General features: G+C 54.2%; 1 protein-coding gene across 1 annotated transcript; it reads right to left on the bottom strand.

Moving 5' to 3' along the window:
• Window positions 1–34,011: 34,011 nt before the first annotated feature.
• ETS2 (ETS proto-oncogene 2, transcription factor) lies at window positions 34,012–50,490 on the bottom strand. Its single transcript, XM_028504522.2, has 10 exons — window positions 50,216–50,490; window positions 46,100–46,171; window positions 43,638–43,749; window positions 42,425–42,544; window positions 41,863–42,063; window positions 40,371–40,454; window positions 39,155–39,379; window positions 38,072–38,335; window positions 36,268–36,386; window positions 34,012–35,328 (listed from the first exon to the last, which is right to left on the bottom strand). The coding sequence occupies exons 2-10, from the start codon at window positions 46,169–46,171 to the stop codon at window positions 35,113–35,115; spliced, it is 1,413 nt and encodes a 470-aa protein (XP_028360323.1). The 5' UTR covers window positions 50,216–50,490; the 3' UTR covers window positions 34,012–35,112.
• Between the last annotated feature and the right edge of the window lie 19,943 nt (window positions 50,491–70,433).

Raw genomic sequence — 70,433 nt, 5'->3', positions numbered from 1 at the left:
CAGCCCTGGAAAGGGGAGAACTGCCCTTGGAAATGTTGGCAGTGCTGACACAATGCCGGCCGCCATGGCCACGTTCGCATCGACACACACGCCAGCAATTTGGGTGCAGGGAGGGAGGGTGTTTCTGAGCCCCCTCCCCTTCCTTTCTCAGGAGCCTCTACCACTTGGCCCGCCTCCATCAACCAGCCCCAGAGACAGTGCCCCCTGCAGGAAAGCAAGAGGGCAGGGGTGCAGACCCAGGCCCAGTGTGCCAACCTCTGCCGCCCCACACACCTCGTTCTCCCTGCCTCATCCCACTTTCAGGCCTTCCTCCCCCCAGCTGCCGAGTCTTGCACCTGCTTCTCTTGGGCCCTTTGGAGTTTGGACTCGGGCACAGGCTGCCTCTCTGTCTCCTGGGGGCTCCCCGTGGCCTGTTATGAGTAGGGGGGCTCAAGAGACTTCCGGTACCAAAACCAGGACGGAAGGGGACAGTCGGTCACCCTCTTTATTCATTACCCCCTTGGGGTCTAGAATAGCAATTCTTAAAATTCTCTGGACGCTGGGTCTTTCTGAGGATCTAAAGGCCCTGACTTTCTCTTCCGTATAGTATATACAGGCCCTTAGGGGTGTATTAGGGCGCTACGATCCCCTGAGCAATTCAAGGGGGGAGTTTGGGGACCCGTGGGCCTGCCCAGAGACCTCAGTAAAAGTGGCAGCGCCTGGGGAGGGCCCGGCGTCACAGTTAACTAACTGCATTAGGTCTGGGGGCCACAGGCCACGGTCCTAGCCTAGCTCTGCCACTTGGCAGCTTCAAGCCCACGTTCCAGCATCTACACCACTCCAGCCTCCCTTTCTACATCTGTGAAATGGGAGTCAGACCCGCTTCACGGGCGGGAAGACTGTTAATACCACCAGGACAGTGGGGAACAGAGTCTCCAGGACAAACGGACTCATCTGTGCACAAGATCAGCGATGGCACAGACACGGGGCTGCTATGTCCCCGCCGAGGACGGTTCTGGGCTGGAGACGCGGCGGGAATACCATGAGGTCCTGGCCTCCCAGCTTAGGTCTGAGTGGGTCGAAGCCAAGGGAAGAGACGCTGCTCTGGTGACTTCCGTGCTTGCCAGCATTCGGCTTCGGAATTCCCCACGGCGCCCACTTTCAGGTCTGCGTCAGCTGGTTACCCATCGGCCTTGTCCTCAGCAGGCGCCAGGGGCGGGGCGCTCCTACGTGGGACAGAAAAGCTCACGTCGCCCCTCCAGGGAGCACGGGCAAGGCCTTATTGCTTCAGGGCCATCGCTGGCTTTCTTAGTGAGACTTCATTTTACTTCTTTCTTACCGATGTTTTATTTCTTACTGATATTTTATTTCTTACCAGTATTTTATTTTATCTCTTACCGATATTTTATTTCTTACCGCTATTTTATTTCTTACCAGTATTTTATTTTATCTCTTACCAATATTTTATTTCTTTTTTACCAATATTTTATTTTATTTCTTACCCATCTTTTACTTTATTTCTTACTGATATGTCCTCTTTTACTCACTGATATTTGAAGGAAGCCAGTTTGACTCCCCTATCCTCACACTCCTAATGAGAAACTTTTTCACTTCTTCTTTCCAACAGATGATTAGCTCTCTGAGCTCTTGCCAACCTAATTTCATGAGCAAACTCTCCTTGTTCCTTTGGAATGGGCCAGGAGCCCCAGCAGGGGGCCCAGGCGGGCGGGCGGGCAGGCGAGGCTGGCGCGCGGGCAGGCCGGCACACTGGCAGGGCGGCGGCTGACGTGGGAGCCCCCGGGGCGGGCGCTGACTGGGCCGGCTCTTTACTACATTGTTTTTTAACAGCCTCCCTTCCAGGAAGAGCTGAGAACACGCACGACACCCTCATTTACAGCACCCGGCGTGTCACCAGGGCGTCATGCGGGCCAAGAAAGGGAGAGTCCAGGAGAGATGAGATTAGTTGGCAGGCGGGCGTGTCACCTGATGCGCAGAGAGAGCCCGGGGGACCAGAGGGCCGCAGTGGCGCTGCCCGGGGACACACGGCGGGCTGCGCTCGGGAACGGCCGGCGTGGGCCGAATTTCTTCCTGAAAAAGTCCCAGGAGTCAAGGGGATCTTGGTCTGGGGAAAAGAGCTGGTCTCGGGCTGGCGGACTGCCAGAGTGACGTGGACAAACCATGTCTCCTCTCTGAGCCTCAGTTTCCCTCCTGGTACGATCAGGGTGTTCAGTCATGCTTCCTTAGTGGGGGGGGGGGCAGCACAGGGCAGTTAGGTGTGGGGGCCCCTGGCGCCAGCCCTTCGTCCCCCTGGCTGTGGCACTACCTGGCGTAGAGGCAAGCAGTGTCCCCACGTTCACCAGAGACATCGGTCACCTGTGGTCTCCCTGCGCCGCTGCGAGGGTCCTGAGTGATAAAGCTTCCGTAACTCCTAGCAGAGCGGCAGCAGCCCAGCCCGGTGGGCGCCCAGTCCCCAGGCGCTCTGGTCAATGTTGGCGCCACGAGTGAGCGCCTGCGTGGGGGACTGTGAGGGTGGTGAGCGCCGACACTCGGCCCAGCGGGCGCGCCCCGTCTCCTGTGACGCGGCCCAAGGCCGCAGGCTCCCTTCCTCTGCTGGTGGAAGTCACCAATACGTCCGCTTCCATTGCACTACGGCTCCTCAAACGCGGTCGCTTTTCATTTAAAACCGTTTCCCTAAGGCAAAGGTTAAGCTGCCCACTGGGGGGTGAAGGATAGAAAAGGAATAATGATAACAACAACAAGGAGAAGAACAGCAGCAACTTCCTCTACTCGGCTCTGGAGACTGGACAGAGCGCGTTCAAGGGCATCATCTCCCTGGATGCTCCCGACAGCCCCGCGAGGAGGGAGGACAGGCTGGTCTGGGGGCTGCAGGTGAGGAAACGGGGTCCGAGGCTGTCCAAGGTGGCATGACCGGGAAGGGCTGGCGACGGGACTAGAAGTCACGTCCTCTGGCCCCACATCTAATGTCTGTCTGAGGCAAAACAGGATGGCAGTTGGCTGTCCAGGATCTGAAAAAAACACACACAGGGTTTCCGCTGTGTCTTTTCACCTTTGCGCATAGTATGACCGGTTGTTGGAACGGCGGGGACCCCCACAGTCTACACGTGCTGTCCGGGGCCTGTGTGGACCACCACCCCATGTACGGGCTCCATGTACGGGGTCGCCCTTCACACATGCCCGCCCCTGGGAAGAGCCTCCCCCAGCCTGAGGCAAAGGGGTCCTGCTTCCAAGTCAACATTTCGCGCCCCGCCCCCCACCCCCGCCCCCGCCAAGCCGGGTGAGCCCTTGAGAAGACAAGGAATCCGTGTCGATGCTGAGGAATGAGCCGATGCAGTTCTCACAGGGGCAGGGGAGATCTCACAGCTCAGCAAACGGGGAGCTTGATTCGGTTACTAGAGACATTAGCGATGAGCGGGGTGCACCTTTACAACAGCACAAACAGCAAGTGTCAACTGGAAATCACCCAGCACGAAAGGCTGGGCAGAGACCCCGGGAGAGGGCTGCCGGCAGCAGCGTGCAGGGCTTTGCTGGGTGAGACCCCACTCCCCATCCCGCAGACCCGGGGCCTCGGGAGGGAGCAGGCCGCTGCCGGGCGAGTCTCATCAGGCCGCTGGCCCCTTCCCGTACGTATGTGGCTGGCAGCCTGGGACAGACGCTCCTCCTCCCTCTCACGTAGGCAGCTTATCTCAGGTCTTGTTGGGGCTTAGGAACCCTTTAATCTCCCAGATCGTTTTTTAACGGATCAGCCTCTATTTTTACTCCTGGATGGCGGCGTGAATCAGAGCCGCGGCTGACTCCACCGGACATGTGGAGGCCTGTCCCCAGCCCTGAATTCCTGGCAGCTCCCGGCGGCAAGTTACGGACAGGGCCGGGAGACCGAAATGAAAATACCGGCAAGACGGGGCCTGTTCTTGGCCACGCCGTCGGATGCCCTGTGGCGTCCAGCAAGGAGCTGCCGAGGATAAACACCCGGGACCCTGCTGTCCAGGAGCTCTCCGTCCTCACCCCGCAGTGTGTGGATCGCAAGGCGATGCAGCCAGCAGCATGTTTTCTGCATGGATGAGCCCGGTGCCTATTTTCCCGAAGCAAAATGTTTGCGGATGTGGCAACGCGCACAGGAGTTTCTGAGCTTGGCGCGAGCTGGCAGGCCTTCGTGTTCTTTTCCTACGTGTGGTCACTGTGTTCACCCTCCACACTCCCCCTAAGGGGACCCCGGGGGTGTGTGGGTGTTCTGTGGAGCCCGTGGCTCCTTTGGGTGCTTATTGAACTCCACCCTGGAACCTTGCAGAAAGGGGATTTGGGCCGTTCCGGGTGTCCCAGTCTGGGAGCCAGGGAGTTACCGGGGCGCAGTGGCGGGGTTGTTTTGTAGTGGTGCTGCTCTGGGTTGAGCTGTCAACACGCTCAGCAAACTGGAGACTGGAGAATTAGACTTTGGGGGGGTGGGGAGCAGGGACAACGCGTTCCCAGTGGGGCTGGAGACTCAGAGTCTAGGGCCCTGGGCATTTGGGGCAATGTCGTGAGCTTGCCGTAGCCCAGAGGTTCTGGGGAGAATGGTCTGAAAGGGGGGCCGGCCACAGCCGTGGTCACACGCAGAAGCCCGCCCGTGCCCCTGTCGGACTCACAGAGCCGTGCGGATTGGACCGGGGCCATGACTCACACACCTGCCGGGGCTGCCCCTTCTGAAGGCAGCTGCTCAGCCCACAGCTGACCTGAGGGAACACCTCTATCCTGCTCCTTATTCACAGGTGACCTTGTCCGGATGGGACAGGACTTCCCAGAGAAGCGAACTACAGAGGCTGAGAAGGCCCCAGATGTGCGGCTGGCAAGCCAGAGACCTGGGGGAGCCGAGCTGTGGTCTGAGTCTCAGGGCTGGAAAAGACCAGCGCCGTAGCTCCCACGGCCAGGCAGGCGGAGTTCCCTCTGAGTCCGGCGTTCTGGTCCAACCAGGGCTCCAGCTGACTGGGCGAGGCCCACCCACAGGACGGAGGGCCCTGCGCTTTACCCGGTCTACTGAGTTAAATGTTAATCTCATCCAGAAATGCCCTTACAGAAACATTCCAAATGTTTGGACCCACATCTGGGCACCCCGTGGCCCAGTCAAGGGGACACATGAAATGAACCATCCTAAGGCCCCATGTCACAATTCCTGTCTTTGGAGACCTCGGGCCTGCTGGGGGGTCCTGCCCAAAGCCAGGGCGGCCATGCGGTGAGTAGCGGTGAGTGGTGACTTCTGAGGGCTGCAGGGTAAGAGCCCTAAGCAAGGAGCGTCGCAGCTAGCAAGGACGGCCCTGGTCTCTCTCCTGGAGCCATGGTGGAATCAGTCTGTTGGTACCGGAAGGAGAAGCGAGGAGACAGCGAGAGAGAAGCAGAGACTGACTGGCCGTAGGGAACCCCTGCCCATGGGATTCCCGCAGTGAGGATCCAGGACAGTGTGGGACTCAGGGACACCTGAGCGACCCCCCAGGTTCACCCTCATGGGGCAGGCAACACACCCAGAGACTATCCCACCCACGTTTCTTCTTACCAGCCGCAGGATTTGTGGCAGAGGGAAAGCTGGGGTCAAGGGCTGCTTTCCAAGCGGTTCTCCCCGGCGGGTGCTGTCAGGGGCTTCCCAGACCCCCCAGCTCGCTCATCGGGTCTCTGACGGGTCTCAGGTGCTTTAGGAGGTGTCTGCGAGGTAGGCAAAGACCCCTCCCGTGAGGCACTTACGCTGCAGCAAGGGCAGCAGGCGAAACCCCCGACATATATGATAAGATAATGATAGAACAAATAAGTATAATACAATACGGTAATAAAGATAGCATATCACATAAGCAAATGTCACAGTTTGTTGAAGGTGCTGAGTGTACTGGAAGGGAAGGAAACGGAACAGGGAGGAGAACCTAGAACTAGACAGATGGCAGTTCTATCTAGGGGTGGTCAAGGTCAGCCCCGCTGAGAAGACAATCTTTATGGAAAGGCCTTCAAGAGGTGAAGGAGCTAGCCACGGGGGCATCTGGGGAGAGTGTTCAGGCAGATGGAGCAGCCACCGCCAAGGTCCTGGGGCAGGGGCATCAGGCACGTTCAAGAATAACAGGAGGCCAGTGTGGCTGAACCTGGAGCGGGGGGAGAGAAATGGGGAAGGGCTGGGGCAAGGTCACACAGGGTGCTGGGGAGACAGAGAGGAATCAAGTGTGGCCTTGGGCCTGAGCATATGGGTGTTTGATTAGTTTGATCCCTGATCGGATTCTTCTGGTGGGGGAGGGGAGACATGTACTGTGACCCGCACCGCCCACCCCCAGGAGGTCTCCACGCAGCTCCCCTCTGTAGAGCACCACTGTGTTCTGGGGGCGTCAGTTCCGACGGGCAAGGGGGCAGCGGTCTACATACCGTGTTCCTCCCACATTAGTTAGGCGGGGGAAAGGCCGGGAAACCAACGTTGCCAGCACATAGAAATGAGCAAACATCTACTATCGCCTACTATGTGCAAACTCTCTCCTAAGGCAAGTCTTTTTATGTATCATTTATATACATTCCAGCTAGGTATCTCGGCCTGAAGTACACTAGGCAACGAGGTACAATTTTTTAAAGGCTCTTGCGGCTGTGGGGGAGGCAGGGGGAGGGGCGGTATCTGAACGGAGCAGCTCCGTGTTTCGGTAGAGCTTCCCGTGCTCGTCTCAGATTGCAGGACCTGGGCCCGCTTCCTCCGGTTTGGGTGGGGCCCGCCTCTGAGGAGCGGCGACTCTCTGACCAGTCACTATCTTAATTCGTGTGGTTTCATTCCCCAGGAAGCGAGAGGACTGTCATCTTACACATGGTATAAAACATCCTCTATGGCTTCACGTGATGTGGTTCACAGCCTATCCTGCACAGTAATTGCAGTTTTGGATTTTAACCTCCCCTCTTTGGATTGTTCGCAGGCTGCTGTGGGGGTTCCTGGGTGGTGAGTTTTAGTCTCTCCGAGGCCCCGGTTTGAGCCTCAGGTCCCGCAGGGATGGCCCCCAGAGGGGGTCCCTGCTTCTACCCGACACCTGGCTTCATCGTGGCTTCGCCATCCAGTGCACGTCCTGACCTTCTCACGGGGCAGCGTGGTCACTTTTTGGTGACATTACGTTCTATGGTGACAGTAACAAATGCTATGGACTGAGGGCTGTATCCCACCAGAATTACTATGATGACGCCCTAACCCCCAACGTGATGGCAGCAGGCAGTGGGGCCTTTGGGAGGCAATTAGGGTTAGATGAAGTCCAGACGGTGTGGCCCCCGTGATGGGATTAGTGTCCTTATAAGAACACAGAGGGACCCTAAAGCTTCCTCCCTCCTCCCGGTGAGCACGCAGCAGGAAGGTGGCCATCTGCAAGCCAGGAGAAAACCCTCACCAGCAACTGATTCTGTTGGCACCTTGACCTTGGATTTCCCAGCCTCTGGAACTGTGAGAAACAGTGTCTGTTGTTCAAAGCGCCCAGACTGTGGTGTTTTGCCCTTGCAGCAGGAGCTACCTGTGACAACGGATGTAAGGGGTTTGGTCTTCCTGGTGATGCAAACTCATGAAGGTTGTAAATATTTACTATTTCCATTTTTACCTTTCTGAGTATTTAAAAAAATGTGGTCTAATTTAAGTACAATGAAAGGCACAGCTCTTGAGTTCAGGACATTTGGACAAGGGGACGCCTGTGTGACCATGACCTCCAGCGAGAGCTGGGGCGTATCCACCTCTCTGTCCCTTCCCAGTTAGTGATTGGCCCGCCCTCCCAACCCTGGAGGCCGCAACTCTCTGACTTCCGTCACTGTAGATTAACTCGGTGTGTTCTGGAGTTTCAAATACACGGGTTCTTCCAGTGCGTGCTTTTTCTGCATCTGACTTGGGTCACTCACTATGATGTTTTGAGATATGTGGTTGAGCCTATCGAGAATTTGTTCCTCTTTATTGCTGAGTGGTATTCCACGTATGAACATGCCACTGTTTGTTCATCTGTCCTCCAGTTGACGGATATTTATTTTTTGTGGCTATTGTATTTCGGCTGTAAACGTTCTTGCGTCCGTCTTTCTGTAGACAGGTTTTCGTTGTTCTTGGGTATGTATGTGGCAGTGGAATTGCTGGGTCATGGAGGAGACACGGATTTAACCGGGAAGGAGCTGCCAAACCGATCTCTAGTGTGGCTGGACCGTTCCCCTCCCTCCCAGAGATGTGCACTTGCTCTGCACCTGGCCAGCACCTGTGCCGCCGATCACGTTGTGTTTTAGCTATTGTAGTGGGTGCGAAGTGGCACCTTGCTGGAGTTTTAATTTCTATTTCCCTGGTGGCAAATTCTGTAGAGCAACTGTCCGTGCTTACTGGCCTTCCTGTGTCTTCTTTGGTGAAGTGTCTGTCCAAGGTTTTGGCCCATGTTTAAAATGAAGTTATTTGATGTTTTATGTTCATTTGTAGGTGCTCTGTTTATTTTCGTACTTGTCTTTTCTCCCTTTTATGCTCCAAATTCCTTGAGGTACTTTATCAATTCTGTCTACAGTGCCCAGCACAATTCTGTGTAAACAGCAGGCACTTAATAAATATTTACTAGAGTATGAGCAAGTATTAGGCTCCGTCTGGACAGTGGCATAGCCTGTTGATTTTATTAAAAGAATTCAGTCAAGTTTATGCGCTTCATTTTTTAATTGACGGTATATATGAAATTATTCTTTTCCAGTGTGTCTACCATTTACAAATATTCAGGCAATTCCCAAATGTTTTAGGCCAGTTTGACATATACTACTTGAGTTGGAAAACTCTACTAAACTTCACATTTCATTTTTATGAGACTTAGGAAGATCTGCGTTTGCATGATAGGTGGTCTCTTCTAGACGTTAAAATATTTATAGCCTTTGCAAAAATAGAACACTGTGTACTATCCTCTTATGTTTTTCTCCTCTTCTGAAGTTTATAAGACGTTTCTTAACCAAGAACCAAGGCCCGAGGGGCAGAAAGAAGCAACATAAATACGTCTACTTGAAGATAACGATGGTGAGCAGACACAGAGAGAATACATCAGAGGTTTTTAAAATCTTGTCTCCCTTCCAGCGTTGGCCGCCAAAGCACCGCGAGTCCGGTTCTGCTGTGAAGGAACACCTGCAGTGACGTCATCTCCGTACCCTTCGCTTCACCCCCGGGCAGACTGGCCGGCGCAGGAGAGCCAGGGAAATATTTCCACGCTTGTCCACTTGACCCTTGTCCCAGACCCTCTGCCCCTGCCTGGGAATGATCCCTGCGTTTCACAGGTCCTCTCATCTCCGTGCGATTCACGGCACCGTGATCGGGAATCTTGAAGATTATAAGTAGCCAACACGTGTGTTACTTTTCAGTTGATCAGTTTTAAATGCAAGGCAACTGCATAAATGAATTGTTTTCGCACTTCAAAAGGAATATTTGTTTGTTGTAGGTCATGGAGCATAGCAGTATAGAGAAAATGAAAATGAACTGATAATCCATCTCACAAAAAATAATTACTATTAACATCTCTTAGGCTTACTTGCAATTTTTTTTTTACTTTGGGGGGACTAGTATATAATTTCTATTCTATAAAAAAGAATCGTGAATATACTCTATGAATCTGCTTTTTGTTTATTCCGTGCTGCTTTTTCCAGGATGATTTCCACACATCATGATGGAATTTTAATGGCTGTGTAACATTTCATCATTATGCGTTTGTGTTGCTATCAGTCAGGTTTTGTTCTTTTCTTCATCTTTAATAAAAATGGAATCTTTCCTGCCCATGAGCATTTATTTTCTGTCTCCTTCCTGCTGGTATATGAAAAAGCTATTGACTGTTATACATTTGTGTTTTTTTTAAACCTGGCCATGTTACTAAGCTTTCTTTTGAATTCTAAGTGTTTCAAGAGTTGATTCCCTTAGTGTTTAGGCTATGCAGTCCTACTGTTGGTATACAGTAAACTTTTCGTTTTGTCCTTTCCAATGGTTAATAGTTGGTATTGCCCTTTCAGACCTTATTCCATGAGTCATGCCTCCTTACGCAACGTGAAATGGAAACGCTGGAAGCAGACCCAGCTGTCCTGCTTCTGATCTGAATGGGCATAGCTTCACCGTTTCACTGTGAAGATGTTGGCCATTTGTGAATATACTTATTATGTGAAAGATATATCTTTTAGTTCTAATTTTCCTGAATGTTTTTATTAAAATTGGGGACTATGTGTTGTGTGTTATTGAATGCCCTATAAGCCACTATTAAAAGTGAGGTTTACTCTGGCTGGCGTAGCTCAGTGGATTGAGCGCAGTCTGCAAACCAAAGTGTCGCAAGTTCGATTCCCAGTCAGGGCACATGCCTGGGTTGCAGGCCACAGCCCCCAGCAACTGCACATTGATGTTTCTCTCTCTCTTTCTCCTTCCCTTCCCTCTCTAAAAATGAATAAATAAAATCTTTTCTAAAAAGTAAGGTCTACTAACGTAAAAGTATTAAAATGTCCGATTTGCTGGTAGCGAGCCCTCTTCCAGGCCCAAGGTAAGATAAGCCTTCCTGGATCGAGGGTAGAAAGTTCTTTTAAGATACTATTGCTTTGGCAGCTATTTCATTTAGGGTTTAAAATGACACCCAAGTCACAATGGCTTACAGCTCTCTTTCTTTTGCATCATCCTTGTTAGGGGCTGGGATCAGGGTTAATGTGGCTTCATGGAATAGATTGTGTCATGGAACTTCATGGAACTCTCCATCTTCGTCCATGCTTTGGCATTGTCTTGATATACTGTAATTGTTAAAAGTTGGGGAGAAAGTTTTGAGATAAGTTCATTGTATTTCTTTCATGGTCAGTCATCTATTGACATTTAAAATGTCTTTTTATGCCAATTTTGATCATATGCCCAGAAAATTGCCCCCCATTCTTTACATGGAATGGAGTAAAATGTCATAATTTCTTATCACCTTTGTTATCACTTCAGTTTAATTTTTTAAAAAATTTTTAAAAGATTTTATTTATTTATTTTTAGAGAGGGAAGGGAGGGGGGAGAGAGAGAGAGAGAAACATCAATGTGCAGTTGCTGGGGGTCATGGCCTGCAACCCAGGCATGTGCCCTGATGGGGAATCGAACCTATGACACTCACTTCAGTTTAATTTTTAAAATCTTATTATATAGGGTTCAAGAGACTAGAACAATGTACTCCTGTTCTTATCCTCTGGCTTCAATACTCGTCACCTGATGGACACCTTTTTCTGTCTACGCATCACTCATGTGCTCACTCACTGCCCGCCTCCACGCTTCTGTAACAACAGGAGACTGAACAATCCCACCAGCGTAATTTCATCTATCAATATTTCAGCGTATATAGCGACAATACAGGACTGTAAAAATAATACAAATGCCGCTACCTATCTAAAACGTTAACAATTCCTTATGGTCATCCAATGTCTGTTTAGTGTTCACATTACACCAGCCATCATCTCCGTGTTTACAGGTTGATTAAGTTCATACATTACCATCATCTGACACGTCTCCTATATTTCTTTGATTGTGTTTCTCCCTTGAGCCATTTTTTCCTTGAGCTTTCTCATTTCCAAATTCTCATTTGCTTGTTTTTTCTTGATTGTATTTGTCAGAAATGGATCTGTTTTATCCCTTTCTCATTTCAGTATTTGTTCATTTTCTCCTACTTTGTTGATTGTATTTTCCTAGAGTTTATCTATTATATTTTTTAAAGAATCAAGTATTTCATCACATCAAACCTAACAATGTCCTCTTTGCCTCCCTGAAAACATATTTCTGTTGTTGCGATTTTAGTTTCCTTAGAATCCTTCCTTATCTCATCTACCCTGTTTACCCATTTTATAGTCTTGGGTCCTCTTTTTTTTTTTCTTTTAAAGAAACTGATGTTTCTTTTCTTTTTTTTTAAGATTTTTATTTATTTATTTTTAGAGAGGGAAGGGAGGGAGAAAGAGAGAGAGAAGCATCAATGTGCGGTTGCTGGGGGTCATGGCCTGCAACCCAGGCATGTACCCTGACTGGGAATCGAACCTACGACACTTTGGTTTGCAGCCCGAGCTCAATCCACTGAGCTACGCCAGCCAGGGCTATGAATTCTTAATCCCAGTTGGTACCCTATTGATTTTTTTCTTTTAGAAATGAAATATTCCAAGAACAGATATTTATTTAGACTTGAGGATGGCCTCAGAAAAATATATTAACCCTTTCACTGTTGATGAGACGCTGGTTATATTGGTCAAGGCTCATAGTGGCAGATAACAGAAGGCACCTAGTTAGTTTAAAACCAAAGTGATGTATCCTTTCTAATGAGAGGATTAGGAAGCTTACAGCATCCCAGTGAGACCCAGGACATGAGACTCAGTGGCTACACCACCAGAAACAATGGCAACCGAGGGAAATGCCCCAAAGTGCACGAACTCTTCCAGTGGAAACCCCACTGTCGGCACCACTTACTGCTCGGAACCAGAGTTACTAGGAACCAGAGTTCAGAGGTGCTGCCCCAGGAGAACCAATGTGTCTGTTGCCTTGACAGCTCCCTCCACTTGGCCACCTCCTCATGTTGCTAACATCCTCCCAGCCTCCTGTGGACACCTGCTTGTCAGAATCTAAGTCACATGTGGTCTCTAAGCATGCAAAAAGGTGTTCAACGTCCCTAGTCCTTCAACTAATGCAAATCAAGACTATAGCTTAACGCACTTCACACCCATGAAGAAGACTAAAATTTATTTTTAAAAAAGACAGAAAATGACCTGTTTTGGCAAGGATGTGGAGAAGCTGGGAGCCTCATTCACAGATGGCAGTATTTTAAAATTCTTCAGTGCAAAAGTAGAAAATAAACATATGTACAAATGAACAAAGGTAAGAATGACCATGAACTTCTTGTCAGAAACGATGCAGGCCATAGGGAAGGAAATGTTAATGGGAGATAGATAGGTTGATGGTAGATAAATAGAGAGAGAGAGATCATAGATCTTGTCGACCTATAATTCTATACTGGGGAAACGAATCCTTTGAGAAATGGAAGTGCAATAAAGTCTTTTCAGACAAACACAAGCTGCAAGAATGCGCTTCCAGGTGATCGGCTTCCCAGTGAATAGAGGCCAAGTTCATTAACCCAGAGGAATATGGAACCTGTGACCTCATGGAAACCTGGGTGCATGCAAAGAACCGGAGAGTGCCGAAGATTGGTGAGTACGTGGTAAAAATAAATTGGTTGCCTCGTTAAAATTCCTTTAAAAGATCGTTGAACATTAGAGTGACATGTACACATGTATTGTGGGTCTAAATATGAGAAATAAAATGTGACAAGAACAAAGGAGCACCCACAACAGGGGGAACGTGGAAACAAAAAGTTCTGAGCATCGTACATTGTGCACGAAGTGGCGCGGTGTCATTTCCATACGGCCCTTGGTAAGTGTGTGCTGAGTATTATAAAAAGCACTTTCAAAATGATAAAGCAAGAAGTACAGCTTATCAGCCAGTAGTGTAGGTAAGCAGAGTAGTAAAAATATGTACGTATATAGGTAATCCAAAAGAAAGTAGGACAAGAGGAAAATAAGGGAGGGGTGGGTCAAAGAGGAAAATGCAGCGAGGTGATAAGTTCAGACGCGTGTAATAGTCTACATTCCCAACAAAACACAGAGCTTCTAAGATAAAAAAAAGACACACAGAAGTACGTGTGATTCACAAAAGAAACCCTACTTTACAAAAGTGATGACAAAAACATGGAAAAGTAAAAAGATGGAAATAGACGCACCATGCAATCTATAAGCAAAATACAGAGAGGCTTTGTGAATGTGAGAAAAAATAGACTTCAGAAAAAGAAATGTTAACACAGTTAAAGAAGCATATTTTATAGTGATAGTGGCCAATTTACCAAAGTTACAACAATCTGAAACGTGTACACACAGAATAAACGAAGCAAAAACTGGCAGACCTGAGAGATGAGACAAATTAACTATTATAATGGAAAATTTTAGCCCTGGCTGGTGTAGCTCAGTGGATTGAACTCGGGCTGCGAACCAAAGCATTGCAGGTTCGATTCCAGTCAGGGCACATGCCTGGGTTGCAGGCCATGGCCCCCAGCAACTGCCCATTGGTGTTTCGCTCTCTCTCTCTCTCTCTCTTTCTCCCTCCCTTCCCTCTCTAAAAATGAATAAATAAAATCTTAAAAAAAGAAAAATTTAGCACTATTTCTTAATAATTTATAAAGCAAGTGAACAGAAACTCATCAGGATAATACTATTCATCAACTGGACCCAACTGCCCCCCAGATCCACCTACCACCCGCAGAATAGCCATGTCTTTCAAGGTCGCGTGGAGCACACACAAAGATAAGCCACATGCTGAGTCACAGAATAAGCCTTGACAAGTTTAAAGAGACTGAACTTGTACAAACTTTATGCTTGGCTCAACACCAGAATTTAATAAGAAAACAACAGAAGAATATCTGAAAACATCTCTAAACATTAAAAAAAGTAAGCGACATCCCCCTAAGTAACACGCAGGCCAAAGAAGAAATCCTAAGGGGGATTAAGAAGAGCTGAATGTGAATAAAAGCACAACAGGCAAGATGTGTGGGTGTAAGTTAACGAAAATGATCCACACTTCCCACTTAAAATGCAGGGAAAAAAAATAAAGCAAATGAAGCCAAAAAACAAGAAGAAAGTAATAAACATAAAAGTGGAAATCAAAGCCCTGGCTGGAGTAGCTCAGTGGATTGAGCGCGGGCTGCGAACCAAAGTGTCGCAGGTTCGATTCCCAGCCAGGGTACATGCCTGGGTTGCAGGCCATGACCCTCAGCAACCACACATTGATGTTTCTCTCTCTCTATCTCCCTCCCCTCTCTAAAAATAAATAAATAAAATCTTAAAAAGAAAGAGTTGGTATAAATGAAACATTATTTAAAAAAGGTGGAAATCAATGGAATAAAAAGGCAAACAAAAAATAACATGAATGAAACCCACAATGGTTCTTTGAAAAAAAAAAACCCCGCAATGACACTGACAAATCTCTAACTAGACTTATTCAGAAAGACAGAAGACACAGAGGACCACAGGACCACATCCGGAGTGAAGCGGAAGCATCGCTACAGACCCTGGGGACTCGGAAAGGATAACGAGGAGATGCTGTGGGCAGTGTTACTCCAATCACATCAATCACTGAGGTGCAATAAGTTCTTTTTCGTGCTGTTACTTTGGTTGCATGAAAGAATGCCCGTGTTCTCGGGAGACACAGGCAGACAAGCCTCTTTCGGATGGTTCGGCAGAAGTTTCCCAGTCTGTGCGTCTGAGTGCTGGGTAAACCACCGTCCACCGGGCTCTTTTCCTTCCCTGCGCATTTGAGCGCGTTCACCAGGCAAAGCTGGGAGAACAAATCAGGCACAGCACACGCTCTTGCCTTTTGAGAGGCTCTTACTCCTGGCTTGTCATTTGAAACTGGCCGATGATGACAAGAACAGCGTCCTGACCCCGCCCCAGGGCAGGGTCGTGACCTTTCCCCTTTGTCAGGATGAAGCTTCTAGGTGCTGCTGGTGACCTGGGAGTTCCTCAGGAAGAAAACACGGAGAGGAAGGGCGAGATCCCCGGGCAGGTCTTGCCCCTTCCAGCAGCAGCAAGGGGGCGGCCCAGGAGGGGGGCTGAGCAGCTCCGTGTGGTGTGGACTGGCAGCTCCTAACAGCTTGTAAGTTGGGGGGGTTGGGGGGGGCAGTCAGCGTGGGGCTTTGCTTTGTAAACAGAGGCCTGACCTACTTAGTTCTTCCCAGAGGTTGGGACTGGGAGGCCTTGACTCACAAAGACACGAAACCTTTGACCTAATTGGATACTAATGACTCGTCACAGCTTTGTTTACTCAAACATTAACCCCAGCTCCCTGTGAGATTTGAGCACGTTTACAAAGAAGCAGAACGGCTGCCAGGAAAAAGACACAGAATGTCCTCCCCCCCTGCCCCACCCCCCACAGAAAAGATGTTGCTAATTGCACAAGAATAAATAAAACACGGGTTGACAAATGCCACCTCCAGGGCTTTATCTAGAGAACAGCGTTCCCGCATTCCTCAGGAGGGTGGGTGGGGCGGCTGGTAAAACTGGAAGGCGGAGACTTGGCCCTCTGAGGCCACGCTGGAGGAGAGACACCCAGAAGCTCCCCTGCTGTGATATCTCCCTGTGATTCGAGTGTCTGTAAAGGAAACAAACTGTGTTTACCGATTTTAATGCAGGACAAGGAAGAGTGGCTGATGACGGGAGAGCCCTTCTGGCCTTGGGTCCTGGTGGAGCGGAGACTTGAGAGGGAGTGGGAGGTAGCAAGAGCGTCCAAACGTCTTGCCAAGATGTGATCAACCCCCTGGGCACTTGCCTTCTCGCGACGCCTCTGTCGAACCAAGGGGGGGCCTCTCCATCACTCGGTGCCGTTGCTATCCATGCTAGGTACAGTGGCAAAAATAGACAAGATGGATTGTGGTGTTTATGCAGCGGATGTTACGGACCATTGGGTAAAATCAACATTATTTAAAGAAGGGGGAAAGATGTGAGGGAGATGTTGGACTTAGAAAATGTGGGTTTCCGTCCCAGCTTTGCAGCTGCTGGTTGGAGACGCTGTGTGATGAGTCCTCTGACCTACGTCGAGACCTGGAGGTCACTCACCCTTCCTGGGCAGGACGTTGACCAGACCTCCAATAACAGCCCACCCAGCCCGAACTTCCTAAGAGAGGATCTGAGCGGGGTCCAGGGGAGAAGACCGTGGGTTGTGCGGTGAAGTGTTTTTTCGTTGGTCGGTCATCGGATCTCTGATCCTGGTGGTCAAGTCATTTCCGCAGTCTGAGCTTCCGTCTCCAAACAGAGTGAGGTCCCGCTGTTTGCTCCCGCGAGGTGCCATAGACCGGGGGTGTCAAACTCATTTTTCACCGGGGGCCACAACAGCCTCGCGGTGGCCTTCAAAGGGCCGAATGTAGTTTTAGAACTGTATAAAAGTAACTACTCAAGCCCTGGCTGGCGTAGCTCAGAGGATTGAGCGCGGGCTGGGAACCAAAGTGTCGCAGGTTCGATTCCCAGTCAGGGCACATGCCTGGGTTGCAGGCCACGGCCCCCAGCAACCACACATTGATGTTTCTCTCTCTTTCTCTTTCTTCCTCCCTTCCCTCTCTACAAATAAATAAATAAAATCTTAAAAGAAAAAATCTTTTAAAAAAAGTAACTACTCCTTGATAGCTGACTGAGAGCTCAGCGCTGCCACCGGGTAGAAACAAAGTGCTGGGCCCGATAAAACAAGGTGGAGGGCTGGATTCCATCCAAGGGCCTTGTGTTTGCCACCTGTGCCATAGACGGTAGCCCCCTCTGCTCCTGGCATGCCATCAGACCTCCCTCAGGAGCTTATGCATGACACACAAAAAGAAGGTTTTGTAATGCAAAGACCATGAGCGTTTCGCTAGTTAAGCAACCAAGAAATGAGGCAATTGGCCCTCGATCACGTGGTCAGCTGACGCATAACCTAACTTCGACCCTGTGGCGTCTGAGAGACCAGACCAGCTCCTTCAAGTGGAACAAGTCCTGGTGGCCCCTGTGTCCACCGTCCACACTCAGCGTTTGGGAAAGGCGTCCATTTGAACCATCAGGACCATTTCCCACGCCGCCTGTCCCGGCTCCCTGGCTGCTGTGTGGGTCCTCGTGCCGGGGGCCAGGCTCCCTGTGACGACAGTGTCTCATCCCTGAGGGGCCTCGAGGTGGTGGGGACACCTTGCCCAGGAGGGTCTGACTTAGAGCCACTTTTGCGCTCGCCGCCGAGAGCGGAGGAGTGCGTGGGAGGGGACTCTGTGCGACAGAACCTCCGAGGCTCCTTGGGACACACCTTTCTGGGAACCAGACGGAAGCTGGTGGCTGGAGGAGTGCTGTGGGTGTGCACCTCCCCAGCTTTCCTTCCCGCCCAGCCTGTGGCCGGGACCTGCCTTCCGCCCAGCAAACACGTGTGGAATTCGTTTCTGCCTGACATTCGCAGCATTACACCCGGGTGCAGACTGTGAACCGTTGTCCCCGGTCAAGTTCAGGAGGAACTGGTGTCCGTCCCAGGACGTCCCCAGAAGGCCACTTGTAACGTAACCATCTAAGAGAAGGAGCCTCATCTTCCTGTGTTGTCTGTCTCGCTACCCCTGTTTCCTGAAAACTAAGGGAAGTGGCGGTCAGACACGAGCACGTGCCCCCCAAACGCTCTTCCCCGAGCCCGTGTGTGTGTGTCTCTCAGGAAGTTGGTTGACAGAACCTGGCACTCACTTTGCCCGGGAGGAAAAAAAATGTATTTTTTAATCTCCAGCCTGTCTTTTATAAATCCTCATAGATGAGATGATGGCTGCCCAATCTTCTCACCCCGTTCCGCGCGTCCACAGGTGGGTAGAGACGGGATTTCAGCTCCGAGGTCCGGGCTGATGCCTGAGAGGAGGGAGGTACTCGGGAGGCGTGGGAACAGAATCGCCGTGCGCATCGGTCTTGCCATTCTTCTAGTCTATCAGGTTTCACTCATCCCGACCTTGTGATTCAGACTCGAAATTTCATCAGCAGTGGGAGCAGGAGAGCATATTCAAGTGTAATGCCAGTCTCACGCCGGCGGTCACTGAGGCTGATGATAACGTTGCACCGGTTGCCTAGTTGGCAGGATCCGTCGGTGAGCAGCACCTGGGAGAAGCGGCCAAGAGAAGGTGCTTTAGGGCCCACATGGGCTCTGAGGGTCGGTTGAATTAGGAGCCTCTCTTTCTGGCATCATTAATAACTTCCGGCGGGGGGTGGGGGTCTGACAATGGGGGTTCCCATCAGGACCGACTTCTGCGTCTTCCCTCCTGGCTGCGCAGGGGCCGCGTGAGCGAGGGGGGAAGGCAGTTGGGCAGGTGTGCGCCCTGTGTGGGCAGCCCCTGCCTGGCCTCAGCTCTGGGAAGCCCAGGGGAGGCCTGGCCTCAGGGCTGGGCTGGGGGAAATTCAGGAATAACCCTCAGCAGGAACCCAGGCAGTGCACTGTGTCATCATCAGTAGGGACAGGAAAGCCTGGGTCTTGTCTCCCGGGGCCTTTTCCTCCCCCAGGGAGGCGGCAGCCCCTGCCCAGAAGCTCACCCTGGAGGGAGGTTCCCCCGGGCACACCCAGGAGCTCGGAGTGCCCAGCCAAGGGCCTGGCAGGTCAGGGGTCAGGGCCGAGCCCTCACTTTGTGGTGTCTGCTGGGTCCCCTGGGAGAATCCCACGTCCCCAGGCCCCGCAATGAGCATGCACCACAAGGAAGAGTGGGAGACACCAGGGGGAGTGGCCCAGTACATGAGCAAATGGGGACACTTGATTCTGCTCTTGTGCTCGGAAGGTCTGAGCCCAGGTGTGGCCAACTGCACCCGTGAGCAGTCTCACCTTGGCTGTTCTCATGGACTCTGTGACCCTGGACAAAGCGTTCTACTTCACACGGGGTTTGCTCATGGGAAGAATCATTATAAAATATAACCAATAAGATTCTTTCACATGCAAGTGGCAGCAACTTTGTTCAAACTGGCTTAGGCCCCAAAGGGGACTCATTGGCTTAGGTCGTTTATGAGACCGGGAGTGAGCCTTCAGGAACGGCTGGATCCAGGGTCCAGCTCTCAGGATTCTGTTTCTCAATGTCTTCGGGCTCTCCTGCTTTCTCTGCGACAGCTTAGTTCTCAGACAGGACACCTCCACAGGGGGCCAGACGGCCATGGGTGCGCCAGGACTGCGGAACTCTTGGTGCTTATGGTTTCAGAAGGCGACAAGGGCCCTCCCTCTTAGTGTCTGTGTTCATCTGTGAAAGGGCAGGGCCTGGGGGGCCTCATGCCCCAGCCTGTACTGAGAGGTTGGCGGTCCCCCCCCCCCGCCCCGCCCAGTGGAGGGGAGCAGTTCCCAGAAGGCAAGAGAAGAGGACAGAGAGGTGGGTCAGGCCGGACCGCAGCTCTCACTACCCGACATGGAGAGCGGGCAACCTTCCAGCGGGCTCGGGCACCCGGCGAGCTGGAAGAGGAATACATGGGTAGTAGGTGCGGGGGTGGGGGCTCTAAAAACCCCTCCACACGGACAACCTCTCAACTCTGAAAACTCGAAAGTGCTCCCTAAATAACCACAATAAAGCTGGCTGGTCCCTCGGCACCCAGCTACGGCGGGTCTGGCGTCCCAGAGTGTTCCACCCACAGGTTTCCCCCGGGAGACCTGAGTGTCTCTGAACTCCACGTTCAGGGAATTACGCGAATGCTCCGGACACACCCCCGCCGCGGAGACGCTGTCACTTAGCCTTGGCGTCCGGGAGAACTGCGAGAGGGGAAGGAAGCCAGGCGCAGACCATGGCCATCCATCGACACCCTCGCTGGGGTCCCCAGCTCACAGCGAGGGGTGCGTTCGTCCCTACCCGGACCCCTGCTGCCCCAGGCCTGCCAGTCACTGCGGAACCCCGAGAAAGTCCTCAGGGTCCACAAATGAACTTGGGTGGGAGAAAACGGCTTTTCAATGTTCACTGGCGCCCAGCTAGAGGTGGCCTCGTCTTCGGTTGCTGCACGGCGGCAACCGACGGCGGCAGGGCCGGCCGCACCTAGGGTTCACCGGCCAGTCCAAGTCACAGGTCCCCCTGTCCTGGGGCTACGGGGGCAGAACCCCAGAACGCCACTGCTGTGCGTCACGACGTTGCAGTTACAGCAGTTACGAGACCCGCCGAGGGCCGTGCTGCGTGATAGTGAAGCGCAGGTGCTACCCTCGCAGCGGTGAGTCCACAGGCGCTGCAGGGGAGTCGGTTCCCTCCTAACTGCGATGTCCCGCATTAGATAGAACTAGGGGTCTGAGGAGGGCTGCACAGGCTTCCCAGGCCTGCCAAACAGGGCCCCGGCTCTCCCCACGGCCAGCTGGGAGCTGCACGCGTGTTGTTAAGGGAACCCCCACCGCCACACTGTCTCCCCTTGGGCCGAGGAAAAGACTGAGAGGCTCACAGAGTGGACACATCCCCCAAGGACACAAAGCCAGGACGTGGCAGCGCTGGAATTCAAATCCAGAACAGTCTCCCGTGCCCCCTGGGCTCCCAGGTGAACCTTGTGGTCTGGTCAGCAAAAGAGCTGGTGCCTCCTCCCCCAGGGAGGTTCAGAGAAGGCTGTGAACTAGTGGGCACCCTGGAAGGCACCCTGGAGAGGGAGGTGACAGGCAAGAAGGGGCGTCTGCCTTGGGCCAGGCCCAGGGACCGCTGGATTTTCCGAGCACGCTCCTTGCACGGGTCTTTCCCAGACTTAGTGTCTGTGGTCCCTTAATGGACATGTGACATAGCCTTTGAGAACCGGTTTCCGGTAAGTTTTACTCTTTCACAGCAGCCACCAGCCAACGTCCTGGGTCGGCGGTGACACGCTGCGTTTCTGGTGACATGCTGAAAGGGTGACAGTGAGAGGGGCGGTGTTTTCCCGAGAGCCCTCCGTCCGTGCTGGTGACAGAAGCCTGGAGCCATCCTGGGGGTTTCTTTCGTTTATGTTTACACTGGAAAAGCCCAGCTCAGGGGTAAAGCTCATAGCAACCGGCAGTGGATAAATGCATACGTCCTCAAAGAGGGTGTACGTCCAAAATGGGTCCAGAAATCCGGGAAGCGATTTCTCCCGGAAGAAGGCTTTTCTCTCCCAAAGGGTTGCAGAGAGGATGCCCCGAGTCTGAGTCCGTTCATCCTGGGGAGGCTACATTTCCCCTCTTCCCCCCCTCCCCTCCCCTTCTGTACCCTCACCACCCCCCCCCCCAGCAGGGCCCCTTCCCCCGAGGCTGCACGTGCGTTAGCTGGGTGTCCTGGAAACCACGGACTGAACACCGCACGGAAGGGGAAACGGAGAGAGAGGAGTCACGTGTTCAGCTCACTTTGCTTTTTTTTTTTCCTGGAAACCCCCAGCACAGCCCCCTTCCGTGTGGTTCAGGGCCGTGTTTACCAGCTGTCTCCGAGTGCTCAGTATCTGCAAAGTGCCCCCTCTGTGCGGGACTGGGGTGGGGTGGGGTGGTGGGGGTCGGGCAGCAACCTGGGTTGAGGTGGGAGCAGCAGGTGAAGAAGAGAAAGGAGGGGGGAAACTGGTCAAAGGAAAGGGGAGGAAGAGGCAGGAAGGAGGAAGAATGAGAGAGGTGGGGGGCAAATGGAGACAAAGACTATAAGTGTGGGCCAAGGGGGGGAAGGAAGCAGCGGGGACCAGGCTCCCTGCAGACGTGGGCTCAGATCCCGCTCTGGCCTCAGGGGCAGCGTGAGCCGGACCCTCGGTTTCTCCGCTGGAGACGGGGCCTCGCACGGACCTCGGAGAGTCGGCAGGAGCGTGGCCGACTCTGGCGTGGACACGGGCAGGGCAGGGCTCAGCCTCGGCGGGCGCCCAGTCCACGGGCACAGACGACGTGGGCCTGACGTGGCCTGGCGCCACGAGCCGCTGCTCACCGGGGCTTCGAGGAGAGAACTTGGTTCAGGGATTCGTCTCAGGCCCACGTGCTGACACTGGAAACTACACCGGCTCCTCCCCCTGCTCTTGGCTCTGAGCCCATCGAGACGGCTCTGGAGCAGGGGCCGCTGGAGGCCCCGGCGGCAAGGACCTGCCGCGCAGGGTGCAGGGAAGGTGCGGTGTCCCGAGAGCACGCAGGACCGCCCGGCAGCGAGCCAGCTCTTTCCCTCCCGGACATCGCTTGGCCCCAGTCCCGAGGAACCGACTCGGGGGTGTCGGTGCCCAGAGCCCCGTCATTCCGTCTCGGTCCGTACACCCTCTCAGGCCGTGTCCAGTGACGCGGCCATCTGGAGGGAGCCCAGGTTTCTGCCCTGGCCGCCCCTTCTGTCCCTGGGCTCGAGGCCACGGCTGGGGTCTCACGTTTCACGGGCAGCACGTCCTTACAAAATAAACCCATCCCCCTCTGTCCCTAGCTGTCTCTTCCCAGCATCCTCGCTGGCACAGCTGAGAGACGATAAATAAAAGGTCCCCTTTCCCAAACATCCTTTGAGGAACTCTGAGTGGCCCTGGAAACGGGGCCGTGGGCCTCCCAGACAGAGCGTTTGTCCAAGTTGCCACCTCGGTCAACAACCAGCGGCTGGGCTGGACACGAGTTCCTTGACCTGGCGTGTGACTGTCCTCTGAGTCCCATGCTGGCTTGTCCTTGGGTGTGAGAGTGTGTGTGATTGTGTGAGTGTGCACATGTGTGTGAGTATGCGCATGCGTGCGTGTGTGTGAAGGGAAACCCATTGCCACAGGGTCAGGAGGGAAGGCACGTGGTCCCCCAGACCAGGAGCCTGGGAGAGGATCTTTCCTGGGTGACTCACCCAGGTTCTTGTGGCTCCTGACAAGCTAAGAGGCAGGTGGGGAGGGTCCGGTGGGGGGGGCTTCACTCGGGCACGGCTCAGGGTTGAGCTGTGACGCAGCCTGGGCACACGGCATACACTTGCTCTGCTTTCTGGGCCTTCCCTCCTGGCTTTGAGTTTCTGGGCTTCAGGAGGGGACTTCTACACACCCGCCTGCTCACGCCAGGCCTCGGGTGCCCTTGCACTTTTGCCTATGCTGTGTCTGCGGCCAGAGATGCCCCTCTGCCCTGCAACGGCCCCCTCCTTCCCCATAATCATCCAAAGTTCTTGCCTATTAAACTTCCGGTTCCAGCGTGGACATCGCTTGGGAGCAAAGCAGGGTCTCCGACCCTCCGCAGACCTGATGAATCGGGCTGCTTTGTGGCAAAATCTCCAAGGGACTCCTGCGCCCCTTCCAGTGTGAACCGCAATGTGGACAACTCCTACGCATCCTTCAGTCTTCAGCTCAGAGGCCACCTCCTCCAGAGAGCCCTCCCAGACCTCCCACCCCACCCCCGGCGGCCGCAGGGACAGTCAGAGAGCCGGGCGTGGCGCCAGCAGTGAGGCACACGCCCCGTTCGTGGGTGCCTCTGGTGCACGAGTCTTGCTCTTGCCCCGACCCTGCGCTCTGCCGGCGTGAACCCGTCGTTCCTGCCCGCGTCCCCGCCAGCAGCGGCATGTGAGCTCGACTCGGGCAGTACATGCCTCACACTTGGAAATCCTCTCCTTGCTGCACGTGAACCCCCTCTGAACCTGCCCTTGCAGGCCCTGGGGTGAGAGTGCCTACAAGGCGGAATCACCTGACTCAGGGGGCCTTCGGGTGTTGGAGAAGCCACGTGGACGCCCAGACGGACGCACGTCACTCCACGGCCTCTCCCTGAGAAGAGCAGGATTTCGGTGGAGGGGGTGCACCTGTGTCCTGCTGGTTTTGTGCAGGGGCCCCTGCAGAGCTTTTGCTGAGAGCAACAGCAGGGCTCTGAGAAAGGGCCTGGAGTCATCCCTCCCTCCTTTCTCCGGCCCTCAGGCACCGGAGCCCAGCTCCATGTCCTCCTCCGACTCCGCGATGACCACCCTCACCCGAACTGTCCCCTACGTGTCCTCACCCGACCTGACCCTTCTTCCACAGCCACGGAGATCTGCGCAGAGTACACACCCACCACATCCCAACCCCTGCCCGTCCCCGAGGTGTACACCCGTCCCCGGCATCGGGGCACTGCACCAAGGAGTCCGGTGTGTGGGAGCCAGCTCCCCGTCCCCCCACTTCCCAGTCAGCTCAGCCCCCACTTCCCTGCCCCAGAAGCCAGGGCTCAGGCTGTGTACTCTCTGTCCTCTCTGCCTGGAGTATGTGGCCCCTTGATCTTCCCGGCTAGCTCCTCTCCCCTTTAATCTCACCATAAATGTCACCTCCCGGGGTCACCCCATCAGCCCCGTTACTCATCACCTGGTTGGAAGAGCCTGTAGGGCAGATGGTGTCACCCTTGATTACCAGGCCTTCCCTTCCTAGATCGTAGGCGCTGGGTGCCCAGGCTCCCTGGGCGGTTCCCTCCATCCCTGGGTCCCGATCACCCAGGGGAAGCCTGGGGTCAGTGGGGAAGCTCCGGACGCAGTGACTGAATGAATGAACGGGTCTGGGCGAGGCCACAGAGCCCACGCACACTTCGGATCAAGCAGAGTCTGGGGTCATTGTCAAGGGCTTCAGGCCCTTTTCGGGCCTGCCCTGTGCCGAGGCTGACCCCAGCCTGCGCTCCCCAGGCCCAGGGCTGGAGAATGCTTCCCTCTTGCGGGCCCCTGGCCCCACCTTGGCCCCTCCCTCAGCCCTGTCACTCTGGGTCATGGCCTTCGTCCCAGTGTCTTCTCCAGCCACGATCGTGAGCTGTTCCCAGTGGGACCTTGTCAGGTGCACGGGCAGCCCTGCTCCTGTGTGAGTGTGAGAGTGCGGGTGGTCTCTCTGTGCACAAACGACAGGCAGGCCGCTGTGTCCGTCTGCAGACTGGTTTATTGACGATCCTTACTCAATTTGCTACAGTATCTTTAATTTTTACTGAGAGTGAGAACAACTAAGAGGAACTTGTATCTTCATGTTATGGGTGTGAGTGCGTGTGTGAAAGAACGTGAGTGTGTGTGTGTGTGTGATGCCATCCAGAGAAACCTTTTTGTTTGAGTGCACAGAATGTAGAGGTGCTAGATGAGAAATACTATCTTAAATAGGGAATAAGAAAAAACTATAAAGCAGGAAAGAAATCTGAACATTTCTAATCGATAAGTTTAGAGCTTAAACTAGTCTATGAATTTAGGCTAAACTATCCTATGATTAAGACTAAACTGGGCTGGGTGGGTGGGTTGGGATGGGAGTAAAAGATGGAAAATTGTGCTGCAACAACAATTTAAATAAAACTAAAGACTAAACTAGGCACTTAGGACTAAAGTAATGAACATACTATGTAGTTTGATGTGGTTGTTGCTTTGTTCAAGTTCTGCTTTTTTTTTTTTGCATTGTTTTTAAAACCAACCGACATTTTATGGGCACACAGGAAGTTACGTCTAAGGGCCTGGGACAACAGCCCGAGCACCACCGTGGGCTTGGTTGAAACAACCACGTCACACTGAGGTGACGGTGTAGGCCCCAGTGAGGGGTCGCTCACTCTAAATGCAGCACTGAGAACCAGCAGGTAACCCTAAAGGGCCCCTGGGGACTCTGCCCTCAGGAGGATCCCACTAGTGGGTCCCTGTGGAGGTGGCATCGCTGTTGGGGAACAGAGCTTGCACTGCTAAGGGCAATGGTGGCATCACTGTGGTGAGAGCGGCCTCACTAATGAGACATGGGTCAGAGTCACTGGAACAGAAACCCAGGCGGGTGTTGTGTCCTGGGTGTGGGGGCTCAGGGCCCCGCTGCTGCGGGAGCCCAGTCAGATCTGCAGGTGCGCCTGCATTCCTGAGCTCTTCCCGCGAGACCCGGCTCCTTCCTGGGGCCTGGTGACATGGCCCAGGGGACGGCCTGGCCCTTCTGGGCCTCTGTGGGCTGCGGGTGGAGCAACAGGAGCAGCAGCGGGAGCAGCAGGGCCACCTGGGAAAGGCCGGAAGGTGGCCGTGGCCTTGGCCTTGGCCAGCACCTGCCTGCTGTGATCGATCTCTCTCCGTAGCTCCTGGACCTTCCTCTCCATGTGCGCGGCTGCCGTCTGGGCCCCTCGAGCTCTCTCCTGCTGGTGTCGGATCTCGTTTTCGTAGCAGCACGTGCTCCTTCGTAGGTCCTGGCTCATGTCCTGGGTCATCTTCCTGTACATGTTCAGCATCTGGAGGGTGGCGTTCACGGTTCTCCAGTTGTTGAAGTGTTCCTTCTCCATCGCTAGGCAGCGCATTTCTGCCTCCAGCACCTGCTGGTGGAGCCGCGTCAGACAGTCCTCCTGTGCGTCAGCCCGAGCTCGGAGCTTCAGCTTCAGCTGCTGGACCTCGGCTTTGAGGTTTAAATTTTCACAACTCAGAGACGCTTTCTCGGTTCGCAGGCTCCTTATTTCTGCTGCCAGCCCGTCATTTACTTGCTTTTGCTCCCACAGTTGTCTGGCTGTTGCCCTATTTTCCTGGTCAGCACGTGGAAGGTGCACGTTGAGGTCAGCGTCACGAGGGGCACCCTTGAGATCGCCTTCCGACCCATGGACGAAGGGATCCCCAATTTCTGCTTCGCTCTGTCGCTCAGCCTGGGACTTGACATGAGCCAAGGGACCTCTGAGGACCTCGGGCCCGGGCCTGGTCTGCGGGGGGGCTCCCCCCACAGTCAGGGACTGGCTGACCGTACGCTGCAGGTCCCGCTCCATGGGTGCCGCCGACAGCTCCAGCCCTTGTTTCTCCTCCTCCTTGTCTCCGATGTCCTGCTTTTGTCCCCCGATTTCGTCTTGGCGCAGCTCTGGGCTTTCGGGATGACGAGCGTTTTTGTTCAAGTCACCCGGCACGTACTCCTGAAGTTGTTCTCGGTCAGTCCCTGGTGCTTTGGTGACGGGCTTCTTATCGGTCACGTGGGCACATCTAGGAGGCTGGATCCTGCGCACTGTTCTCACTAAGTCAGCCAGGTCCTGGAGTGACGACATCCTGCTCAGGTGCTCGTTCAGGGCCTTCACGCACAAGGTCTGTAACCAGAGAGGACTGGCCTCTACCCCAGGTGGCTTGGGGGTGTCATCAGCTTCTGTCATCGGTCCAGTATTCTCACCTCGTCTTGTACAGACTTCGTCACGGGCAGGACTCCTTTTGTCCGGCACCTTCACACTTCCTGACGTGAGTCGTCTGTTCACCGTCAGAGACACCACCGCCACCAGAGCACCCAGGAGGATCACAGAGAGGACCGCAGGGAGAGCTGGGTCCTGTCTCAAGTCCTCAGAAACCAGCAGCAGAATGGCGCACAGGTGCTCCAGGATCAGCTGGAAGGTGGACGGGGTGGCTGTGGCTGTGGCAGGCACCAGGCCCTCCATGGCTAGCAGGGCTCACAGCTCTGCCACCGACTGCCAGTGTCCTGTGGGCACAAGTAACTGCTCAGAACCCCGAGGTGTGTTCTGTCTCTATGGTGATCGGGTGCCTAGCAACCAGGGCTGGTCAGTGGGTGGGGGGAGGGGCGGCCAGTAGGTCTGGAAAACAGTCCCTCCCTTTGCTCTGAAACAGGAAGTGGTGGCATTCTGGGGGCCCTGGGCCGAGGACAGTGCTGAGGGCAGCGGGAGATGGGTCCCTCCAGGCCAACCCAGCTCCGCAGCACGCCCAGGGGATCAGAGCGGGGCCAGGCCACGTCCCTTTCTGTGCACAGGAGCCAGTCACGGCCCTGGCCGGTGTGGCTCAGTTGGTTGGGCGTCATCCAGCAAACCAAAAATATTGTGGGTTTGATTCCCGGTCAGGGCACATGCCTGGGTTGTGGGTTTGGTCCCCAGTCAGGGCGCATATGGAAGGTGAGCAATCAATATCCTCCATGGAAGTGTCTCTCCCTCCCTTTCTCCTTCCCTCCCTCCCTCCCTTCCGAGAGAGAGAGAGAGAGAGAGAGAGAGAGAGAGAGAGAGAGAGAGAAATTTGGGGAACACTGCTGTGAACAAGACAAGTCCGAGCTTGAAAGAGCTGACCTTGACCAAGAGGCAGGTAGTAACTGAGGCCCCACAGTGGGTGGAGGTCCCTGCCCAGATCCTTCTCTGGTTCAGTTTCCTGAGAATTATAAACAAGATGGCAAACCCTCAGGGAGCTGGGAGACTGGCTGCACTCACAGGGCGGGGCGGCAGGAGGGAGCACCTACCACATTGTTGACGGTTCCCCGGGACAGATGGGGCAAGACCAGGGCGACCATCCGTGAGAGGCTGTCCAGCCCCTCTGCGGCAGCGGCGGCGGCGGCGGCGGCGGCAGCTCCCAGCCATCGCTCCAGGCGACCGAGCCCTCTGCTGCCCCACGCCGGAGTCCAAACCTCACGCACAGCGCGTCAAAGGCCACCGATAGGACCTGGTGGGTCCCCTCTGTTTCAATACAGGGTTTCAGCCTCGCCAAGCCCCAGTGCTCACTCCTGTACAATGAGCACAGCGACCCCGAGCTCCCGGGGTCACGGCGAGGTGACAGATGCAAGTGAGCCCTCGCAATGCTGCCGGATTTCACCCCTATTCATTCATTACGTATTTGCATTTCGGTAAGTGTAGTTGGGTGGCGTTGGGAAGCACATGGCAAAGGTGTTTCTCACAGGTTTCCGTGGAGAGGGACCACAGCTGACACCTGATCTTCTTTGCTCATCCCCCCTCCCCCGGCTCACTGCCACCCGCGCTCCACTCTCCAGCCAGCCGGGCCACGGGCTCCCGCGGATCAGCATGTCTGGCTCCGCGCCACACCAACACACACGTGCGTGCTGAGCCCTGCTTCGGCACGCAGCGTGCGAAGCCACACAGAGAAACAGCTGGCGGGGACCGATTTGGCAATCCCGGGCTGTTTTGCCATCTGAACATGACTTTGGGAGACAAGGAGGGGCCGTTACTCATAGCACGTGGACGGAGGCCCCGTCGGCTCCCGTTGCGAAGGTGTCCTCACACCAGCTATGACCGAAAATGGCCTTCCCCAGACGTTCGGCGCCAGGCGGCGTCGCACGCCCAAACCCTGCCCGGGAGTTACAGCAGAGTCACACAGGAGGGGCTCCCCCTTCGCGGCTGCGAGTCACACCCTTCTGCTCTGCTCTTGACAGATCGCCATCTGGCCCAGATGCTGGGATCCTTGCATCTGCTCCGACTATACCAGCTGCCGCCAGCTGCGGCGCATGGGAGGGCCGTGAGTTCTTTGGGTCACGTGGGAGGACCGTGAGTTCTTTGGGTGGGAGGTTCACGGATCATTTAAAAGTCAAACCATGGGCTGTGGAAGGGGGAACTGGGAGCTCAGGGGAGCCCCTGGGCAGCGGCGGCAATGACAAGGACAACGTGGCGTGGTTGTCGTGGCCGGAGAACAACATCGGGAAGCTGGGGACCTGGGGTCGAGTCCCGGTGGCCTTGAGTACCAGCTTCGTCCACCTGGGTTTCTTCTTCTGATGAAAAAGGAGCCGAGATTGTTGGGAGCGGACCCCCTGCTGGGACGCTTGGCTTGCGAATTCACAGCAGCCCCCAGACCACCGGCTTCCCGCAGTCTAACACCTAAGACTCATCCACCCACTACTACCCAGTGACCCCGCTGTCTGTTGAGTCACGTGCCCAAGGTCACACTGCAGCACAAGATAGTGACAACCTAAGGTCTGGCTCCAAAGCACAGGAAAGCCCTACTGCCGACCTCGCCCGTGTTCCGGAAGCGGGAGGAACCGGGTGCCACCTCACCCTGTCACTGTCCCCTCTCCACCTTCCCGGGCCCCACTTTCTACGCCTCAGACACACAACCGAGCAGCCCGCCCCCCTCCTCCATTCACAGGTGGTCTCAGGCCCTCCAGGAGGGAGAACCAGGACGTGGGGCAGGGGGGAGGGGCGGGGGGCAGGGGCAGGGGACTAAAGGCAATTCAATCTCACGCCTACCGTGTGGAAACACTGCAAGACAGGCCAGGTGGACCTCATCCTATGCTGAGTATGTCAAGAAAAATGATGTTTTTTTTTAAAATTAATTCATTTATTTATTTAGGTGTGTGGGGGGGAGAGAGAGAGAGAGAGAGAAACATCAATGTGTGGTTGCTGGGGGCCGTGGCCTGCAACCCAGGCATGTACCCTGGCTGGGAATCGAACCTGGGACACTTTGGTTCGCAGCCCACGCTCAATCCACTGAGCTACACCAGCCAGGGTTTTTTTTTTTTTTTTAAATGTGGTAAAAGATACACTGTATCCTAGGTTTTAAACATTTTGGAGTGAAGATAAAAGAACACAGACAGAGTGACGGGTGGAAGAGGACTTTGAGAGAGTCCAGTTTCCCTTTCAGAAGTGAAATTCATCACGCAGAACATCAGACGGTGATGTTGCTGTAAATTAAAAAAAAAAAAGCTTCTTGACTGACTGTGAAAAGACTGGAAGCAGAGACACTGGAAGAGAGAGGAAAACAGAAAATGCCCCCCCCCCCCCCCCCCACCGGGCCTCTCTTTCTGGAACATTCTCCAGTGCAGTCCCCAGACAGCTGGGCATTCCAACAGCCTTTCAGGGGGACCCTCAAGCTGAGAACAATGTCTGTGATAACAGGGACACTTTTGCCTTTGGCTGTGTTGGCATTTGCGCTGATGGGCGTGAAAAAACGCAAGGGCGGGAGAGACCGCCGGGGCCCGGACCCCGAACAGCGCCAGGGCGGTCCCTGAGGCCGTCGCCACCTTGAACTTGCGGGGGCAATACCAGAACCCCGGTGAGGATGTCCTGTGTGGGGTGGTGACGATGTCCCCCGTGGAGTGGCGAGGGTGAACTTTTTCTGACTTAGTGAACACACACCTTTTTCATTTCGGGGTCATAAAGTGGACAGCGCACATAAGGCACTTCTGCTGCTGGAGGGGATCGTCAGTGACACTGTGACCGCACGTGGCGTCCGGTGGGCCCGAGACTTGTCCGGGCGACCCCGGGGTGAGCTGTATGAATGCCCAACCACTAGGCTGTCCACCCGAAACTGAGATAATATAGCGTGTCCACTGCCACTGGAAAGTAAAAAATGAGAAATAATGCTTTTATATTTAATATTTTAAAGTTGATATATAAAACAAATATTTATACCATCTTCAAAAAGTTGAGTTGTACCCTGGCTGGCGTAGCTCAGTGGATTGAGCGCGGGCTGCAAACCAAAGTGTCACAGGTTTGATTCCCAGTCAGGGCACATACATGCCTGGGTTGCAGGCCATGACCCCCAGCAACCGCACATTGATGTTTCTCTCTCTCTCTCTCTCTCTCTCCCTCCCTCCCTTCCCTCTCTAAAAATAAATAAGTAAAATCTTTAAAAGCTTTATATAAAAAAAGTTGAGTTGTAAGCCGAACTACCTACTTTATTCACGGACACCGTTTTTATGGAAAGAACAACTTGGCAACTTACGTTGATTCAGACTTGGGTACTTGACAGGGATTTCCTCAAAAGTACTAAATGCGATGGGGCTATCACTTCCAGGAAAATCTGGTGTTTTTTTGCTGATAAAATTGGAGCCTGTGAGTAAAAATTTGAATTTTTGGGAATTTGTATCTGCCCCTGTGAGCTTGACAGCTTCCCGGTGCTTTGCTGATGAAATCGGTGGTAATAGTAACTAGCGCAACTGCGTGGTGTTGTGCAGTGAAATGTGCCAACACGCTGAAGCAACATTTTCCATGTGACTAATGCACAATGTCACAGGATCCCACAGGGGTAGAGATGTATTCCAAGTGCAAGACAGGCCCGTGGGATTTACTGTCACCGTAGGAAAGTTTGTAGGTATGGTTTCATATTCCAAAGGCGACGAACCTTCAAGCAACTTGCCAGTGAGGGTGTCGTATAAAGCAATATCCACAGTTTATCTGAAAGTTACTACCTTCCCCTCCCTCTTCCAAGTTACGTATCTCTGTGAGGCCTAATTTTCTTCAAAATGCATCACAACATCTGAAGGCAGCAGTGGGAGAATCCAGGCCCCTTCTAAGAAGCCAGACATCAAAAAGATGGGGCACTTGTAAAATGCCGTTCTTGTCTTCTTATAAAAAGTTTTCTCATAAAAATGTTAATGGTGGTGGCTGGAATGGGAGTAAAAGAGAGAAAACTATACTTGAACAATGATTAAAAGAAAAAAGAAAAAGGAAAAAAAAAACCCCAAACCCGTTCATGTTATTTTAAAAATGAATCACTTTCAAGTGTGCGAATTTCTCACGTGGTAAACACTGCTGACCAGGCAGTGGTGTGCTGGTCAATGTTTAACCACCAGCCCCTGCAAGGGAGGGTGGGGGGAGGTGCCCCTCTCAGCTGTACCGTTTGCTGATTTCGAGGTGTAAACACTCCCATCACGGCCAAGTTCAAACTGCCAGCTCGGCCCTGAAGCAGCCTTGGAGAGCCCAGGGAGTGCCGTGAGAGTTCTGGGGCATCCTCACTCCTGCAGAGTGGGGAGGAGCCGTGAGGAGGAGTGTGAGGGTGCCCGTGTCCCAGGTCCACCACCCTCCTGTCTGCTTAAGGTGTGTTGGCCAGGTCAGGAGTCCAGGAGAGTCTCGGCCTCGATTGCCAAAGTCCTTGAACCTCAAAGCCTCATGCTCTTAAATGTAAACACCCCCGAATCTCATCTGTAGGTAGGTCTGCCACCTCCCCCTGCCCCGGCAGACAGAACCCAAATCTTCCCATTCCAAAGGCTTCTTAAAAGAACTTTCGGTGGTCAGGGACGCTTTGGGGGAATTCCTGGAGGGAGGGCGCACAGCTGGCCCCAGCCTGGTCACCCTTTACTTAGGTGGCTGTGTGCAAAATCGGTGACACAGAGACGTGACTCAGGGCTGACAGCCGCGGAGTGGGGTGGCCCTGGGCTCAGCGCCCTCCCTCCCCGCTCCGTGTGGGGGTGGGGACGAAGAATGACTCCGACGAGGAGGAGTTTATATAAACAAAATAGTTTTATTATTTGGGAAAGAAACAGCCACATCGCAAGACTTTCCTGCTTCAGGTCTGCCCGTCGCTGCGCTGGAGGTTGACAAAGGGACTTCAGTGTCCGTCACTCTTGGGTCAGGCGGCATGACGCTGCCAACTCGGTCAGGAAAAAAAAAGTTAAACATTGGCTCCGTGCGGCTCGACCCCAAACGAAGCGAGCGGCGGCTGAGATCCGTGTTGGCAGCAGCGTGTTCCCAGTCACACGTCTGTGGATGTCACCGACAGACAGACCGACATCCGAGCGGTCCACAGATGCCGGCCTGAGAGACGTCCTGTTCCGAGACACCGGGAACCGCCCCGCGTGGCTCTTCTGGAGGCAGCACTGCCCTCCTCAGCTCCTCTCTCTCTCGCCGAGCACGAGGGGTCGGCACAGGGACGGCTCCAGGTGTCCCCTCGCGCTGCTCAGGGCCACCTGTCTGACTTGCCAACCCTCGGGGGCCAGATGGTTCACGAAGGCCAGGAACACGCGCTGGCCAGGGGGCACCTTAGAATCAGCCGCACGTCTCCAAGGTGCTCGCTCGGAACATCTTCCTCCTGCGAACAGGTTTGATGCATCCTCTCCAGCCATGCTTGCTTACAAGAACAAACCTACGTCGCCGTGGCCGCCACGGAGAAAGGAGCGGCGTGGTGTCCAGACGGCCCAGGATGCGGACCGGATGGCGGGCTGCGTTCCTGCGGCGTCCCCTCCCCCCCCGACCTTCAGCCCCGCACGGCGGGTAACTCTGTGTGCAGCTGAGACACAAAACGGAGCGTTCTTACGTTTTCCTCCCAGTGCATTACTTTTACGGTAAAAATAGCTGCTACGTAAATCCCTCCTGCTCTCTGAAAAGGAGTCGCGTCTTTCCAACATTAGTTTTCTTAGTTTAATCCTCCAGCGTCATCTGGGGCTCGGGAGCGGGGCACAGGGTTGGCCGTGGCCGGTCGGGGAGGGGAGTTGTGGGGGAAACACAATGGGATCGGGAAATAAAACTCCGTGCGTCCACTGAGTTGAAGGCATGCGTAGAAATGGAGAACATATGGCATTTGTCAAGAAAAATACTGCTTTATAGCTTTTACATGACAATTAGAGGAGGAACCAGAGGCCAGGCGTGCCCCCAGATAATAACATTAAGTTTCTTATAAAAATTCCCAAATGTACAAAGTCCTTGCCAGATACAACCCGGGCAAAACAAAACAAAAAACACCAGGGATGAACCCTCTCAGACCTCCGTCCTGCAGGCCAAGTCAATGTATGTAATACACGTCTTGCACATCCTTAGCCCGCTGCGGCAGAGTCGACGTTTGCAAAACGCCGCCTGGGCTCTCGAAGAGTGGAATAAACATGGCATCCCTATTTCACATACAGTAATATAATTATTTTAAATTACAATATACAATATCTGTTAAATAGACCTGTTAGAGGATTCTGGTAACAATGAGAAGATTACAATCGTATATACAAACCCACTTCTGAAATGGCACTTTGCTTCCCGGCCCCTCCTGCCCTCTGAAATAGAGGCCGCTTTTGCTTCTGTGATTCCTGGTTGCCAAAGGCCAGAGAAAGTAAAAAAAAAAAAAAGGTGTGTGTCCACGACGTGTTTGCTCCTCGGAGAATGTCCGACAGCCTGGCCGGAGTGGCAGGGCCATGCAGCCCGCCCGGAGCTCGCCCCCGTGGGGGCCGCGGTCACGTGACTGCGTCATAAATAGCTTTCCCCACCCGCAGGCTTCAGAAGCGACACGCCGGGCTGCTCTGGGCGAAGAGCTGCGGTTTCCGACGAAGTTAAGGCCACTGCTTCTCGGCGACTTCCCTGGAGTGTTCCATCATCGGCCTGGCAGGGGCCCGGGGACAGTCGGTCAGGAGGCCCCCGTGGGCGGCCCCCCTGGGGCCTCAGTCCTCCGTGTCCGGCTGGACGCCCAGGATGGCGTGCAGCTCCTCGGGCGTGAAGCCCAGCAGGTTCTGCAGGTCGCACACGAAGCGGTACACGTAGCGTTTGCCCGACGTCTTGTGGATGATGTTCTTGTCGTAGTAATAGCGCAGACCTCGGCTCAGCTTCTCGTAGTTCATCTTGGGCTTGTTTTTCCTCTTTCCCCACCGGCGGGCCACCTGCAGAGGGCACGGGTGGAGGTAAGTTCAATTCCACGGGGCACGTAAGGACACGGGAATGACGTCCCCCCGATGACGACGCCACTGCGTGCTCCCAGGGGGAACCTGCCCACTAAAAGACCCCGAAGGTGCCACCCATTTTAGGATGGAAGGATGAGAGTGACAGGGCACTGTGTCCCTCGGCTGGTTCTTGGGGGACAGAGGGAGGGGCGGAGCACAGTGCGGTGCCCCACCCACAGCTCGCTCTGATACAGGACTCCAAGTCTCCTGCTCAAGAAAACCGCCCGGAAGCCGAGGGTTCCGAACGGGGGCCGGGGGAGGGGGGTGTTCTGCGACTAGGGAGGAGCTGCGTCCCCTCCCTCTACCTCCTGGGTTCTGAGTCCCACACTCGGACAACTGCCGAGTGGGGTTCTGAGCCATGGGACATGACCCCACCCTCAGTGCTTCTGTCTCCCAGGGGACAGGAGGTGACAGACTGCACCGGACCAGTCAGAGACCCAGAGCTTCTCTAATGCTGTCCCGATGGGCGGCTCTGGACCTGCCCTTGGCTTTCTCCTCCAGACTGGACTGGGAGGCTCGGCCGAGCTCAGCTGAGGGACACAGCAAAGCCCAGCAGGGTGCATACGTTGGGGTACAAGGCTCGCTTCCCCCGACAGAAGGAAGCAAGTTTCCTAAAGGTGTTTTTCACATGGCCAAGAGAGAGCCTCAGTTTACTGCTTGCACCCTTTTATTCAATGACGAGGCAAGACGGCGAACTCTGGCTGACACGGGCGCACCTGCCCAGAGACACGGCACACCTGTCCACAGGGCCAGGGCCGCACTCAGGTTCCCCCGCCCCCGCCAGGAGAGCTCCCCTTTCTCCCAGGGAACTCAATTTGCGAACCCAAAGGGATGAAAATAGGGTGGAAAGTCCTAAGGCCTCCCGGGCTCCGGCCATACCTCATCGGGGTCAGCGAGCTTAAACTCCCATCCGTCGCCGGTCCAGCTGATAAACGACTGGCAGGACTTGTCGGAGAGTAACTCCAGGAGAAACTGCCACAGCTGGATGGGCCCGCTTCCTGCAGAGAGGGCCGGGTTACAGGCTTTTATAGACTCGGAACACGGCAAGGCTTCGGCCGCCCTAGTGAAACCAGCAGGCTGAGGGACTCGCACCCCCTTCCCGGGTGCCGGTGGGAAGGGCCACCCAGGTGCTGGTGACAGTCCTGGAGGCTGGCGCGGTGAGGCTGGACACCAAACGGGGGTCTTCGTCCATGCCTCCTGCTCCCAGAAAAGAGGTCAGTGGGCCCCTGAACGCTGGGCTTAGTTTATCTGGGAAAAGACTCCAGACTACCGACACTCGGCCTCAAGATTCGTCACGCCGCGTCACTGTCCCTTCTGTGCAGTGCGTGTTTCTACAGACGCTGGGTCAGGACGGGCGGTTGAGGGCGGGGCACTGAACCATACAAGGAGGCGCGTTACTCGTGGAATCCTGCGCTGTGGCTTTCTGCCCACGTGACGGTGGCTAAAGGGCTTCATCCAGGACTCGGATGTGTCCAGAGCCGCCTGGGCATCTGGAGCGGCACCCACAGCCTCACCACCTGTGTGCTGGGGCCTGTGCTCGGCAAAGTGCCCTTAATGGGCCCTTTCCTCATTAGTATTGAGAACCAGCGCCTTGTGAAGAAGCACCTTCCAAATACGAGGTATAAGACACAGCTCCGAGGCCAGGTGCCGCCCCAGATCACACGCCCATCCAAGACCTGTCCCCTAAGACACAGAGGCCGCCGGCTGAGAGGCTGGGCTGGGAGGCTCCAGGAGTTCTGGAACCAGACAGAACTGGTTGCCTGTGTCACCAGACAGCTGTGTCACCTGAGCGCATTTCCCCATCTGTAAAGTGGGTCAGCGCCCCGCCCACGGTGGGCTGTCCTACCGATCACATGTCTGGCTGCCCACACGGAGCAGGCAGGTAACGAACAATGAAATGAAAACCCCCAACCCCACGGCTGTTTATTTTCCTGTCTGGCCCTGACCCCCGGGAGAGAAATCTACGACACTTCTCACTCACGCCTTGGGTATTTTTAACACGTTTCCACGGCGGTTTCTTTCACAGGGCAGGAAGAAATGGATGAGGCCTGCCCGTTCTTATTTTAACCTGTGAGATTCTTGTGAGGAGGTATTTCTTACAGCCCCAGCGGCTCTCTATATAGTCAACATAGCTCATTTAAGGACATATGAAGCAATTGGGAAAAAAAATCTCTATTTTCGCTCAAGTGCTGGAAATATTTGTTTCCAAAAACAGCTTTGGTATTTGACCCTTGCCTAGAATAGCTCTTACCCAAACCTTACAAACAAGATGGGTTTTAGGAGCAAGGAAAGGTGAACAGTCCCGTGTTCTTTGAGGCCGGCTGGCTGCCCCTCCCCGAGCTGGTTTACATTCTTTGACATTCCCGGGGAGGGTGAGTCAGCGCTCAAGCCTCCTCTGGCCCCAGTCCCCTCCTCTCGGGACGGCTGAGTGCATCCCAGGTGGCCGGAGCAGCCGTGGCCTCCAACCGCACCGCTGGGCTGAGCACACAGCATTCCCGTAAGGCTGGCCTTCTTGGGGTTCAGACACAGCTTGTCTAGAGTCGGGATTATACCCCCCGGAACCCATGCACGGGGGTGCAGAGCCAATGAGCTCCGACCAGGAACACCCTCGCTAAACATGGCCGTGCTGGGCGGGGCAGGGCATGGGGCGGGGACGGACTCCCGGCGCGGCACACTCCCTCACCTGTGAAGCCGGCCAGCACGGCCGCAGGTATGACTGGTTTGCCCTGCTCCACCGGGTCGCTCCTCTCCTGGATGTAATCCTTGAAAGACATGGTCGGCTTGCTGAGGCCCAGGGCCTGGCTGCACTCATCCTCGCAGCTCTCGAAGGACGGCACCCGCTGCTCCAGCAGCGACGACTGGCTGTTCCAGGACTGCAGCAGCGAGTCCGAGCTCTCGAAGCTGCTGTCCCTGCCGTTCTCGGGGGCGTCCGGGTCTCCGGCCTTCCCTGGCGGGGACAAGCAGGCACACACTCAACCACGCACCCAGCCGCACTGCTGACGGGGCACTGGGCTCTCTCCGCCCCAACGGCGGCATCGCTACCAACCACCCCCGCTCCACGACCTTCCCTGCTGGTGCAGAATCGTTCAGACGCCCTAATGCTCTTAAACCAAGGGGCTTGCTCCTTAGAAGTATGCAGTACAACCACATCTCCCACCAACAATCGAATCCATCCATTGAGCGTAGCCTCATCGGATGGAATCCGATACAGCAGCAACAAAGGAGTAGCGTGACCCCACTTAAAACCTGGAAAAATGATGCCGATCATTCCGCTTGGGGCGGGGAGGATACTGACAATGGGGAACGGGCAGGAGGGAGCCTTCTGAGATGCCGCAACCCCATCTGCACCGGGGTGGTTGCTATACAAGGTGTGTGTTTGTAAAAACCCCAGCAGCTGCATCCCCGGGAGCTTGCGCGCCTTGCGCGCACACATGTCCGCAAAAAGAAATGTTAGATTCCTACGCTGTCCCCCAAATATCCCATGGGGCGGAGGGATCTGTCCAGGACAGCGGGCGCTCCCTGCGTCTGGTTTACCCAATGCCCTCCCGCCCCACAGCCTGAAACACGTCGGGGACACGCCTGCTGAGTGAGTCAGCCGTCTGTGGCAGTGACCCATGTCCCTGAGAAGGACGCGTGTCCTTGGCTTCCTCCAATGGCTGAACATGGGACGGTGGGTGGAGGAGCCCATGTCCCCGTCTGACTGTGGCTCCCGGGTTCGGACCCAGGGCCCGCTGAATGGAGGGATCAGCGGGCAGCCCCTTCTTACCGGCGCCGTTGGGGATCAGGCTCAAGCCGCCACCCGCGAAGTCTTGACTGACGGGGCAGTAGCTGACGCTGACGGCGCTGAGCCGCGACTTGGGGAACATCTGAAACTCCTGCTCGGCACCGAGGCCGCCGGGCGCCGCCGCGGAGGGACACAGGTTGTCCAGGAGCCCGCCTTTGGGGAAACTCGGCGTCTGCATCCCATACGGCGTCTGCTCCACGCCAAACCCTGGAACAGAGCCATGTGACCGCGCAGCCATTAGGTGGCCGTACGGGACGACCAGGACCCTCTACACCTCTCATCTAATGGAATGCAAGCCGTTCGTTCTACAGGACCCCCGGCCTTCGCCAGCCCTCGGTGAACACGTGGGCTTTGATGGGTGGGTTTTGCACAGAGTCCTCCTTTTTCAAACCATTCATCCTCCCAGCCTCACACGCCCTTTTCCAAAGCGCCCGCTGCCTCGGGCCCAGGGTGCCGAGCCCCCGGAGTTCACGCTGCTACGTTTCTCGCTCACCAAGTGCTCTCCCGCTTCCCTCGGAATGACAGGGGTCACTGGCGCTTTTAGCCTCCAGTGCCACTGAGGCTCAGACAAAGTGATATGCCCCTGTACGTGACTCCCAAGTGGCATCTCCAGCCCCCTGTCCCCCGTAACCTATGCTCTTCACCATGTCAGCGACCAGAGGGCAGACCTGAAGTCCATGACCCCTTTTTCAACCCCAAAGGTCAGAGCACACGTGATCTTGCTGACCACCCATGGCCCGCGCCAGCCACCTCTCACCCCTTATACTAGACTCACCCCAGCCATCAGCTCACTACATCCTGCCCCTCCCTCTGGGCGTGGCCTGGACCGGCATCGGCCATGAGGCAATGGTCAAGTTTCTAGCAGCCCCGTTTAAGGTGTAAAAAGAAACGGGAAACTTGAACATTTTACGTGACCTAAGATATCAGTGATCATTTCAGCAGGTAATCATAGTAATTTTCAAATTAGGAAGGAGCTATTTTCCATTCTTCGTCTCGTACTGAGGCTTCTGGATCTGGGGTGCACGATGCTCTTAGCACACACCTCAGTGCGGACCAGCCACGTTGCACGCCCCAGTAGCTCCACAGCCACTCGAGGCCACCACACGGGTCAGCGCAGGCCTAGGCAGTGCCTTCGGGCCGCCCGTGAACTAGCAGGACGACTTAACACCAAGATCTTAGGGGCGGGGCGCAGACTGACCTAGTGAATTGCTGTTGATCCAGTGAGGGACGGAGTTGAGGTGGGAATCCTCTTCATACTGCTCTTCTGCCTTCTCCTGGTTTTCTAAGGAACGGGAGAGAGGGCGGTGGCAGATCAGGAGCAGAACAACACACGGAAAGACAGCGACCTTCCGAAGTCCTGCGTGTGGTTAGGTCAGAACGACTCCACGCGGTCAGTGGTGCACGTTTGATCCGACAGTGTCCCAGGCCGTCCCGTCCACTAGAACACCTGAGACAGCCACGCGTTTTCGACAAGAAGAGGAAGTTTTCCAACATGAACGCCGTCACAGGCGAAGTTAAGTTTTCTACTGCGTTGTCTGAAAGACCTTGTGCCAGCGAAGAGTGGCATGCTGGTGGAGTGTCACCTGCCCCAGGTGGGGGCTGGGGACAGCTGGTGAGTTGGGCAGACTCCCTTCCCGCCTCCTTCTGAAAGATGCCTGTCCCCCTCCCCCGCCCCCAAGGGTGCAGTGAGCGCTACACAAAAAGTGGGCCACAGGGGGACGCCTGTGCCCAGGAACTTGGAAAGGGGAAAAGTGTGTGGCTGTGTGTACGTCGGCCCCCTACAAACACAGGGAGCCACACACCCACCCACACACCCACACACCCAGTCCCAGACTCACACCCGAGGAATGGTAAACCGGCCCAACTTGCTACACACAGATGTCCCCAGAGCTCTGTCGGGTCAGACTTGTCCCAGTTCAAGGAGCATTTGGGGGTCTTTAAAAATACGTTTCCCTGGCCCTCCGGAGCCATAACTAGAAAGAGCTGGCGGTTGACCCTGAGGTGGCTTTCAAATTCTGAGTGGACAGATGTTGAAACTCAGTGCCCACCGAGATTACGCCTGTTTGTCTGAACTCTACAAAGGGCTCGTTTTCTTCAAGTTTGCACTTACGTGATCCCTCGCTACAATTTTTTTTTTCTTTTTTAACTCTGTCTTTTTTAACAATGATCTCCATGCTCTTATAAGGTCTGATTCGAGACTTTCTCTCTACATGATAAGAGTTCTTTGTTCGGTGGCCAGTTTTTGTGTAATATATCAGTGTGGAAAAACCTATCAGTTTATTTAAAAACCTAAAACCAAAAAAAAATATGTATTTGTTGGACTCCATTTGGACTTGGGAAAATCTACTGTAGAATTCACGGAGTTTGTCTGAATAGAGGCTCCCTCCTGCTGAAGCTGGCTCATTTCTTCTGGTTCTGGAAGGGGAGCCTCGCACCAGGGGGACTCTTTGAGGGCCCCCGGATCTAAGCCACCACGCCGTCCCCTCTGATGAATGCCATCCGGCAACAACGGACAAGTCAGCGACGGAGACGATCGCCTCGAGGCGGCACTCGGGGCCGCACGTGCGCCCTGAGGTGGGTCCAGACCTACCGCCGCACGCCTGACCCTCGCCCGTGGCACTTGCAGGCCCCTTCCATCACTTGAACCTCTCACCCCACGGCTGTATGCCCTCCCCTCCCGTGGCTGGTACCTTTGATCATCTGCTCCAGGTGCTCCCACAGAATGTCGCCCACGAAGTCCGGTGCCAGCTCCAGGAAACGCTCCTTGCCCAGGTTACACAGCACCTGGCCGTTCATGCCGAACCTCTGCAGGTTGACGTTCACCAGGCTGAACTCGTTGGTCGCCCAGAGCAGCCACTGGCAGACCTGCTGCTCCGTCCACAGCCAGGGGTCTGCGGGGAGGGGAGGGGAGGGAAGACAGAGCACGGGAGGGGTAAATGGAAGGAGGCAGTAAAGCCACAGGAGTCACTGCTGATTTACCCACCGAGCCCACTTGTGCACCAGAGGCCAAGGGCACGAGCGTCTGAGACCCCCAGGTACACTCTGACATGGGACCACCAGTCCTAGCCGAAGCCCTGGGCGGACTGGGTTGAAACCAACACTGGCTCAGGTGAACCCCATCTCTGCCACTCTTGGCGAGATGCATTATACAAAAGCTCAAAAAAAAAAACCCCATCTCAAGGAACGGTGGTCAGGTCTGCCCGCCCAGCACAGAGCAGACTCTGGAAAGCAGCCCCGGGAAGAGGCACTTACTCTTGGGGATGCCCAGCCGGCGCTGCTCCTTCTTGAAGCCGCTGAAGGTGGCTTTCAAGGCCTGACTCATCACAGCCTTGCTGCAGGGGGTGAGCAGGGGCAACTCACAGCTGGCCGCATCTGGAAAGAAACCCCGGGGTGACGTTAGGGTCCCACAGCGGGCCGTGTCGCAGGGAGAAATCCTACTCTTCAGAAAAGAACAGCTCTGACCTCCAACCCTGACATCATTCCGTAAAGGGCTATGAATATCGACAGAATATTTTTGGATGAAAATTGAAAAAAAAACACTATCAGACATCTCCTAACAACACTGATTAAAAACAATCTACCGTGTTATGCCCAGGGAACATGTGTAGTGGAGGCTATTTGAAAGTTTTAGACAATGAGAGAAAATGCAGGATTTTTGGCCCAAAGGCTTGGGGGATTGTAAATACATCACTTGGAAGCCAACTCCATTACGCTAAGCAGCAGGCAGAGACTCGGGGCCCGGTGCAAACACACAGGCCTCCGTGCCCATGAGCTTGGCGCGCTTCCAACTCGTATTGAGAAACAGTCTTCTCTGGACTCCCTCTGCAATTTCAGGAATGATAAATGACTGTCGCACGATGGCACGCTGACGCAAGCACATGTGTTTTAATTAATTTTCTGGACTCTATTTTCCAGCACCTACTTCATAGGACAAAGTCATCTCTGGAATGTCTCCAACTAATAACTCTCCCGTAGTAACTGCAGAGGCGTTCCTCGACGTGCCAGCCCCTTCCGAAGGGTAAACATGGCACGGGGAACTACACTACAGAAGTAAAAACAGATGGGTGAAGATTAGCGGGCGTGATCGGCTGCCCCCAGCCTCCAGGGGATGATCTGTGAACCCAGGAGAAAAAAGTTGGGGTGCATTTTAACGTGCCCCCTCTGTGCTCTGCTGAGTGACCCTGGGTGCTGAGGGCTGGAGACACCCCGATGGAGACCTCAGGGTCCTCCGCAGGGTTGCCCGCAGCAGGACACCAGCCCTCCCTGGGGCGCGTCTGGCAGGGGAGATGTCGGAATCCCCACACGTACGGGAGAGGAAAACGGTCTTGTCCCAGGGCCTCCCTCTGGCTTTTTACACCGAAGACCCAAGACACCGCCACTCCTGGCTCCTCAACTGTCATCTCTTTACTAAGGGAGCTGCTCTGGGCAATCACGCACGACACGCCCACCCGGGCAGCAGGGTTACCGTGAGAGATGGAGTCCAAGCCCGTGGGCACCTCTTGGAGCGCTTGCTTCTCGTTCAGGGAAGGGAAGATGGCAAACAGGGACCCGTCCAGGGTGTCAAAGGCTGGCTGGCGCTGCAAAAACAGGTGGAAAGAACATATAATATTTACCTACTTAATGAGCTGTTTTCAAAGGGGTCCTGGGGCAAGCTGACCGATGCACCCTGACCACATGGGCCACGGTAAAGCCTCGCCTGGAAGGGACCGGCAGGACTCAAGCGGCTTTCTAGGACGGCCCATGGGGTCAAAAGGAGTCCTCGTCACTCCAGGGCACCGAATCACCCTTGCAAAGCCGGGACAACCGGGAGTTCATTTCCAATGGCCTCCTCCGCTTAAATGAATAAAGTAGGTAAACAATCCTAAAAACACCAGAATCCCAGAGCAGTGCTGGGACGGGACTCGGAGCCCAGCTGGTCCGAGCACCTGGCCCTTCTGTGGCATCATGGGAGAGGAATCCAGTCAGGCCGCGGGCAGGAGAAAAACGACCTTTTGCAAAGCCGTCTCAGGTCACCGTGTTTAACACGAAAGGCCGATGGCTGAACGAAAACCGAGAATCACACGATGACATAAAAGAGCTGCGGATGCGCTTCTTTTGAAATGTTCACAATGAAACACTTTCACTGAAAGCAGGTGTTTCCCCCATCCTCTCCAGTGGTTCAGAAGACAGTAAAACAGGTGAGAAAGTTCCTTAAGGTGCATTTTTACAAAAGCAAAGCATGTTAAAAAGAACCTCCCTTCCCCCGCCCCACAACCACCTGTGGGTGAAGGATTATTTCCAAAGGACACAGACTGTCGAGTGAGAACCATCTACCGATCAGGGGAAGGGAGGGCAGGGGGTGCCCAGAGACGAAACCCCACGCGGGGTGCCGCTCTCATCCCAGCGTTTGTCAACAAAACAGCCTTTAGTGTGGGACTCGCTCCCGAGTGACAGAGGAGGCCCTGAGTCACCACTGCCCGGCTCGTTAAGGAAAAAAAAAATGTGAAGAAAGATTACACTTTTCCAACATAAGCTGGAAATCCCAGGTCCTGTGTAATCCAATGACACGTGCTGAGTCATCCCAAAGAGAATGGGTCACACATTTACAAACACAATGGGTCCGTGTGCTTTCGTTTTAGAAATGCAGAAGGAGGGGTCACAGATTACACAAGAGGGCTGGCACGGGCCCAGATGCTCCGGACGATGAGTCCCAGGACCCGCCCGGCCCTCTAGGACCCATGGCGTCGAGGGAAAAACCAAACAGGCATGTTCGAAATGCTCATCTAGATTATATAAACGGATCCATCACGTTGGGCTAACTCGGGGGGAAAAAGACCCACTCGACCTTTCACCTTCCCACTAGCACTGCCCAAGTGACTAAGAAACGTCTTTCCTTCACTGACCGTAAATTCTTCTTTTTTAAAAATCAGGAAGTCAAAAGACAATACCCACTCGTGCTGGGTATTTCAACACACCAATTCCAGGGACCGCTCTCCCCCCCACATCCAGAAATCGCACGGACAACACCAACTCATCTTTTAATTTGCGGGAGGATTTTTCTGCCTAGGGGTGTGGTTTCAAAGTTGGTACCATCATAGCCCGTCCAGTTCCCACTGCGCTGAAAATGCCTGACAAGAAAGCGCCCTAACCTGAAGCTGGACGACCTACAGAATCCTCCAGAAAGGCCTGAGCCCATTTTTTTGGGGGGGGGTCTTTGGGTCCCAGCAGACCAATAACCTCACAGTGATCTCCAGAGTAAAACAGAGCATGCCAGAGGCACCTATTTATACCAAACCTGGAGCTCGGAGGAGGCCCACCGAAAACCACTGCTTCTGAGATGCGTTGACAACACGCAGCTAAAAACAAGGAGAAGGCAGGCGGGGAATCACCGGTTGGCGTCGCTGCGGCACGCTCCCACGGAGAATTAAGACAGAAGCCCCATGAGCTGCGTGTGCAGCAGAAGGGCCTTTCATCTCTCCTCTGTTTGCTGGCTCCCACGCACACAGCTGCCCCGCGGGCTCGGCCACGTCAGCCGGGAGCAGCGGCGAGGCCTGCCCGCCTGCCCTAGGCAGTTCCATTGCACTTCTGAAACAGCCTTCCTGCGGTCCGAGGGAACTCCTGCTCTGGCCGACTGAGAACCACAGGCCTTTTTACCTAGTAGGGCTCTCAGAAGCAAATGACCAAGGCCTCAACTCGTACAGGTTAAATGGGTTTGTATCCTGGAGGACAAACAGTATCCGTATCAGGACGCCCATTTTACAGACCAGGAAACTGAGGACCACAGAGAGAAGCCAACAGCTCAGAGCCACACAGCCAGGGAATTGAAAACTGGGGCTAGAACCCGCTGTCTGGGGCCCAGCCCAGCCAGTTTTGTTCCGTTTTGTTTTCTGCCGAGAGACCAAGCTATCTAAATTGTATAAAAGAACTTTTCACTGGGACTTCACTCACCTTGAGGGTCCCTCTGTAGCTGTTAGACACAGGGGCCACCTGGTCCATGTTCTTGATTCCAAAATCATTCATCTTGAAGACAAAAAAAAAGGAAGAGGAAAATGAAGAGTCAGAGGCAACAAGTCAAGTATTACATTTCTAAGGCGTCTTCAGGGGTTGCCCGGCTACACGGGCACTGACTTCTGGGGAGTCTGTCAGGTTCTACCCATTAATGGTCATTCAGAACCAAATGCCAGGAATTCTTATTTAAAAGCCCTTCTCACAAAGGCTCTGCAATTGAAGTAGTTAAGTAATAATACGCTAATTCCCACTGAATGCCACTTAGATCAAATCGCTTTCTGTGGCTGCTCAGAGCCTCCCTAAGGCAGCCTGTGGGCTTCTGGGACAGGAGGGGGGAGGGCCTGGGGAGGTGCCACCTCCTGTCTGCCAGGGGGCAGTGGCTCCGCCCAGGAGCCTCAGGGGCACCGAAGAGGGCCCACCCCAGGCAGCTCCGGATAGGTCCAGATCCAGGGAAGCAGGCACAGGAGCCTCGAGGTGCTCCCCACTCCACATTGGAGGGGCCCCCAGCCCAGGAAGATCAGAGCCAGGACCCTTGCTTCCGACCAAACCCTCTTCCTCGTCCCGTGTGAAGCACATAAGCTCCAAACACGGCTGCTTTGTGTCACCCAGCTGTGCATTTCCTCAAGAGGCCACTCCAACCCCAGGTCTGCCTGGCTCGCCCTGATAGCATCTGGGCTCCCACGGGACCTGTGACCTGCACTGCCCAACCGGTGGCCACCAGCTGCGTGTGTGGCTGCTGGGCACCTGGCACATGGCCAGGATGCGGGTAACACACACACACGTGATTTCAAAGATCTCGCGGAAAAAAGTAAAAAAATCTCAGTAATAACATTATAGTCACTGCATGTTTGCATAACATTTTGGATATATTTGGTGAATGGAAATACGCTGAAATGAAGCTCACCTACTTTATATATTTAACGTGGCTATCAGAAAACTTATAGTTACATATGTGGCTTGCAGTTGGGCCAGGCTGCAACAGACCAAGAACTGATCTGGGGCCTTAAAACATAATTGTTCTGCCAGGTAAATGACATATTAGTAAGTGAGACAGGTACGTAGATAAGGCCACCAGCGTTAGATAAAAGACCAGACAAACTAGAACTCATTTTCAAATGACCTGGGTGAGTTCCTGGCCACGGAACTGAAGGCCCACAAGGCAACTTGATGGGGCCGGCTAACTGTCCCCCCATCTCCCCTGGGTGCTCCCACCTGTTACAACTAAGACCTTCGGGTAATTAACATGCTGTGCAATTGGCAGCGCTCACTGGAGGTGGCCAATGGCATATTTTGCTGTAACGAATTGGGCTTCTTGGTGCTTTCTTGATTTTTCTTCATGATCAATCTGTGGCTGAACCAAACTCCCCAAACAACTCAGCACGTGCGTGCACATGCACACACGCACAGACACATGCACACACTCACAAGCACCTACACGCTGCTCCCCCCCCCCCGAAAGGCGGGGGGGGGGGTGAGTGTCTGTCTCAGGGGAGGCCAGAGATGCTGCGCAGGGCTGTTAAAACCCTCGGAGTGCAGGTAACTGCCCTGGTGGCCAGGGGGGCTGGAGAGCGCCGGGGTGCAGTTATAGAGCTACTCGGGGAGGGCAGGGGAGGTCCCGGGCTTGTCGTGGACCAAAAGTGGTCACTTTTGCTCAGAATCTCCACTTTGTGGGCCACTCGCCCTCAAGAATCAACATTCACTACTGGTGCTGGCTGCTATGACCGATTCCTCCTCCTTAAGGGCTGAGTCTGCGCTGGGGACCGTCCCTCCTTCCCACCTCACTGAATCTCCCAGACATCCCTGAGAAGTCGGCGTGCCCGGGTGAGGCCCAGAGACCTCCGGGAACCTGTCCAGGGTCACACAGCTACGACCAGGGCTTTCAAGGGGCACAGTGCAGATCACACGGCCGTCCAGGGTGGCTCAGACCCGAGCACCCCTGTGTGCCGGGACAACCTGGTGGGCCTGGGTCTCGTCCCGCCGCACCCCACAGACCCCAGACAGCACGCAGATACCAGACCGGACCCCTGCGGGCTACGCGTCAGGGTGTGAAAGGCTCCCTTAGCTTAGAGCTTTCTGGCGTGCATCTGAATGGACCAAGTCCTGTTAACCTGTGGATTACATACACAAGCCTCAAACCGAAGACCAAAATGCAGAGCCCAACTCCTTTTCCACGTCTGGTTTGCAGAAGCTGGGTGACTCGGGAAACGGACAATACTGTCCCACCTTCACAGAGAGCGAGAACGGACACGGCAGGTGATAGAACAGCTTCCGGGGGGGGGGGGGGGGGGGGGGGCCGGAGGGGGTTTGTGTACAAATACTTGGGAGAAAAGGCAGCCTACCCCGCCCACATAAACAGTGGTAATTACTCACTACAGAACAGAACTCTTCTGCGGCCCAGCTTTTAACTCGTTTTGTAAGAACCACACAGAACCAAAGTGGTTTCAGGCAGACACAGGACTGACCGAATTGGAGCTCATTCACTTATTGCACTCAACATGGCTCCTGAAGGTGGCCGACAGGCCACGTTTCTCCATGTAAATCAGTTTTAAATTTGGGTCCTTTTGGATTGCTGCTTGTGAACACATTTTTTTTTTTAAATAGAAAAAAAAAGGAAAATGGCAGAAATCTAAGTGCTGAGGATGGTTAAACTTTTACACAGAACTTGCCTGACAGCCACGGCCTTCGTGGAACAAATGATCACTTATGTGAGATCAGGCCACAGGCTTGTATGTAGGGAAATTGGAAAAAAGAAAAAAAAGAAAAAGTTGAAACCAACAGGTACCCCCAACCGCCCAATATACTTTTCAAAGGTTGGTGTGCTTTTTCCCCCCTTGAAAGTTACCACGTTAGCGAGAGGAATGACTAATCCCAACAATGAGTGTCTGATATTTCCCTGCAGAACTGCCGGTGCTAACATTTACTGTACCATGATATTACTCAGAATTTTAATAAACCTTAACTTGGAGATTTATCTCCCTGATGGGTGGTGGTGTGGGCAGGCAGATGGCGCACAGGCGCTGCCATTGTCCGGAACAAACATAGTCTCTCAGTGGTGAATTAAAATAAATTACCCTTATCTCCACGGGGGACTGCTCACTTCTTTACTTTCTAAGTAAGTAGCACGTCAACTACTATTTTTAGCTACCTTAAATTGAATACAGGCCAATATAAAAAGTCGCCTGTGCTTTAAAAAAAAAAAAAAACACCTCAATGCACAAATGCTCACTGATATCCCTTCATTAAAAATGCTTAAAGAACGAGAAAATAAAAGCAGCCCTTCGCACCCCCCTCCCCATTTCCGATAGGCTCCCGCTGCTCGACTTGCAGGGCCCAAGGGCCCTGCCTGATCCACTCCTGGGCGCCCGGCAGGGGTCTCGTCCTAGAGGCAGGACGCGCGGCCCGCCCCGGGCGGGCCCTGGACGTGGCCGAGCAGGTGACCAGGGGCCCAACGTTTTCGGGGAGCCGCAGTCTCCCAGGTATTTGAGGTGGTAGGCGCCCCAGGTCCTCCCTGGCCCGGCGCGCTGCGGTAAGTCACCCGCAAACCCGGGCGCCCTGGAGCCCCCTCCGACAATCTTTCCTGCGTACTCCCTGCCCCTTCGCGAAATCAGGTTCCCCGGGGTGCCCAAAGGCAGGAACCTCCACCAGGGCCTCGACATTCTTTTTAGAAACAATAACAAGCGAAACAAACCGGCGCGCACGCCCGCCCCAGCCGGCTCGGCGACCCTGGGGGCCGCGGCCCAAGTTCGCCTCCCGCTCCGCACGTCACGACCGGGTCCGTCACCAGCCCTACCCTGGGCCCCACGTCCGGACCGTCCTCAAAGCCACCGGGCCACCCGCAACACGAGCCCGGAGAGGCACGGAACCCAGACGCGCGACCCCCGAATCCTAGGAGTAGCCACCACCCAGCTTGGATCCCGGCGTACGGACCTCGGCGCTACTCAGGTCCCCAGCCCGGCTTCTAGGTCCCCGGGGAGAGGAGCGGGCGCCGGAGGGCGCTGTGTACGGACCCCCCAGCCCGCGCCGGGCCGGACCGCCCACCCAGGACCCAGCTCTTACCGCGCCGCTTCTGGCAGGGCCGGCGCGCGGTCGGGCGGCAGCTGCTCGGGCCCGGGCTTCTCGGTGCGATCGCGGCTGGGCCGGGGCCGAGGCGCGGGTGGGGCGCTCCGGGAGGCCGGGGCGAGGGCAGGCGGGCGGTCAGGCGGGCGGGCAGTCGAGCAGGCGAACGGGAGGCTCCGAGCGCTCGGGGTTGCGGCTGCCCTGCGCTCCGCACCGCCGCTGGAGGAAGTAACCCGCCCAGTCCCTTCGCAGCGAGCTCTTCTGGATCGGTGAGAGGGGGGCGGAGGGAGGGGAGACTACAGGGTCGGGAGGAGGGGCATCTAGAGGGGAGGGGAGAGAGAAGGGGAGGGCAGAAGGATGGGGGGAGGAGAGGAGGCGAGGGTGGGGAGGAAGAGGAGGGAGGGCAACGGGGGTGGGGTAGGGGCGGAGCCGGCTTTTTCCGGCCCGGACCTCGCTGCGCCCCACGGCCGCCGGCCTCCGTCACTCCCTCGCGTGCGCCCGGGAGCTCAGGCGGAGAGTCTCCCCAAGTCGCGAGGCTTGAACCTCCAATACTGGTGCTGGTGGCCCCGAGCGGCCGCAGGGCTTGGGTAATAAGAGGCCCCATTCTGGGACATCTTCCTAGGGCTTTGATTTCTTATCATTCTTATTGTGAAAAGACTGTGAATGAGATGATACACGTGCGCACGGGGCCCTGTGCTGGGGGGCTGGGTCCACCCTGCCCCAGGCAGTCCGGTTCCCACAGCCTCCGTGTGGGTAGCGCCCCCTAGAGTTGAGCGATGCCTCAGCTGTAACCAACCTGAGCTTCTCCGATCTAAGGCGCACGATAATTCTGCAAGGCCTTCTTGTTCCCCCTTTAAATATGAGGGAATTGAACCTCGGGGTAAATAACTTGCCGGGTCATAAAACGTGTAATTACCACCCACGGTCCAAACCATTGCCCATATTCTGCCAAGTTTCCATTTTTAGCAGAAAGCACTTGAGTCGGTGGCCAGAAGCGTGTGTGCACTCCCTGTGCAAATTCACGTCAGATTCTCAGGATTTGGGAGGAAAATATAGATTCCCGAAGGTGGATATAAAATAAAGTCGCCCAGCTTAGGCAAGGCCACGGGACTAAAAATTGGCGCATCTCAGGGACCCAGTGCTGTGAAACCGGAGGAACTACCTCCCTTCTCTGTTACCAGGGCTCCAGGTTTCCATGGCAACCCTAAATCTAGAGTTACTCAGATAATTGAGATACCACCGGTACCTTAGTGTTTGCAGGTACCCGAGGGTCGCCAGGTATCATCATTGCACAGGTCAACGGCGGGGTCTGCAAGGCTGGGACAAGCCAGTACAGCGGGCACTGATATTTCCAGGGCACTGAATTCATTCTGTTGGCTCCTCAGTGTGTATTTGGGTCCCCAGTCACAAGCCATACATAGGTCAACAAAGAGTGTCATAAACGGAACACAGATCCATAGTAAGTTACCATGGAGACATGAAGAGTCTGCTACTTTTTAACGGTAGCAGAAAAGACAGACTCCTCTGAGCTGCAGTTTTATCTGATAGAGGATTTCTCCCCCAGGCTACGCACCACAGCCCTTGATAGTGTCTGACAAGCTGGGTGCCCACAGCCATGAGGTCAGGTTCATTTGCTCAAAATGGGACTGCCTGCCCACCGCACCTTCTCTGGCACCCATGGGGGTTCAGTGTGGGATGCCCGGGTCTGAGTCATTGAAGTCCAGTGACTCCTTGGGAAGACGTCATTTCTCCACCAGGGGCCGGTGCAGGCTGGGGTGGGCGGTGGCGGGCCCTTTGCTTACGCTGGGTCACTTCCGACATATCTGAGCAGAAAGGTGTCAGAAGGAGCTCCGCGGTTTGCAGGCAATGCATTCCTGACAGCCGGTGTTTCTTCTGCTGTAACTCCTCAAACTGTGGGCTCCTTCTCACCTCTGCAGAAGAAGAGGTGATTCTGGAAACGTTGTCATCAGGCTGGGACGAACAGGCAACACAGAACCAAATGGGTCAGGAATGTATCAGTGTTGCGCACGTGGCAGAGAGGCTTAAAATGACATAACTATTACGTTTCTTTTTCCAAACTCCCCTCTGAAAGCATCTTATGAAAGGGACCCTTTGAAAAAAAAAACATCGTGTACACGAAAAACCGTCATCCCTACCCACTCAGTGGTAAGTGTGTGAAACCCTATTGAAAATGCTCTGGCCAGCCCTAGCAGGTGGGGCTCCGTTGGTCGGAGTGTTGTCCCGTAAGCCAAAAGGTTACAGGTTCAATTCCTGTTCAGGGCACATGCCTAGGTTGTGGGTTTGGTCTCTAGGCCAGGTGCTTGCGAGAGGCAACTAACCAGTGCTCCCCTCTTGCATTGATGTTTCTCTCTCTCTCTGTCTCTCTCTCTCTCCCCCCTCCCCCCTCCCCCCGCCCCCGCCTCTCCAAAATCAATAAGCATGTCCTTGGGTGAAGATAAAAAGCAGAAAATGATCTGGCCAGAGCACAGATGCCAGCACTGGAAGAGGTACAGGAGGCAGGGGGAGGGAGCTGCAGTCAGAAGCCGGCTGGGACCCTTGACTCCCACCCAGGCCCCTATCACTCCCTGCCTCCCTTTCTGAGGAGGTCTGGGCTCCTCCAGGCAGCGCCCTTGCCCCGCCTGGGTCCTACACTGTGGCCAACCCCAACCCTGTGTGCCTGGGTGGTCGCCCGGTCATAATGAGACGGCTTATCCTGGTTCTGGGGCAATATCAGCCTTCCTAGAATTTTTTTTTTAACCTTCCTGCTATTCGTCGTTTCCTAGTTACTCAGCTGAACCAAGACCTTGGCCCCGGCTGAAGCCTGTGATTACTCATTGACGATTATGGCTTGATTCACAAGGAGCGCTGCACTTCACAGTAAATTAAGCCTAATAAAAGCACAGCCCCTGCGCTTCGGGATCAAAAGTCGAAGGCGTGAGAAGGAAATTAACAGGAGCCACCCGGGATGGAATGATCCGATGGCCCGCGTCAACCGCCGTCTCTTTTCCCCGAAGAGAGAGAGAGAGGCCCCTGGACCAGGCCAGAGGGGACACTGCCCAGGATACGAATGTGTCATATTTCCATACCAAATGTCCTGGGGGCAAATTACAGAGAAGGAGTTCTTTGGGCGGCCAGATGTAATTATTAAAAGTGATTAGCTTACCAAGTCACCCTTTGAAAAATGAGCAAAAAACGTGTCCTTACACACACGCCTGTGTTTCCCTGGAAATCCAGATCGATAGCCCACACACAGTTCCAGGCAGTCCCTCCAGGGCCAGCTGGAGGCGTCATCTGCCCTGAGCTCGATTATTTCTTCATTCAGCAAACAGTGTCACCCGCCAAAAAGACAGAGGTGAGGAAGGCTCCACCCCTGCCCTTGAGGTGCCCAGCACAGTGAAAATCACACGCAGGTATGAGACACTGGCAATCCTGATGGGGGAGGGGGGCGGGGGGTGGGGGGCGGTGCGGGAGAGAAGGACACACTGAGAAGCAGCAAGAATGTAATTCGCGCACACTGGCACCTGTGTTTCCTTTCCTGCTCGTGCACCCTGGCTCACTGGGTGGGGCTCAGAAGGAGCCGGTATTCCTCGGATACATGTGGGGTCCTGGAAGGGATCGAGTCAGGCTTTAGACCACCCCCAACCCCACCACCCCTTCACCCCATCCCCACCTCCCGCCTCCAGGTGTCCACACAACACGGATAATATCCGTCTGGCCCTCTGCTCTTGCCCAGCGGGCGGCCCCCACAGGGACCAGGCATCCCTTGCTGCCCTGGGGTCGCCTAGCAGCCTCCCCATCTCCCCAAAACAGTGGTCCCCAGAGCTGCTTGTGTCTACCCTCCTCTTTTAAATTCCTGGCGGCGGCGGCAGCAGCCACAGGACTTTCCTAGAAGTCAAAGCCGTTTCCAAAGGGCCTGTTGTCATTCTTTTCTGCTTGTGGGCGGCCTCACGCATCCCCTGGGCCCTCTGTGGGCACGAAAGCATAATAACTGGATGGAGCGGAGGTCTCTCCCTCCGCAGGGCAGCCCGTGGGATCAGATACCCTGGTGTCCAGTCCTGGCTCCGCCCTTCACTAGCCCTCCAGCTGCGAACCCCTGGGCAAGCTCCTGAGCCTCTCTGGGCCTCCGTCTCCTTGTCTGTCAAACGTGCCTGACCACAGGACCCCTCTGCCAGGGCTGCCTGAGGATGAAGTGAGTTACTGTTTCTGAAGCACTCAGAACAATGCCCGGCTCATAGTCCATGCGTGTGATAAGTGAGAGTTCTCTGGACAGCGGGGGGGGGGGGGGGGGGGTCAATCTGCCTTCCCAGCAGCCTCTCTGATCACGGCTGTGCTGTACGCGCTAAGGCAGGATTTCAGGTCACGGCAAGGAATGAGGTCAAGACCAAGGCTGTCACTAGCGGCCCTGCCTTCTTTCACTGTCATCCTCTTGCCGTGGGTGGTAAAGTACCCGGGCCTGAACACTGGGTTTTCCAACAACTGGAAAACACTTTAGAGCAGGGGTCCCCCAAGCTCTGGGCCATGGGCCAGTACCGGTCTGGGCCTGTTAGGAGCCAGGCTGTACAGCCGGTGAGCTTGAACATAATGTGCTTGAATCATCCCCAAACCATCCACCTCCCCGCCCTCTGCCCCCCCACCGTCTGGGAAAAAATGATCTTCCACAAACCGGTCCCTGGTGCCAAAAAGGTTCGGGACCACTGCTTTAGAGAGTTGATAAGCGAGACCAGCTCCTGTTTTTTTAAGGAAACTGAGGCCCAAGGGGGATCCATTCCTTCCCACAGTCATGTGGCTGCTTTCTGGCAGGGCTGGGACCACAGACTCCTGCCCCACGGTCATTTTCCCTTATAAGGCAGCGCTCTGTATATAAACCACCTTCCCCATCCACCACGGCATTAAAGGACACGATGACGTGCCTAAGGCAAGCCCGAACAGCAGAAATAGTGAGAGGACCTGCTGCATTCTGTAGCATTGATAACCCCTAAATAAACGGGTTGGAGGGTGAGTCAGACCCGCACAGACACATGGTTTGGTCACCCGAGTGTTTGTTCTGCGGCCAGCGGGGTTCCCACAGCGAGCTCCGGAATGGAGAGTGCCCAGCGCGCCGACCTCATCGTGAACCGGCACACTCTGCCCCTGGTCTTCGCACCTGCCAAGGGCCAGTCACCACTGTGCTGGTCCGTCTAGCAGAGGACTGTCATTTAATTCACCTGCCACTGCTGGTGACAAAGTAAGACCCGGATGAACGTTTTAAAGCTAAACAATGCTGCAGACTCAAGCAGGCACATTTGTGAGTCACTGAGACGCTGGGTTGTCTACGCCGCGCCCACGCTTTGGAGGAACGGCTCTCGGCCAGGGGCTGCGAGGCTCCCCCACCCCTCTCCATCCCATTCATGAACTTTGGTGTCTGTGTCTCTTTCAGACCCGCGGAGCTATCAGCACCTCCTGTTTATAGCTGCTGTAAATCACCTCTCCTTGGGGCTGGGCTCCGAGTTAATGCTTTCATTACCTCTGAGTGCCGGGCTGGGCCACCTGACCGTGCCCCTCGGTCCGCCACCCTTTCCTCCTGGCAGGAAGACCCGAGGAGGCCCTCCCATCTGACCTTGAGTGCCTGTGTTTCTGGGTAGCAAGAGGAACCTTGGACTGTCCTCAGTGAGTTGTGCCTTCTTGTCTCTCTCTTTTTTTTAAAGTTGAAAATCGCTGTTAAATAAATTTTTATTTATTTATTTTAGAGACGCAAGGGAGGGAGAAAGAGAGAGAAACATCAATGTGTGGTTGCTGGGTGCCATGGCCTGCAACCCAGGCACGTGCCCTGGCTGGGAATCGAACCTACGATACCTGGTTCGCAGCCTGCGCTCAATCCACTGAGCTATGCCAGCCAGGGCTTTCTTGTCTCCTTATTTTCCCCTGCATGTGAGTGTTTGTGTAGAAAAACGGGGAGATTATTTCCTGCAAGAACCACTTGCTCTAGTTTAGGAAAAAAGTAACCATCTGACCTTTTATTCAACCAATCAGTCAATCAGTCAGTCAATCAACCATTCACTCCAGTTTTCCTGAGAAGTAATTGACCTTGTTTGACGTGTTCACAGTGATTTTTCCGTGTGAATGAGAATGCTTGTACTCATTTCTGAACACTCGTAGACATAGTTCATTCTCAGGACAGCCGCCAGAGGGGTCTGGTGAAAACGTGGGTTGGGTCCGTTCTTCCTCAGCTAACAACCCTTCGGCGGACCCCGTGTGGCTCAAAGGAAAAGCCCACGTCCCCCCAGGCCTGGTGACCTGGCTGCCCTCCATCTCTGCGATCTCCCCTCTCTCCTGGATCCCGGGCCCCTCCCGGGCACCAGCCCGTGGGTCCCCAGACACCAGGCAGGTCCTTCCTCACGTCCTGCTGTCCCCTCTCCTGGGGATGCCCCTCCCAGAGGCCGCCTGGCTCCTTCCCTCGCTTCTTCAGACCTTCCCTAAATTGTCACCTTCGCTGAAAGCTTCCCTGGCCACCCCAGCTAAAATTTCAACCACCCCCACCACCACCCAGCAGGCTCTCGTTTCCCCTTAAGCCGTATCACTATTTAACATCCTTTATGTCTGACTTGTTTGTCCTGCACATTCTGTATCTCCCCGCACGGGTTCTGCTGCTGTGGCGGCACAGGGTGCATGCCTGCTTTTCTGCGAAGCGCAGAGCAGCTCCCGACGCACCACACTCGGTGTCGGCTGAGCGAGTGCCGGACATGTCGAATGTCGGTGCGGGCCCCAGGGACTGGAGTCTAGAGAGACGCAGCTTCCCAGGAAAGTGAGGGGTCTTAGCACGAGTAAGAAAGTGCCGAGTACATTTTAAAAATCAGGTAACAAAATAAAAAGTTAGATTAGAGCCCTGGCTGGTACGCCTGCTCAGTGGATTGAGCTCGGGCTGTGAACCAAAGTGTCGCAGGTTCGATTCCCAGCCAGGGCACATGCCTGGGTTGCAGGCCACGGCCCCCAGCAACCACACATTGATGTTTCTCTCTCTCTCTCTCTCTCTCTCTCTCTCCCTCCTTCTCTTCCCTCTCTAAAAATAAATAAAATCTTTTTAAAAAAAAGTTAGATTAGGCAGTGACTGGGATCTCTGACATCCTGTACAAGAAAAAGAGAAAAGGGGGTTATGAAATCGCTCTCCAGCTATCGGGGGCAACGTGCATTTACGGTGGCAAGAACGTGGAACATTCAGTACAGTCTGGAGGGTGAGTCACCATCTACAGTTACGGTGAAAGGTGTCATAAAAAAAAAGAACTTTCGATGTAGGTCAATTCCATGTTAACGGTGGTGCGGAGCGGTTGGTGACCAGAAGACCAGAAGGAACCCGAAGGTCAGCTTGGGCTGTCCTTGTCCCTGCTCATTTCTAGGGGTCCCAGTCGGTCTCTCAGGGCCCCTCCACTTTGGATCTGACTCACCCCTGTTCCTGAGTCGGTCAGAACACTGGGCTGGCCTTGTGGACTCCTAGGCAGGAACCGAAAGTATACCAACAGCCAGCTGCACAGCGTGGTGGGGACTGGACCGTCTCCTGGCCAGCCCAGGGTCACTGCTGGGTCCTGGGAGCCCCGTGGTCCCTGCCCTGCTGTGCGCGAGAGAACCCCGCCCCCTGCCCCGCCACCTCTGGTGTCCCAGATGGAGCTCCTGCCTCGGTCTCATTTCTTCAGCTCCAACTTCCTCCCCTGCCTGGTGTCCTCTGTCCCCTCCCTGGTCAGAAGCATGTCCAAGTTCTGTCATCTCAGGACAGTTCACAGAGTGACCCCCGGTCCCCCTGTTCTCTGTGCATGAACCACACTGAGGTTTCCTTCCAACCCACCTGCTACCTGCCACCTGCTAGCACGTGGGAGCGTTCACGTGGAGCCCTTACTGCTGATCTCCACAGACGCCATCCTTGACCGTGGGGACGGGGCGGGTGGCAGCAGGAAGCCGGCCACGTGACTGCAGCGGGAACAAAGGTAGGGAACAGGGGTGGCTTGGACCCCCGAGTTCATGGTGGAGATGAGGAGAAGGGGTCCTCTTTGAGGCAGCAGCACCATCCCTCACCAGCTGCTCAGGTCACGATCCCAGGAGCCGCCCTTGACTTTTCCTCCTCCCTCGGCCCCACAAAGCATCAGCAGATCCCGTGGGCTCTACCTCCATAGCCCGTCTCAAATCTGTTCGTGTCTCCCTTCGTCTGCTGCTGTCCTCTCGTCGCTGGTTCGCTCCCCTTGACGTTCAGGCGTCACTGCCTGACTGGTGAGCACCCCCCTGCCCCAGCCCTCCTGCGATGCCCCCTCCACACAGCAGCCGATACGGTCTCTGAAAAAATCAATTCGGTGATGCTGCCTCTCTCCTCAGAGTCCCCTAAAAGCGTCTCCTTCCACATAACATAGAACCCCAACTCCTTTCAAAGCTCCAGAAGACCGGGGCTCACTCCTCTCCGCCCTCTCTTCTCCTCGCTCACTGTCCTCCGGCGCACCAGCCTCTGGCTGCTCCCGCATCACCGCTCCTGCCTCAGGGCCTTTGCCCTGCGATTCTCTGGAAGGCTCTGCCCCGGTGTCTGCAGGGCTGCTCCTTGTCATCCCCCACGACAAGTGTCCCTGGGTCAGGGCTGTGCATTCTGGCCCCCCCCCCCAATCAGAAGGTGGCTCACCTTTCTACCACTATCACGTTGTGCTGACAATGCCCTTCCTAGCATTTATCACGGCATGGCTTTCTCACTAATTTATCTTTTATCTGATTTTGCTGGCCTGTTCTCTGGTATGCTAAAATGCAAGTTTAGTGTGAGTGGAACCCTTGTCCATCTTGTTCGTTGCTGTGACCCAGCGCCATCAACGGCATCTGGCCTGTTCTAGATGCTCATATAATATGTTCAGTGAATGAATGAATGAGTTTCGCCAGCTTCAATGCATTATTCCAGTCTTTCAGATCTTTATGACTCCCGAGTTTTGTTCTCCAAAGTGTCTCCCATTACTAAGTGCTTTGATCACCGATGAACTTGATAAACGAGTCATTGAACAAACAGTGACTAAGGCGAAGCCCGTATGTGGTATGTCCCTAGAACCCTCCCTCGGGGGGCAGTAACCCCGGGATGAATAACTCTCTTTGCATAACTAACACAAAGATATAAGACATTGTGGGAAATATCCTGCTGAAGAACAAACAAAGGCATCTGTCACATTCACTTTATCTGCTTTTCCAGTAAACCTGTGGGGCCACACGATACCACTTGTTTCCACGAAATGCTGGTGACTCCGAGGCCTCCGCTGTCGGGTGTGTGTCCTGACCCGGTCCTGCCAGAGCAGGTGTGAGGTGCCCATTGCTGCCCAGATATGTGCTGTGGAACCAGATGGCCCCTGCCCTGAGCTGGCATGAGCCTCGGGTACCTAGCAGGTGCTTTTCATACGACTCACGGATGCAGACCCTATGGGCGGAGTTTGGGGACTCTGACAGCCTTTGGTGCAGAGATTCGGTCTCTCAACCTCCCAGTCACTTAAAATACAGCAAAAGCAAGCAGATCTGCCCTCCACAGAGAACAGCAATTGAACACAACATGTCAGTAACAAAGACACCACAGACATGGAGGCTTAAATGACATAGAAGTTTATTGTTCTCCAGAATAACACTCGAGGAAGGTGGTCTGAGGCTGGTTTGGTGGCCAGTGATGTTGGGACCTAGGCTCCTCCCATCTTGTTATGCCCTCGTCTGCCTGGCTGAAGATGGACATACCATGTCCATGTTTCACCCTGGGGAAGGATGGAAGAGAAGCAGAGGCCTTTCCCAGTGAGGGCACCATTCAGAATTGCACAGGGCAGTCTTGCACATTCCCGTTGGGTGGGATTTAGTCACATGACTTCATGTAGCTGCAAGAGAGTCTGGGCAATGTAGTCTTTAGCTGGAAGAGCCTGTGCTGAGGATGAATCCAGCAGGCTCAGCCACACCCATCCCTGACAATGCACATCATCTGGGTTATCTCCCAGCTGACCAGGGGTAATCCCCAGACTTTTCTTTTGCCCACTCCAAATAATCCTGACCCAGGGCCTGTAAATCCAAGGTCCTAAATTTCTTTAATAATCAATTTCTTAGGTCTCATAGGCACAACAGCACCTGGCAGTCACTTTCCTATCAGGGGCCCTCCCTGATAGCCTATACCGGCAGCCAGACACGCTCCCTCATCCATTGCTCGGATGATGCTGTTCCCCTGCTTAGACACGTTCAGCGCCTGTGCACTGCTCTTAAGATGAAATCCAAATTGCTTGGCATGACCTTCATCTGCATTACCAGCCTCCTCTCCCATTCCCCATCACCAGCTACCCCAAGATGCAGCCCAGGGAAGGCAAGACAGTGAGGAGAAAAGAGAACAGAAGTTTACTGAGCATGTTTCGTAATCGTGGCTATGGTCTGAAAGTTTGCATGGCCCCCAAGCTCATATATTGAAAGGCAACCCCTCATATGATGGTATTTGGAAGTGGGGGTCTTTGGGAAGTGATTGGGCCGTGAAGAAAGAGCCTTCAAGAAAGAGATTGCTGTCCTTATAATAGCAGGCCCAGGAAGCTCCCTTGAGCCCTTCCACCATGTCAGGACACAGCTAGAAGACGGTCATGTATGAACCGGAACTGGGTCTTCACCAGACACCGAATCTGCTGGCACCTTGATCTCAGACTCCCAGCCTCTGGAACCGTGAGAAACGGATGCCTGTCGCGGTTAAGCCGCCCAGTCTACTGCATTCTGGGATTGCAGCCCAAACAGATGGAGACTGCCGTCATTGCAGTTTATCGGGTGCCCCCTGGGGACCAGGCCCTGTTTTGTACATTATTATCCTCCCAGTAACCTCGCTGGCTCTCTGAGCTGACTCCTGGGGCCTAACTCCTGGGCTGTAATGGCTGGTCTTGCCTGACTGTTTCTTCATAGAGATGCGCAGCTTCCTGAAGGCCCAGAAGATCCCCCTTTTGCCAAGGCCTGGAGCGTCTCTGGCAGGAGCACCAGGATCTTTTAGAGGAGGTGGCGGGCGGTTACTTGCAGGCTGCAGAGGCTGGGATGGAAATGGGCTCCACCAGCTCCGTGCCTGCGAGGGCCCTGGCTGGCTGAGGGCAGCGCCGCCTCTTTGTTCCTGGAGATGCCCAGAGCAGGCGGCAAGGCCTGGTCTGTGACCGTGGCTCCCTGACCGGGGACTGACGAAGAGCAAAAGCAGAGGGCGCACCTGGCATAGCTCAAAACACTCCAGAAGTGGTCGACGGGGCCTGAGCTGTGTCACCAGATCTCATTCAGAGACTCCCAGCTGACTGCAAGGCCTGCATCTGGTCTCACACCCAGAGCTCTCCCCCCACCCCCCTGCCGTGGGGCTGAGCCTTCCTGCTAAGCTCCTCCCAAGGGCTCTGAGGTCATTTACCAGCAACCTGTGCATGGGCAAGCGGTGTCCCCACACCTCTTGGGGCTGACTGGACACAGGCTCCCTGCTAATACCAACTGCAGGGACTCAGATACTCCGGGGCTCTGCTGGAGAAGGGGATGCCTTCTGGGGTCGGATAACAGAGTCATGTGACCACGGAGGGGACTTCTGGCTTTGCCACCTACTGTGTGATCTAGCGAGGGGCTCTTCATTTCTGATGCCTCAGTTTCCCCCCTAAAACAGAGATAGTGCAACCTGCCCTGAAGATGAAACAGGTACTGGGAGAACTAAATCCTGTAACCTTCCCCCCTCCCCTCTTCCGTGAACAATGTTTACCACGGGCCTGCTCTGTGCCACCCGGTTCCTGGCAGCCCGGGATACACGGATGCACCAGACCGGTGCCTCGGTCCATGGGACTTGACGTGGGAGCGGGGGAGTACGCGCAGTAAGTAGTGAGAGTAAGCAATAAGTAGAGTCTTAGTTATTAAAGTGGCAGTGAGTATGCAATGGGGAAGAAGAGAAGCAATGACAAGCAGGCAAGGGAAGTTCAAGTTCCAGAATGACAAAGGGCCCCAAAGCTGACCTCATGCTGTGGGTACCGAACGTTCTGGTCTCAGGACTCTTTTGCATTCTTAAAATGTCTTGCTTACATGGAACCTATCCATTTTTACCATATTAGAAATGACACCATCCAAACACTGAAAATATTTATTCATCTAAAAATAATGACTGTAGCCGTGGCTGGTGTGGTTCAATGGGTTGGTGCGTCGTCCCGTGCACTGAAAGGTTGGATGGGGGTTCGATTCCTGGTCCGGGCACATGCCTGGGCTGGGGGTTAGATCCCGTCTGGAGTGCACGTGGGAGGCACCCGATCGGTGTTTCTGTCTTAGGTTGTTGATGTTTTTCTCTCTCTCTCTTCCTCTCTCTCAGAAATCAATAAACATTAAAAAAATAATGACAATAACCCTATCCCATGTTCACAGGAATACCATTTTTAAATGAAAAAGTAAATCCATGTTCTAAAATGAGAAAATGTTAGTGTGAAGCATGGCATGGTGTACATTTTTGTAATTCTCCTTAAACTGTGGCTCAGCAGAAATCCGGGTTCTCATATCTGCCCCCGAATTCTAGCCTTTGTCATCTCACATGTCACGGAGCCGCTGGAAATGCCGCTGTGCCCCTGGTGAGAGAGCGGGGGTGAAAAAGGCAAACACCACCTACGACAGTCATTTGGGCCTCGAGAGTAGACCGAGGCTCAGGGACCCCTAGGGCTCCTGGCCCATACTTTGAGAACCGCTGCTCCGATGTATCCAATCTCCTCACTCTTCAGATGAGAAAACGGACGTGCCCCATGGGACAGCATGGGTTTCAGAGGTGTCTCCGCTGGTCAGCCCAATGGACTGAGAACCACACCCGTGACTTCTCGTCTTGTAGCCCAGGGACCTCTCCCCAGCATAATGTTTATTCGTGGCTTGATTTTTAAACACCCAGCAAAGGCCCCCACATTGAATTATGCTCATAATGAAGTCTCAGCTTGTGAAATGAATATGGTCCCCGCTCGATGGCCACGCACAGCCAAGGGTAAGTGGTGCGGCCCGAGGGGCACGGCTGTAAATGGTGTGTTTGTCCGTCCGTTTCCCAGGGCGGCGGCTGGCACAGTGCTCCTTTGTGCTCTCTGAAAGGCCGTGTGTTTTGGGAGCAGCCGTGATACACTGACGGGAGTAATTACACTCACGGTGAACGTTGCCTTTGATGAATGGAACAAAGGTGATTGAAACTCGGCTTCAGTCTCTTTACCGGAGCAGCAGGTATGAAGCTGCTCTGGGCCAGAGGTCACCGTCAAACAAACATCACACCTTCTGAACAGGTGAATTTGACACCCCGTAGCCTCCAGCTCCAGAAGGCGCGGAGACAGGCTCAGTTACAGCCAACCAGTGTGAACAGGGCCACCCCGCTGATTCCGGGACCAGAGGGCCGGAGCTGCCAGGGGTCACCAACAACTTTTGGCTTCTGTTCCAGGAAGGGACAGAATACATTTAGAGTGAGTCTGGTCTGAGCAAACAGCACCTTCGCCCCGCTCCCCAGGTGTCGTGGGCATGAGTCATCTAGATGGTATCAAGATGTAGAAAGTTCTGACAGGGTCTGGGGTGAGTCACTTGTCCCCATCAAAGGCCGGAGAGACAAACAGAAACACAGCAGAAAAATCAACACGGTTCATTCACTTCACTCCATGAGCCTGGCGGGGGGTTAAGCAAGAAAAGCCTTCGGCACAAGGAAGGCAGTGTGTTTGGGGGGGGGCAGCTGGATCTCTGCACGGGGCTTGTGGGGGGGGCGTCTCGAAGCCCCGCCCAGGACTTGTCTTGTAGTCCTCCACTCATTCGCCAGCCCTCAGGGTGGTCGCCGGGGGTGGGGGCGGGGGGGGGGAAACAGGAGTGAGGATAAGGCTGAGGGGCTTCTGGTGGGTGGAAAAGGGGAGGGGACGCCCTTGCTAGAGAAGCAACCAGGTTGCTCTTGGAAATAGGAAGCCAGTTCCGGAGCGGATAATGTTTATTCTTTGAACAAATAGCTTTAACTGCAAACACTTATTTTAAGGTTTCAGTTCCTCATTTTTAGACATTTAAAAAAAAAAACAATATGCCCTGGCTGGTGTGGCTCAGTGGATTGACCGTCAGCCTGTGAACCCAAATAATACTAATTAAATACGTACTATATGACAGGCATTTACTTAGATAGTTGAGATGCACATTAGTGAATAAATCTAGACATTTTTGATATCACAGAGTAAGTGGGTTGACAAGGCTTTACGGCCATTGAAGATTTGAATTATTAAATATTTACCATGTTTCTTAAAACTCTGGAGTAAGTTTAAGATGCTTAATGTACTATATTCTAAACAATAAAAAATTTATTTTCACATCTCCTTCTTCAAATTTTCAACTCTAATCGATTCCGGTTATCGAGCAACACTATAATTAAGCACACGTGGAAAAGCCTGGGCCCGGACACACTGTCTCATGATAAGGCTCAATACAAATGCCAGTTTAAAAGTCAGTGCTTTAAAATCTAGAGAAATTATACAAACAGAAATTAGAATATGCAAATGATTTTACACCATATTTAATGCCAACATTAAATCGTTTAACAGGACTACAGGCTTATTTCTATTGAAATGACAGTTGAACACCCTTATGTCCCTCAGAACAAGAATTTGACCTTCTTTCTAGTGTCATTCGCTTGTCTGGTATCAGGTGTGGTTAAGAGCATCCAGTAATCTAATGTACTGGTTCTACACTGGTTTTACTCTGCCCTGGGTCCGCATTGTGGATGTGGGCAAGACGAGAAGCTTTGCTTCTGATTCCAGCTCACCAAGCTCCTGTCCATCCTCCCATGCATCAGAGGACCTGGACCCCTTCCTCAGTTTGCTGCAGTCGTAAGACCGTGCTGGCTCCACCGGAGTCAGACACACTGTGTTTCTCCTGCCAGTGTAATACAGTAAGTGAGAAAGTACAGGGGCTTCTCAACGATGCACATTCCTGTTCTCCTTCACGTCTCTTCCCTCGGCAGGTAGTAGGTGCTCAATAAACAGGAACAGCTGGCGGAGGAAAAGTAAAATTTATTACGATGCCCTTAAACCATACATTTTATGAGAAAATCCCCATCTTGAGAGAGAACACTCTTTTTAGTGGTCGCTTTGTGGTGGTCTCGGACTTACCAGGGCACACAGGGGTCTCAGGAGGGAGCTAAAGGAAGTCAGGCAGCTGACCTGCCTGCAGACATGGGGGCTGAAAGCCAGCAGGGCTCACAGGCTCAGCCTGGCCATCTCGGAAGGTCCCAGAAATGCCCTGGAAGCCCCATCGCCAGCCTCCTCAAGGGTGTCGGTGACCACTGAACTCCAGCAGCTCCTGGTGGTGTGGAAGTGAGTCTCCAGGCTCCAGGTGGAGCTGCTGCTGCCAGGGTGTCGCGTCCGCCAAGCAGGGCCGATGATGGCTGACTTGCACGGCCCTGTCTTACACGTTGTGCCCGACCAGAGCCCCGGTCCGTCCAGGCAGCCAGCCCCCAGACACAGGCCGACCCCTAGCTTTGCACTTGCTTCCTGTTTTTTACTTTTTATTTTTTAATCCTCACCAGAAGATATGTGTATTGATATCAGAGAGAAAGGAAGGACGAGAGAGGGGGAGAAACATCCATCAGCTGCCTCCCGCACGAACCCAGACCGGGATCAAACCTGTCCCCAAGGCCTGTGTCCTGACAGGGGTGGAACCTACCACGTTCTGCTGCAGGGGGTGGTGCCCAGCTCACTGAGCCGCCCGGCCAGGGCCCATTTTTTTTTCTTTTTAACCCTGGGAAAGCTTCCTGCCTTCTCCCCCATTTTGCTGCTCTCTGAACGGCAATCGTCTGCTTCCTGACGTGCTCAATGCCACTTATATCATCCAAACGGTCTTCTTTAATAATTTTTAACTGTCTCTTTGGGGCCCGTTAAAAGATAAACCCAGGCATGTAAAATTTTTAAGAGTTTGTTTGAGTAAAAATTCGTTGGAATTTGGCAGCACCAAACCAGAAGGGGTCAGGGGCGCCCCCCGGGCAGGCCCCCGGGGAAGAGACCAGGAGGGAGAAAGTGCAGAGGCAGAGAAAGGAACTGCATGACTGGCTGTCGTTGAAGCCTGGCTGGCTGCCTGTCACTGGTCGTCCTTAGCATTCTGACTTCCTAACCTTGGGGTATTATTTATAGGCCTGAATTTTGGTTTGCTGACGCAGGCCCCCAGGACAGGAAGGTCACCCAGTCTGCTGTCCTTCTTGTTTAGCTAATTTAACAGGCCTGAGCTCCCACATTTGGAGTTAGAAACCTATACAAATTTTTATTTATTTATTTTTATTTATTTTTAGAGAGGGAAAGGAGGGAGACAGAGGGAGAGAGAGAAGCATCAATGTGCGGTTGCTGGGGGCCGTGGCCTGCAACCCAGGCATGTACCCTGACTGGGAATCGAACCTGTGACACTTTGGTTCTCAGTCCATACTCAATCCACTGAGCTACACCAGCCAGGGCAGAAACCTATACAAATTTAATCGTAGGACCCCAACCTTAAAAGAAATAGTTGGCCAAAGAGCAGCCCCATTTGAACAAATATACAGTATGCAGGTCTATTTTTTTCTTTTTACATTTTTCCTACTGGCTGTTTTAGTGTGTGTTATATACTAGTGTGTCAGCTCAGTGTCAGCCTAGTGGAGGTGAAGTGCTCACACTATACAAAGTGTGCGTTCGGTGTCGGATGTATTTCGAAGGCCGCCAGGTAGCGCGGGTCCTGGCGAGGGTCAGGTCTGGGCTCTGTTGTTCACTTGCTGTGTGACCTTCAGTAGGTGCCAAGCCTCTCTGGGCCTTGGCTGTAGCAGGGGTATCGCAGCACATGCCACAGTGATGTTGTGAGGGTGAGTAGCCACCTGGGCATCCTGTCTGTCTGTCGGTCTGTCGGTCCGTCTAGTGTCTCTTTCACCATCTGTTGACAAGGCTGCATACACTATGTTTTGGCACAGTCTGTGCCGGAAACATGAACACTACCATTGGCTACACCACATCCAAAACTAGTCGCATCTTATGCTTTTGTACGAAGTCGGACTGTTTACCTCCCTGCTACGAGAACCTGGTAGGAGGTGAGAGTTGGAGAGTCCAGTACGATGTAGTAAAAACGGGAAACTGAGGAGAAACGGAAGGCATCACTTTCTCGCCTTCCTTCTTTCCCGCTGCTTTGCAATGGGATATAAGGGACCTTTCACAGTTCAGTTTTGTTATATCGGACGATGGACTGAATCGACCTGCTCCGGTGAGAGCGTGCGGCCTTGTCTGTGCATCGCCCAATAAGCGCGCATCCTGCTTCTCGCTCGGTAAGACGGAACTCCTGCTCCGAACCTCCCTGTAGGGCTGCGAGGGGGTTAGAGGCGAGGTCTGCTCAGAGCCAGGCGGGAGGCAATCCTGGCTGCGAAGCCTGTCTCTTCCTTCTCCGAAGACCTTCTGGAGGTTGTGTCGATATGGGCAGATCTCCTCTTACTACTATGCTTTGCTTTCTTGTGCTTCCCAGGAATTTTTTACAAATTGAAGGTGAGACCCTCCACCAGCCAAAAGGTTACAACTGGCTGAAGGCTCAGATGATGGTTAGCGTTTTTTAGGAATAAAGTATTTTTTCTTAAGATTTTATTTATTTTTATTTTTTAGAGAGGGAAGGGAGGGAGAGAGAGAGAGAGAGAAAGAGAGAGAAACATCAATGTGTGGTTGCTGGGGGCCGTGGCCTGCAACCCAGGCATGTGCCCCAACTGGGAATTGAACCTGCGATGCTTTGGTTCACAGCCCGCGTTCAATCCACTGAGCTATACCAGCCAGGGCTTGGAATAAAGTATTTTTTAACTAAGGTATGCACATTGTTTTTTTAGACCTCATGCAATGGCACACTTAATAAACTACAGTATAGTGTCAACAAAATACTTATGGGCACGGGGAGACCAAAATACTCGTGTGACTCACCCCGTTACACCATTCGCCCCACTGCGATGCTGTGGAGCCCAACCACCCGCAATAGCTCAGAAGTTTGCCTGTGGAACCATGATTTTGATTTAAGTAGAACCTGATGCTTGGTTAATGGTGAGTGATTTTTTCTGGCAAGCCCAGAGTGAAACTAAATTGCAGTCCTGAGAGCCTTGCCCTTCCATAAGGACTCCATCGGCATGACAGTCCTCCTGAGAGGGGGTTCTCTCCTTTGCCCAAACAGAACTGTATCTGACGGATGCACACAGATCTGGAATGCCAAAGTAACCCCTTACATTGAAGATGCTTCTAGCTGCGATTTCAAGACTTAACATCGGAGACCAGGCTCCCGCAGCCATTCGGGTTCTGTAACGCCTAGGTTCTGGGTGAGGGTTTCTCTTTCTGGCCGGGATCCCTTCTCCACATCTCAGTCTCAGTGTCGCCTTACAAGGAAGGCCCGGCTAACCTCAGGTCAGGTTCCGTTCAGAGCACAGCAACCCAGGAAGGCTTGGGGAGGCGGTGTGAGGGAACGGATGCCCAGGGCACGCTTCAGTAGCAGAAAGGAACTTTTGCAGAGTTCAAGGTCAGCCCCACACTCTCCCCACCACCCCCCACCTCCAACATAAGTGCCACAGAGACTTTCTGCAGACCTTGTCACAGCTCCTACAGGCAGGTTCGTCACTGCTGCTTTTCCCCCAGATGCATGAGTGACACCGCTGGATCCGGCCCCTTCGCACTGAGCTCTGGCTTCTGCTACCCCCCAGCGCCTTACTTCTGGTTACCAGGAGAGTGGCCGGACCTATAGAGAATTTTATAAAAACGTATTGCAGCCAAACAGGACATGCCTGGGAGCAAGATCTCAACAGGCTGAGAAAAATGCTTCCTAGAATGAGAGTTTGCAACTTGTTTTGCACACTTGCAGGTAAAAGGGAACTTAAGGAAGATTACATGGAGGTGGGAGAAAGCGAGGCCAGGGCGAGATTACAGGATAGTTAACAGAATGTGCTCTCTTGCGGGTAGTTTTGCTTCTGCCAGGTCTGAAAAGAGGCCTTTGAAAGGTGTGTTAACCTAGATGCACGGATGGGATGAACCGGGCCTCCTGAGTGAGGCAAAGATAAACCTTTTATTACAGGAGTTACATGCCCGGGGTGTGACTCCTCCCCATGACCTGTCCAGTTAGGAATTTATGGTCAGATCGCCCTGTGAGGCTGCTACCCACAGAGCCCCTTCTTCGCCCACAGACAATGTCGGGTTATGAGATTCAGGAAGGCAGACCCGAAACCCCGCACTTCACATGGCGCCTCGTTCCCGATCAGAGACGTTCACCTCGGACGGCCACGGGCACTGGGCCAGCGCCAGGATCCTGTTCATCTCACCGTGGATGAGCACCCGCTTTTGCCTCTGGAGTTCATCTGACTGTACACTCACCACAGCAAACCGGGGTCTTAACCATTGTCTCCTGAGGAGGTGACAGAAGACATAGAGGTGGGGGCTGGGCTCGGGGTGGTGGGTCAGGGTGGCAACGGGTGTGGATTTGCATTCTAGAAACATCTCTCAGGCCGTGTGGAGAACGGAGGAGGCGGGAAGCCTGAGAGCACACAGTGCAGGTAGGAGAGGGCTGCGCGGTCAGGGCGGCAGAGGTGGGACGGAGCTCCGCCGTGTCCGTGTCCGTGTCCGGGGCAGGTTCCGTGTTGTGGGAGTTCATGGGAAGGAGCCGTTCACTGAGAAGCAGCAGACCGCACTCCAGGTTAAGACGCGGCTGAAGAAGACGGTGGCTGAGGTCACCCGACAGCTGAACGCAGGGACATAGAAGAGGCTCCACCTCCTCCTGGTGTCTCTTGGGCGCGTGTTCGTAACGGTTTCTAGTCCCCCATCTTACTATTGGGAGGACGGGAAGGATCCCCCCCTCCACAAGTGAAACAAGGAGTCACCGCAGGAACGGGCGACTCTGCTCCCAGTCGTGTACCCACAATGTGTGGGTGCCCAAGAAAGTGTGTGCCCACAGAGACTTGCCCCTGGGTGCTCCCAGAGCACCGGTCATGACAGTCAGCAGTTTGGAACAGCCCACATGCCTGCCAACAGGTGGATGGGTAAACGGGTCGAGGTGTACACGCACAGTGGAACATCATCCCGTCATAGAAAAGCAATCGAGAGCTACCGCCTGGATGAGTGTCGAACACACCGGGCCGCGTGAGGAAGGCCGTCACGGAAGACCAGCCGTGGTAGGACTCCACTGACCGGAGATGACCGGAGTAGGCACATCTACAGATGTGGAAGGTGGATTCGTGGTTGCTCAGGGCTGGGGGGACGGCAGGGATAATGGGGTGATCGCTAATGAGAAT

This window comes from Phyllostomus discolor, chromosome 2 (assembly GCF_004126475.2).
Source record: "Phyllostomus discolor isolate MPI-MPIP mPhyDis1 chromosome 2, mPhyDis1.pri.v3, whole genome shotgun sequence".
Taxonomy (NCBI): domain Eukaryota; kingdom Metazoa; phylum Chordata; class Mammalia; order Chiroptera; family Phyllostomidae; genus Phyllostomus; species Phyllostomus discolor.
This window is presented reverse-complemented; position numbering and strand designations above follow the sequence as displayed.

Bases quoted from the DNA above. Each gene is read 5' to 3' on its own strand.
- ETS2 (XM_028504522.2), bottom strand. From the start codon at position 46,171: ATGAATGATTTTGGAATCAAGAACATGGACCAGGTGGCCCCTGTGTCT. The intron at 43,750-46,099 runs GTGAGTGAAGTC...CTGTTTTTGCAG, and splicing joins GCTACAGAGGGACCCTCAAG to CGCCAGCCAGCCTTTGACAC. The intron at 38,336-39,154 runs GTAAGAAGGGGC...TGTCCCCGCCAG, and splicing joins CCTGATCCCCAACGGCGCCG to GGAAGGCCGGAGACCCGGAC.